At 43.8% G+C, this 71,685-nt stretch overlaps 3 protein-coding genes and 1 pseudogene across 4 annotated transcripts in view; 2 read left to right on the plus strand and 2 right to left on the minus strand.

Moving 5' to 3' along the window:
• Positions 1 to 7,574: 7,574 nt before the first annotated feature.
• On the minus strand, positions 7,575 to 8,177 carry LOC309833493 (5'-deoxynucleotidase HDDC2-like; annotated as a pseudogene). The gene has a single exon. The product of its transcript is annotated as a 5'-deoxynucleotidase HDDC2-like (transcript).
• A 4,985-nt stretch (positions 8,178 to 13,162) lies between these two features.
• IL1A (interleukin 1 alpha) lies at positions 13,163 to 24,783 on the plus strand. The gene is made up of 7 exons (XM_082672144.1): positions 13,163 to 13,196; positions 13,839 to 13,893; positions 15,241 to 15,289; positions 16,623 to 16,845; positions 19,210 to 19,383; positions 21,424 to 21,545; positions 23,830 to 24,783. Exons 2-7 carry the CDS (start codon positions 13,847 to 13,849, stop codon positions 24,010 to 24,012), a joined length of 798 nt encoding a protein of 265 aa, XP_082528270.1. The 5' UTR covers positions 13,163 to 13,196; positions 13,839 to 13,846; the 3' UTR covers positions 24,013 to 24,783.
• Positions 24,784 to 30,565: 5,782 nt separating this feature from the next.
• Positions 30,566 to 60,023, plus strand: CKAP2L (cytoskeleton associated protein 2 like; the record flags this gene model as incomplete). The annotated part of the gene is made up of 9 exons (XM_082672307.1): positions 30,566 to 30,596; positions 32,482 to 32,548; positions 34,034 to 34,085; positions 40,622 to 41,865; positions 45,696 to 45,903; positions 50,939 to 51,094; positions 56,390 to 56,453; positions 58,183 to 58,372; positions 59,798 to 60,023. 9 exons carry the CDS (start codon positions 30,566 to 30,568, stop codon positions 60,021 to 60,023), a joined length of 2,238 nt encoding a protein of 745 aa, XP_082528433.1.
• Positions 60,024 to 69,602: 9,579 nt separating this feature from the next.
• The window catches only part of NT5DC4 (5'-nucleotidase domain containing 4), a gene marked incomplete at both ends in the record, with an annotated part of 5,531 nt that continues 3,448 nt past the window's right edge, over positions 69,603 to 71,685 (minus strand). Inside the window, 7 exon segments of the mRNA XM_082672769.1 lie at positions 69,603 to 69,692; positions 69,790 to 69,850; positions 70,215 to 70,266; positions 70,912 to 70,918; positions 70,922 to 71,082; positions 71,204 to 71,270; positions 71,517 to 71,607. Of these exon segments, the coding sequence (XP_082528895.1) occupies positions 69,603 to 69,692; positions 69,790 to 69,850; positions 70,215 to 70,266; positions 70,912 to 70,918; positions 70,922 to 71,082; positions 71,204 to 71,270; positions 71,517 to 71,607 (529 nt within the window).

Here is a 71,685-nt window from a genome sequence, read left to right on the forward strand (position 1 = left end):
TAAATAAAAGCACAAAGAAGAAAATTTAAAACATCTGTGATTCAAAATGCAAAATATTCCTGTTGTCGACATACTGGTATATATCCAGCCAGTCTTTTTGTTTTTATAAAACAGAATCATAAATACTGCTCAGTAACTGAAATACAGGGCAAAAGGAAAAAAACATATTTGCTTCATCCGTGTCAATGAGTTTACTATTTTATGAAGAGGTTTTAAAAGCTAACAGTAAAAAATCGAAACGGTAAAAATCATTAACAGAAAATTAATGACATTTTTAAAGTGAAAATAGCATTGGTGAAAGTGTGGGAAAATGGGCATTTTCATACAATGCTAGTGGCAGTGTATATGGACACAACCTTTCTGGAGGGCAATCTGGTGATAGAGTCCATAAACTTCTGGACACTGAATTCCACTTTCAGAAATTTAGCCAGAGGAAAATTTATCCTATGGAAATGTATTCCCCAGATTATATAAGTATTTGCCTTTATTTTCTTCTCATAATTTTATGATTTCTTTTTTTTAATGTTTAAGCCTTTCATTTATTTGGAATTGAATTTGGCATGAGAAAAAAAATGCAACCTTTTCATTTTTTATTTTCCAATGGATTATCAGTTCCCAATGCACCATTTATTAATTAATCCATGCTTTCCCCCTCTGCTTGTAAATACCGGAAGTTTGGCTTTGACATGTAATCCACTGCCGTTCGGGCTACACTTCAGGAAATGTTAGACTGAAAGTCAGAACATCCTATCTCCTCCCTCAAACCTATGAGACAAATAATATGTCACTTCCTCTCTTTTTACTTTGGTTCTATGAATTCCTTCTTTCCAAATTCTGCAAGGAAAGGCCACTGGTTCCATTGTATAGAAATTCCCGGGGCTACAGACAAAGCAGAACTTAACTAAAATGGGGAAATCTGGGAAACGCTATTGGTTCAACCTACCCTAAGCTGTTACTCAAACTGTCTAAAGCCTAAATCATCATCTTCCTTCCCAAACCATTTCCTCCTCAAGACTTCTCCATTTCTATTGTCCAGACTCAAGATCTTGATGTCACCCTAGAGTCCTCTTTCTTCTCTCTCACACACCCAGGACCCAGCACATCAGTTCCTCCTTCCCCACTCGGGCCTCTCAGATCTGCCCCTTCATCTGGTCCCATCACGGCTTCTCTCAGCCCACGCCTTGCTCACCTTTCACCTTTCGTCTCCCTGCCTCACTCATTTCCTGTTCTAATCACTGTCAACATGTTCTCCATCACAGCATCGCTCTGCTCCAAACGCTCCAGGGCTTCCTCCTTGCTCATAAACGACAGTCCAGATATCATATTGTTGCAGCAAAACCAGAAATGAGATTTTTCTGATAAACAAGGAAAAGATGAACAGGCTGGGGAAACAACATAAACAGGCCTGAAAGAGTTAAGCAATCTTGGTTATTCTTTAGCTGTTACTACTAGCAAACACTTGTAGCTAGACTTGTCCTTCACAAAGCTGAGTACCTTCTGACTCCATACAAATGACCCTTTGCACCTGGCATTTCTTCTCCCCGTGCACTCCCTTGTAGCATTCTTCATTTCAGAAAGAAGGTCACGGGCCAATAACACCAGACCAGATAACTTCAAGGATGCCAGCTTTGGCCATAAATTTGCAGAAGAAAAGAAATGCAAGACCTTCACCAAATTGATCCTTATCATATACCCCAGACTACAAGCCCCACCTATAAAATCTTCTCCGATTCCCAAAGGAGGGTGGCACAGTTATTGAGGCATTAGCATACTGTGTCTTCCCTTTGCCTGGCAAAGAAAATAAAAAGCCTCTCTATTTCTTATCTTCCAATTCTCTGTCTCGGTGTTTTTATTTGGCATCAGTGCACAGGGAGCCAGATTTGGCAACAATATCAATACTCAGCGATGCCCGCTGCAATTTGGGAATCCCACCCACCTCCTCAATCTTTTCTCCTTCCTCTGACACGAGCTCTCTGTCTATCTCGTAAATATTTCGTTATTTCTCTCCTCTTTTACCTCCAGTCTCAACTGGATTTAGGGATCTTTATTCAGGTATTGAATAAAGTATGACAGTGCCCACTGTTAATTTCTAAAATTTTAAATTACACTGCACCTTAATGCCCATGTATTTACTTTTCTCAGTGGGTCAGTAGCCCTCACAAAAGCACAGTTCTCAGTCCCAACGTAAGGCCTTGCCTTTTCCAAGCTCTTCTTCTAAGAGACATAAATGTCTGCAAGTTGCACCATATTCGGTCCCGGAAATTTTGCATCGACGATTTTATCAGACCACTTCCCTCCAAGCCAAGAAAGAGCTGGGATCAGAATAGGGCACTGGGTGACTGAAATGAAAGGGCTGAAATAGGTCAGAACAAGCTGGAAGGAGCGGTAACACCAAAGGTGAGCTGGCAATGGTTTTGGCTGCACTGGGACCTGTATCCTCACGTGGATGGACCAGAGCCGGCAGCTCCCTTGCCTCCCAGGACCCCACACTCTCCATGCTTCCCCTACTTCCCTGGCTTCCCAGTTGCCTTTACCTGCCCCTTCCTGGGCACCTGCCCTCTAACCAGTCGGTTTGCCTACCGGGCCCTCTCACCCGCTCTCAAGCCTTCCACTGCTAAGGATTCCACAACACCAGCTCCAGCCCACTGTCTCTTCTGAGCTCTAAACGTATGCCTGCAACTCCCGCCTCATAAGCTCCTCCCACCCCACAGCCTCTTGTCCAAGTCTGCCACCATTTCTCTCAGAATGTGGTACCTTGGTATTCCTCGCTGCTCCTTCCAGAATATGGATAACTCAAATACATCAGCCATCCAAGTGGGCAGTTTTCTTAGGGCCGTCTATCTTCTTCACACTCCACGTCTAACCAATAACCAAGTCGTGTAGATGCTGCCTTCTAATAACTCCAGTACATCATTTTCTCTCCACCTCCACTGCCACCACCCAAGTCCGAGCCAGCCTCATCTCTCACTGGGAGGATTCAACAGGCTTCTCCCCTCATTTGCTTTCTCCCCTTTAAAAACACAAACCTGATCTTTTAAAAACACAAACCTGACTTTACCTGCTTAAAAATATCTCAAAATGCCTTCAGAATAAATCCAATGTCCTTAGTATGTTTACAAGGTTGTCAGTGACCTGGCCCTGTCTACCCCTTCACCCTGAACTCGTGCCACTTTGCCCCTCACTCTTTTGGCTTCTGCCAAACTGGCTCTTTTCCAGTTTCTCTAATACACAACAGTCCTTCTAGATTCGGGGCCTCCACGCATGCTGTTCTCATTGCCCGAGACATGAATCTCTTTCCATACGTCTACCTGCACCTTCATCTGGCTAAACCCTCCCCTTCCTATCCATTAGGTTGCTTTCTCAGAGAGACTTTCCGTGACTTTTCAGAATAGATTAGGTTCTCCCCTCCCACTGCATATATTGATATCTCCATACAACCCTTTTCTTAATAACCACCCCCAACTGTGATCATCTGTGCAAGATATGGCTTCCCTGCTAGCAGAGATGCTCCGTGAGATTCAGAACAGTGTTTCTTTTCATCATACCTCATTCCTCAGCTCCAAACACGTTCCTGGACCAAAGATCTCCATCTTCTATGAATGAATGAAAGAACTGATAGCTGTAATAAGTATTCCAGTCTACTATACTCACTATAGACAAGCTTGCATTCCACTTTAAATTCCTTTGACTGTAACCTGATTTTTGACTAGCCATATTTGACATTCCCTGCAGCAAATCTATGCTTTCCATTCTGCATCACGGAGAGACCGGGACTAGTAAGAAAAAGGTCTAAAATTCCATGGATGGAGGAAGGCGGATAGATCCCAAAGAAGGGGCAGCCTGAGCAAATGTGGAGAGATGGGAGAGCATTGGACATTTGGAAAGAAGGGAAAGGAAACTGACACTAAACTGAACACTCTTACAAACACAACCTCATTTAATCTTTCTAAAATCCTGTGAAGGAAGAATTACTAGCCCAGTTTTACAAATGAGGCAACCAAAGTTCTAAAAGTTAAGGAAATTGCCCAGGGCCACACGGTAGGAGAGACAGACATGAAATGTTACTCCTTATGCTTTTACTCAGCCTATTTCCCCAGCCTGGACTATCCATTCTCCACTATCTAAATCTAATTCTTCAAGACACGGCTAAAATGCAGCCTTCGGGAAGCTTCCTTAATTCTTGGTGTTAGCTTCAGTCACTCCCTTCCCTTCCGTCTGTTTCTGTCTCTACTACAGCACTTCTTTTATTCTGCTTGTGCTACTGTCTTCTACACGGGTCTTGCCCACAAGTTCCAAGCCTGTTAAGGGCCAGTGGCTTTCTTGCCACCTCTTTCCCATGGCTTCCAGTACAATGCCTTACACATGATGGAACCATGAAGAAGGTTGTCAAGAGGGCTCCAGGAAGGCTTCACGGAAGTAGGCTCTATAGGATCACCTTTTCCCCTCTGCCTCCAAGCCCTGCTCCTGAGTCCAGGCTTTCTTAGGCTTCTCCAGGGAAGCCACAGTGCTTTGAGCAACCCTGCAGGGAATATAATGGCCTACTTGGGGACAGCACTGGATGGAAGACCTCCTGGATGGAAGAGTCCAGAAAAGGGGAAATTAAGATCATATTTTTTCCTTGGATATTCCTTTTTTTACCAAAATACTCCAACACTTGTCCAGCCTTTCAGGCTCAGAAACCTAAACTTCCTTTTCTTGAGGGTAATCGAGGGCTCAGATGGTCCTCCATGTATATCAAGCTTTCTAGAAAACAAGCCTGAGTCATCATCACTTAACAGATGGAGTAAAATTGTCATTTCCTTCTAATTTATCAGCAACTGTTATATATTTCTGTACTAGAAAAGGAACTTTTTTCTATATGCACTCAGAGTGATAAATCAAATTTGCCACTAAAGTAATGAAAAAGCAGGTATATCTTTGTGATTCAACTGTATGTGTGACTGAGAAAGATTCTACAAAGTAGAGTGAGGGGACTTCCCTGGTGGCGCAGTGGTTGAGAATCTGCCTGCTAATGCAGGGGACACGTGTTCAAGCCCTGGTCTGCGAGGATCCCACATGCTGCGGAGCAACTAGGCCCGTGAGCCACAACTACTGAGCCTGCGCATCTGGAGCCTGTGCTCCGCAACAAGAGAGGCCGCGACAGTGAGAGGCCCGCACATCTCGATGAAGAGTGGCCCCCGCTTGCCCCAGGTAGAGAAAGCACAGAAACGAAGATGCAACACAGCAAAAATAAATAAATTAGTTAATAAACTCCTACCCCCAATATCAAAAAAAAAATAAAAGAGAATCTGCCTACCATTGCAGAGGACATGGGTTCAATCCCTGGTCCAGGAAGATCCCACCTGCCTCAGAGCAACTAAGCCCGTGGGCCACAACTACTGAGCCTGAGCTCTAGAGCCCGTGAGCCACAACTACTGAAGCCCACATGCTCTAGGGCCTGTGTGCTGCAACTACAGAGCCCGAGCGCTGCCACTACTGAAGCCCACGCACCTAGAGCCTGTGCTCCGCAACAAGAGAAGCCACTGCAATGAGAAGCCCGCACACCGCAATGAAGAGTAACCCCTACTCGCTGCAACTAGAGAAAACCCGCACGCAGCAACAAACACCCAACGCAGCCAAAAATAAATAAATAAAAATAAATAAATTTATTTTTTAAAAAAAGTTTTAAAAAGATAGTGAGGAATGAGTTCAGTGTGGGCTCTATGTAACCAAACATAACATTTCAAGAGCACAGAGCTGCCATGAGGCAGAACATGGTCATGTTCAGGGTAGTCATGAAATATGGAATGGACAGTCAGGGCTAGAAGCCTAGTAGTCATTCAGTACAACTTCCTCCCTTTATAGATAAGGAAGGTCCAGAGAATGTGTGGGAATTGCCAAAGGTCACGCAACTGGTTAGGGTCAGGGTCAGAGTCAGATCCAACTCTATTGCCTCTCCCACCACACTGTCTGCCACACCTGCCACTCCACACCCTGCCTGGGCCACATTTGCTCTAATCAGGGGCCCATCTTCTCCAGCAGCCAGGAGTTCATAACAAAGGGAGGGAGGAGAGAATCATGCACTGGGCATGGGACCTTTGCAATTGACCACCTGCATGCATAAGTCAGTCTCGCATCATATTAGATGCCCGTATTTTGTTTATAAAAAATGCTTTGAAAAATTGTAAAGTACCATATAAACATTAGAGCTTGAATGTAATTATTATGTGCTTTGATTCTGGGCTGTTACTTCAACTTTATGATTGGCTATTTTGTTTTCACAGTTAATTGATCTTTATATCTGGAATTGAAACTTGGCCAACATGACCTTAGTGGAAAATTCATCTCCCAGAGGGTAAAGAATGTGACAAGAAGAATGCTAATCTAGACACACTTCTGTCCAAGAAGACATCGATTACGTGAAAGAGGAATTTTGAGGAAAAAAATGCATGTCACTTTGGAGTTTGTGATAAAGGAAGGACAGTCATCCCCGGCAGTAGTCAGAATAGGTTAGGCTGTACCAGAGTAACACATAAACCCTGAAATCTCAGTAACTTAAACACGAATGCAGGTTGTTCTAGTCTCATACGTTTACAGCCACACCCCACAGCCACACCCTCGGGAACACACCACCTCTGAAGTTGCTGCATCAGGGGAAGTTGGCAACGACAGAGGCACACGCTGACCCTCGATTGCATCAGCCTAGAGGTGTAACATGTCACGTCTGACTTCCTGCTCACAGTGCATTGGCCAGACAAACCATGTGTCCCTGATCTAACTGCAAGGGAGATCAGGGCATGACGATAGACATTTACCAAGTAATCCCACCAATGAGTAGATGGATGTTCGATGAGCATGGTCTACCAAATATATGTTCCTTAGATTTCAAGAGAGCAAATATTGAAATGCTGGAGCATCTCATCTGTATCGAAACAAATGTATACATGCCTTGAGGAAAAAAAGACTGAAAGGAAATACACCAAAATAATAATAGTGAATACTTTTTTTGAATAATTATTCAATTGTTTGGGGATTTTATTTTCTTCTTCTCTCTTTTTTTTTTGTATTTTTTGTATTTCCCTAGCAATATTTAATCAACATGTTTTAGAACCCAAAAGAGTAATACAAGTGTTTTTTTTTTAATTGAGAAACAAGTTCAGGCCAGAGATAACTATGATTCCCATAAGGAAAAGAAAAGAAAATCTTTTAAGAATGCACTTCTAATTAGACATGAATTAGACAGTCTAATTAGACAGTCACAATTAGCCAGCAAGAAGAAAATGAGAGAGAAGCATAGACGTGACTGTGCCACACAGGAAGCTTTCTGATGAACTATGATTTTTTTTTTAAGGTTTTAAAAATTTATTTATTCAGTTCATAAAAAGTTCCCCACCCTCCAAGTCTTCATCCATGGCATTTTCAGGACCACACCCTGTTCTGTAGCTTCTTTTACTGTCCAAATTGTATCACGTTTCTTGCTGGAGTCCAGGCAATTGAAAATAAACAGACTCACATCTGGGGAATCAACAGACCAACAGTGGCAAAACACAATACCATGAAACAGAAAAATAAAATGTTTGTTACAGGAGTGCATCTCACGAGTGTGGCTCGCTGGCGGCGGCAGCTATGTGAGCGTTTCTTTCTGCCTCGAGTTCAGAAACCATCTGGGCTATCTCAGGGTGACTGAATTTTCCTGCTGTGGAATTGTAGAAGTCCTGCAGTCTCCCAGGTTTGTTCTCAAGGTCTTCATATGCAGATGCCTGAAGAATCATTTCACATTGGTCCAGCTGCTTCACAGATTTAACTTCTGCACTAGATTGGGTCTCATATTCTTTCCAAAGTTCATAGAGCTCTTTTCTGAGATCCTCTGGGAGTAGCTGGGTTAGCTGCTTCATAGCTTCCTCTTCTCGCCTATGTTTTTCCTCTTTGGGGATGTTATCTGCTGGTGCTATGTCCCCAGCGATGCATTCTGTCAAATCATGAACCAGGGCTAGGCGTACACATCGGTCTTTGTTAAGATGTTCATCTTTGGTCACCAGAGCCATAATTGCCATCCTATACATGTGACCTGATATGCTCTCTGGCTTCTGGACTTTTCTGTATGCCCAGCCAGTACATGGGACTCTCTTGAGCTGTCCCACCAGCCGCAGGAACTGCAGCAGGTTCTAGGCCCCGTGGCCCGAGATGGGCGCAGCCATGCGGCTACCCAACCCAACAGTGAACTATGATTTTTAAAGTGTGTCTGTGAAAGAGAGAAAAAAGGACACAGAGCCAATGGAGAAGGCAAAGAGGGGGCACAGCTCTATTTACCACCATCTCAAGAGAAGAAAGAAAGAGAATTTAGAAACAATAAAAGCACATACATCAGGGAACAAACAAGCTTAGGGGAAGAAAGGGGATCACAGTTAAATGGGGATTTGCTGGCTGACCAGGAAACTGTCCCTTCCTCACCCTGTCAACTTGAATTTCTCCATCTGCTCCAAGCCACAGCCATCTCGATGCTCTCCGAGTTCCCAGAGCACTTGCCCAAAGTTTACCCAAAATTAAATGCGTAAAGACCTTAGTGGGGTCGACACAAGGCGCTGCCCGGCTGGCTCTTGCCTCCCTTCCCCCCCCATCTCACCACCTTCTCAACTCCCCTCAACTCTGGGCTCCAGCCTCAATGCCCTGGTTTCATGTCATCATTTGACCCCCATGACTTTTTCTCTGCCTGAAACGTTCCCTCTTCCCTTCCCATTGAACTACCCACTCCCGATCTCAGACTAGCTCCTCTGTTCAATGCCCTTACAACACTTTTATCTCAGTTTGTACATATCTACTCATATAGGGGATTATTGATGAGCACTTTTGCTGTCAGCTTCCAGGAGAGCAGAGACCATAGCTGGTTTCGCTCACTGAATGGGGTTTCATTTTTTTAACTCCTTTTTTACTTACTAATGAGGAGCCATGGAGAGATTATATCTTCACCTTCCCTTTCTTTACTACAGAGCCAGTGTCACTAGGTAGTGGGGTATTTTGAACTAGAAATCGAGAAACAGCGAGTTTTCATTTTTCATTCCCACTCTCATCATGAACTCTCCATGTGACCTCGGGACACTGACGCTCCCCCTCTCTGAGCCTACTTCCTCTTTTAGGAAGTGTTTAATCTACATAGTGTCTGAGGTGCATCCTTCTCCAACATATCGTTCTAGGCCCTTCAAAAGACTAACAAGACAAAGCAGAAGAAATTAGAGATTAACAAGAGCAAAAGAAAGAAAGAGGTCACCCACTAAGAAAAAGAGAATCCCTCGTGGTTGACTGAGCCTCGACTCTGGAATCTGAATTCCATTTCGGCAACTTGGTTACCTTGCGATCTTAGACAGATTGCTCCACCTCCCTGGACCTAGGTTTCCTCTTCTATAAATGTGATAAGAATACCGACCTCACAGTTTTGATTATCTCCCTTCAATCAAGCACTCTGTCACCCTGTCACATCCAACTACATGCAATGATTTTAAAGTTGGTTCCCAAGATGTTTACAGATGATTCCTGTCTTCATGATACAATGACAAGAGCATCACCAAAGTCCCCATTCAGACTCCACCACGATCATGTACTCGATTACGCTGATCGCCTTCACCCCTTTCCTGTATTTCCAAAGAAAAAAGTGAGATTTCATAGAAGAAGAGAGGAAAGCTATTTCAAACCATTTCTTTTTTTTATTTTTACTTTTCTTTTACAAAGAACCTTAGAATCACTGAATGATAGGCTGTTTGAGGCAGGAAAGACCTTTAAGGACAATCAGTTTCAGCTCTGTCACTTGGCGTTGGTGGTGATAAGAGACTGGCACATCTATATGCAGTGGAAAGAGAAGCTTGGACTTGGAATCAGAAACCCGAGTTCAAGTGCTGGCTCTGCCAGTTTGGTGACCATAGGTTGGTCACTTAACCTCTTCAAGGGTCCTCAGCTGTGAAAGGGCATGGTAATCACTGTCTCTCGTAGGTAAAGTGAGGAGCCAGTGAGACAGTGCGGGTGAGAGTTCTTTGTGAACTATGTAAAGCAGTTTTCAAGTGAAAAGCACCACCGTGACTGTTAGACCCACAGCCTCCAAGCTCATAAAGCGTATCCAATCACCTACCAAAATACTACACCCTCTCATCCTGCATACCTATAGCATTTTTTATTTACTTATCTTTTTTTTGGCGGTATGCGGGCCTCTCACTGTTGTGGCCTCTCTCGTTGCAGAGCACAGGCTCCGGACGTGCAGGCTCAGCGGCCATGGCTCACGGGCCCAGCCACTCCGCAGCATGTGGAATCTTCCCGGACTGGGGCACGAACCCTTGTCCCCTGCATCGGCAGGCAGACTCTGAACCACTGCGCCACCAGGGAAGCCCAATAATTTTTTTTTTTAAGATTTAATTTTATTTATTTTTGGCTGCATTGGGTCTTTGTTGCTGCGTGCGGGCTTCCCCTAGTTGTGGCGAGCGGGGTCTACTCTTTGTTGCGGTGCGTGGGCTTCTGATTTGTGGTGGCTTCTCTTGTAGCAGAGCATGGACTCTAGGCACGCGGGCTCAGTAGTTGTGGCTCGCGGGCTCTAGAGCCCAGACTCAGTAGTTGTGGCGCACGGGCTTAGTCGCCCAGCGGCATGTGGGATCTTCCCGGACCAGGGCTCGAACCTGTGTCCCCTGCATTGGCAGGCGGATTCTTAATCCCTGTGCCACCAGGGAAGCCCCAATACCTGTCTAATTTTGTGAATCATGAAAGAAAAATACTGACGCCCAGCAAAACCCCTGGCACAGAATAAGGGCACAATAACTTTTTTCTGAATGATTTAGATTAAAAGGACTAAAGAAGGATTTTTGAGGCCTCCCCGGAGTCAAGAAGTGGATACAGGAAACCACCCAAATTCCCAGTCACAGGACAACCCACAAACACACTTGGGGCTCCAGTATGTTCCTCTCTCTGTTTCCTAGAAAGAGATGGTGTGGTGCTGAAAATTACTTGCAAGTCAAGCTTTGTTCACACTCACAGAAAAGCACATTCCCCAAAACAAAGCAAGGACTCCTCACTCTCTAAACCTCACCCACATTTTTGTTCTTCCTTTAAAAACCAGTTTCCAAAAAGGTCATGTCCAGGAAAAAGTTAAGTGAGACACAACCTGAGTTGATTGGCTAGAAAATCAGTTCAGACCCTCCTTGAGAAATTCAGCAACCACATTTGAGCAATTTTCTATGACAGAGATGTGACATGGGCCAGGATGGGTGTTGCCACTGATGGTGGAACCAAGGGTATTTTCCTGGATTACCAAAGAGGTGGTATGTATTCCTCCCAGAAACTGAACCCACCCTAGGTTTCAGTGGAGGCCTTCAGCTGAAAATGTCCTCCCTGTTGAAGTTTCAAGTCATTATTTTTATAAGAACTATATTATCTTCAGTGAACTAAGGCATTACAATGATGACTCTACAGGGTCCCAAGTGACAGAAGCCATCGTTAGCGCTGTTATTATTTTTGTTTAATTGCATCTCCACAGCAGCCCACGTTCGCTATGTGCTTTGCAATTGTTTCTTAGTAATAGTCTTCACGAGATCCGTAGGAGGCAGAGGGGGTAACGAGTGTTAGTATTTCTGTGTCGCCTGAAAGAGAAGCACAGACTGCCAACACCCTTCACGAAAGGATCCATCCTGAGACACCCAAGCTCGTCCCAGTCTGGTCCTCCATCTACATTGCCTGCATCCAGGATGCCAGTTATTCCTGTGGTTCTTATTTATAACTATTATAACACCAGGTCTGTGAGCAGGAGGAACTGAACTGGACAACAGAATCAGTACCAGAGATTCTGCACCTAGGACAGACCTTAATGGTCACCTAACCAACCTCATGATTTATGTCAAACAAGGCCCACACAGCATGCTTTACTCAACTCACACCAAACCACTTTACTCCTAGCCCCTCTGAGCTTTTTTGCTTTTTAATATCATGTTGCATTGTGGTGTCTTGCCTTCCTCTCTTTACTTTTTATATTCCTCCTCTACCCTCTTTTCCCATCCATTTCCTTTATTTTAAATTATATGGCTTAAACTCCAACCAGGAAACCTGAAACATTTATCTGCTAAGAGTCTGGTGTTCTGCCACCTGAACTGGGCCAGCCTCAGTATACTGAAAAAGTCTTTGATGATAACAGCCAGGTAACACTGAATCAGGGTCGTGTATAAGAGTCCCTGAGTCCCTTCCTTTCTCAATCTCCATTCTTCTTTTATTTTTGACCGTGCCACGCAGCATGCATGATCTTAGCTCCCCGACCGGGGATGGAATCCAGGCCCCTGCAGTGGAAGCGTGGAGTCTTAACCAATGCACCACCAGGGAAGTCCCCCGATCTCCATTCTTGAATCCAGCCACTGGCTTCTAGCCTTGTCCATACCTCCCTGAGTCTGCAGCTATCCTCACACACCTTGGGTTTATCCTAGAGAAGACCATGCTTCTCTCTGGGCTCTGGTAGAAGCCAAACATGGCCAGGAAAAGAGTTTTCTCCTAAAGCTCTGTCACTTCTGTCTGAAATGGATTGACAGTATTCAGAGGAGTAAAAGGATTGACTTCTGTGGTTGACTATGATTTTTCTCTCCTCTACCCTGCCCTAACGGAGAAGTGGTCACCCCATACTCGAGTGATGGATGCCTACTCAAGCAGACCTCCCTCTTCAGAAAAGATGGACCGTCTTCTCTCAAGAGCCACCCCTTAGCTGCCGGGGGACTTCCAAGTATTCCATCAATTCATACTCAGCCCTGGGGCGCAATAAGCAAATAAAGCCAAAACACGAACTACAACTCCTAAGCACCCCTCCAACTCTAACCATCTACAATTCTGCTTTTAGGAGTTCTCCCTCCATCCCCCACCAAATATTTTTAGAAACTTAAGCTTCCTGTTCTTCTTCCCTTTTTCTAAGACTACATGTTTATCACTGTTTAGAGCAAAGCAATAAATAAATGAACCAAGTCAGATACTCCTGGAATCTCTGCAAACGCTATGATCAAGTATATTGTTTGTCATTATTTTGGCCAGTATAAGGTTGAATGAACTTAAAAAAATACAAAGCAGAATTTTTCCCTGTGAATTTCCAGTGGTGCAATCATGGCCACGCCCACGCCAGAGCAGACAAAAGGCGAAGAAAGCTGGCTGGGGCTACAGTCTCCACACGGAAAGAGAGCAAGTCATTTCATTGTCGCTCGCTCGAGTCAGCAAAGGTAAAGTCCCTATCACATCTTTGGATATTAACACATTTTTTTTGTTTTTCTCCTTGGCTGTGATCTCTCAAACTGCCTCCTCTGAAGCTAAAGCCTCTTCCTTCCTTTCCCATCCCTCTCTGGTTTGGTGTGTGAGTTAGGATCACACTCAGATTTCAGAAAATGCTTCTCTCTACTGGTGGGAAATTGAGGGACAGAGGAACTGGTTACATATGAGGGCATTGGAGGGTGTAGCCAAGGCTTTCCTTGAAGGGAATCTCTACAACCAAAAACTGTTAGGAGAAAACTGGGAATTTCTAACTCTGTCTCTCTCTTGCATCTGTGTAAGGTAAATATCTCATCCTTGTTGGGGGTTTTCTGTTTCTTGTTTTTTACTTATTCAAACTTTCATTGAATGCCTACCATGGGTGGTGCGTTGGGTTGGACACATAAGGGTTACCAAGATTCTAAAAGAAGTTTACTGTGTAGCAGAGGAGGCAGATACATATGCAAATAATTCAAGGGAGTGAAAAGAAGAGTGCTGAGTGTGAGCTAAGTCATTCATTAAATGTCTCAAGAAACACAAAGGGGAGGTGGTTCTCGTTGCTGGCATCTGGTTCAGAGGCTGGCCGGGCTGACAGCTACTGGTGTTCTCTGTTGCAGAAGTGAAGATGGCCAAAGTCCCCGACCTCTTTGAAGACCTGAAGAACTGTTACAGGTAGGAAAGAGCTTCTGTCTCTTGTGATTTAATGAGGGGATCAAGGTACATTAGAATCCAGCTGGGCCAGACCCGCAGAGGCTGTAAAGATGTGTCCTACCTCTGAAGTCAGGGCAGGTTCAGTGAAGACCCAGGGAAACAGCACCCAGAATTTAAACTGAGGTGAAATTGACAGGGAGGCAGCCATTCTAGAAAGATCACTTTTTTAAAAAAAAAAATGTTTATTCAGGTCTTTTGCCCATTTTTTAATCAGGTTGGTTTTTCGTTTTTGTTTTTTTTAGATGTTGGGGGTAGGAGTTTATTAATTTATTTATTTAGTTTTGCTGTGTTGGGTCTTCGTTTCTGTGCAAGGGCTTTCTCTAGTTGTGGCAAGCAGGGGCCACTCTTCATCGCCTTGCGTGGGCCTCTCACTATCGCGGCCTTTCTTGTTGCGGAGCACAGGCTCCAGACGTGCAGGCTCAGTAGTTGTGGCTCACGGGCCTAGTTGCTCCGCGGCATGTGGGATCTTCCCAGACCAGGGCTCGAACCCGTGTGACCTGCATTAGCAGGCAGATTCTCAACCACTGCGCCACCAGGGAAGCCCGAAAGATCACTTTTAAGGGCTGCTGAGTCCTAGTGGTTTTCAACATCTACTTAGACACAGCTTCAGTCTGGTTCACATGCCATGATACAGTAAGGAGTTTTACTGGATTGTCAGAAAGAGAAACCTTTCTCAGGAAAACTTCTTGATCTCAATCTGGAATAGGAAATGGCTTCACAGCAATTTGAGCATGTGAAACATACACAGTCAATCTCATTCAGACACAGGAGAAAGATAATGAATAAAAAGTTAAAATTGTGTAACACTTTAAGCCAACATGGTATTCCCATTACCTATTAAGATACACTAACCACAAACTAGACTATGGAAATGTTGCCTGGATATTTGGCAAAGTATAAATGATTAAATCTGTTTTAGTAAATACATGAAAGCAAAGTGTAACGTATAACCCATTTGGTTCAAATTTAAATGAGGTGCTTCAAAAGTGTTTCTTCTCTCTTGAGGAGCTTAAAATTTTCCCCCGAAATTCAATTACAACTCTTCAGTTGGTTAGCCAAGCCTCGTTTTTATAGGTAGAGCACAGGTAGAGTTCAAGGCCTGGCCCGATGATTACTAATTCCAAATTATCAAGTACAAATTACTGCATGGGTGTGTATGCACAGAGGCCCTTAATTTTCAAAGATGACAGGAATGGCCATGTGTGTGTGTGTGTGTTACCCAAAGCTAATATAGTTATTAAAATATGTTGCCCAGTGACTGTAGTGATATAACAAACAAAATTAAATTCTCATCCTCTTGTTTAACAGTGAAAATGAAGAATACAGTTCCGAAATTGACCATCTGTCTCTGAATCAGGTAAGCATATGACTGTAATTCTTCTAAGATTGCTGTGTTTACGCAGTATTTTCTCCACTAGTATAACAATGGCTTGAATCTTAGATGCTTCTGTTTTACCTTCACTAGAAGTCCAGAGACATGCATTTTTTCATTATAAGTGAGACCAACTGCCTCTTTGCACTAACAGTTGATGGCCTCATTCATGGTCACCAGATTTTCCCAGAACAGAGCAGAACTCACCTGAAACTCCGCGAATGGAGTCTCCTGGGTGAGCCTTCAATCAGAATGTTGGTTTTGCCATCCTGGGACAGCCCCTTTGGGCCACTTCACCAGGGTTCTGTCTCCTTAAGTGACGTGTTGTTGACACCTTCTCTAACACCAGCTCCAGAGATTAGAGATAGCCCTCTAAGTGTAATAGCCCATGAAGCTGAGGTGGAAGAAGCAGACCAGTTGAAAGTAAAAAATCTGCAGCCGTTCACATGCTGTGTTATTTGGTTAGGAGACCACAAATAGGTACTGCTTTGTGTGTCTTTGGTACTAGTTCTAAAAGCTATACCTAGGGGAGTATTTCTAAAATATTTAAGCATTGTCAAGTAGGTGTTTGACCTCCTGAGGGGGAACTGACTAGAAGGCTACCACTCACTAAGATCACTTGTAGACCTGTTTCATTACAACATGTCATTTTTTTTACTGAAATATAGTTGATTTACAATATTGTGTTAGTTTCAGGAGGAGAGCATAGCGATACAGTTTTTTTTCTGATATAGGTTATTACAAGATATTGAATATAATTTCCTGTGCTATACAGTAAATCCTTGTTGCTTATCTATTTTATGTATAGTAGTGTGTATCTCTTAATCCCATATCCCTAATTTGCCCCTCCCCCCTTACATCTCCCCTTTGGTAACCATAAGTTTGTTTTCTACGTCTGTGAGTCTTTTTCTGTTTTGTATATAGGTTCATTTGTATTATTTTTTAGATTCCACATGTAAGTGATATCATATAGTATTTGTCTTTCTCTGACTTACTTCACTAAGTATAACAAGATCTCATTTTTGAGTCTGTGGTTGGATGACAAAGACCTTCCCAGAGATCACATCTTTTCAGGGAAATCCTCAAAGGAGGGATGGGAGGAAGTGGGTAAAGAGGAAGGAGGCAGAGGAAAAGGAAAGGAGGAAGGAGAAAGGAAAGGAGGAAAGGAGGAAGGAGGGAAAGACTGATGAAACATGGGTTACCCGAGACCAAAATGGACATCCTTCTCTCTAAGTCTGTTGAATAAAACTCCTATTATAAAGGAGTCTCATTCTATGGCCATGGGCAGCTTTTCAGTTTTCATTTTCCTTCCTCACAGAAGTCCTTCTATGATGCAAGCTATGAACCACTTCATCAGGACTGCATAGATAAATATATGTCTCTGAATACCCCTGAAACCTCTAAGACATCCAAGCTTACCTTCAAGGAAAATGTGATGATGGTGGCAGCCAACGGGAAGATTCTGAAGAACAGATGGTTGAGTTTAAATCAGTTCCTCACCGACGATGACCTGGAAGACATTGCCAATGATACAGAAGAAGGTAAGGGGTCAAGTGCAATAATATCTTTGTTTTCTACTTTTAAGCAAATGGGGACAGCAGAGTACAGGGAAAAATAAAACCTTGAGTAACAAGAGGGCAACCAACCATTCGTCTGTAACTATAAGAAAGGAAAATTAATTTTTAGCCTTCTCCAGTGGGAAGAGGTCAGCAGTGGCTTGAGTTTAGCATACCTGCTCACAGGCTCACTTCGTGGCCATATTCTTAAGGTCATGTGACTTTGCACCTTTCGACAGAAAGCAGTTATATACTGTTAGTGGGTGACTTCCACTGTGGAAGTTATGCTCCTCCACATACTAATTATGTCTCCTTGGGCAAGTTACTTAACCTTTCTGTACTTCAGTTTCCTCTACTGTAAAATGGGGGTAATCCCCTAACTGTTGTGAAGATTAAATGAGTCGATACTTGCAAGCTTCTGGACTAAAATAATGCCTGCCACGTAGAAAATACCTAAAAAATGTTAGCTATTATTAGCATTATTACTACTACTATTTTGTTAATACTACTGACACTACTAACTTACTAATGGCTGCATTATCTCTAACCTTCACAACAATCCTACATTCTTGTTTTATATATGAGGAAAGTAAGCTCAGTGAGATAGTGACCTGCCCAAAATCTCACAGTGTGTTAAGTAGTAAAGTGTCAAACCAAATCTGTTCTATCTGACTATAGAAGTCATGATTTTTCTCCCATGCCTTCACTATACAAGCCTCCACATGAGATATAAACCTAATATTTTTAAAGTAACAGCTAAATATTAACACATGTTCACCTAGAAAATTGGAAAATACAAGAATGAAAATTAAAACCACGCATATGCATACTACCCCTCAGGGTTTACCACTGCCAGCACTATGTTACCTTCCTTAAAGTCTTCTATGTGCCTGCACACACAGGAATATACATGTTAAACATTATTAGGTCAATTACATACAATTTAATATCCAACTTTTTTCATTTGTCAATAAATAAAAGACATTTTAGAGCTCCAGTTTTTTACCATTATAAGTAATGTGACAATGAAGAGCCGTATCAATAAATCTTCATTTCTATCATTTATTTACTTAGAATAAAATATTCCTGGAAGTAGAATTATTCAGAGCCATGAGGATTTGTGAAGCTATTGACATATACCCCTGTTCAGCAAGGTGGTAGATAGAAAAAACAAAATAAAAAAATTTTTTTCAAAAAATAAAAAGAAAGGTGGCAGACTATGGAGAACAGTATGGAGGTTCCTTAAAAAACTAAAACTAGAACTACCATATGACCCAGCAATCCCACTACTGGGCATATACCCTGAGAAAACCATAAGTCAAAAAGAGGCATGTACCACAATGTTCACTGCAGCTCTATTTATAATAGCCAGGACACAGAAGCAACCTAAGTGTCCATCGACAGATGAATGGATAAAGAAGATGTGGCACATATATACAATGGAATATTACTCAGCCATAAAAAGAAACAAAATTGAGTTATTTGTAGTGAGGTGGATGGACCTAGAGTCTGTCATACAGAGTGAAGTCAGAAAGAGAAAAACAAATACCGTATGCTAACACATATATGTGGAATCTAAAAAAAAAAAAAATGGTTCTGAAGAACCTGGGGCAAGACAGGAATAAAGACGCAGACGTAGAGAATGGACTTGAGGACACAGGGAGGGGGAAAGGTAAGATGGGACGAAGTGAAAGAGAGGCATGGACCTATATACACTACCAAATGTGAAATAGATAGCTAGTGGGAAGCAGCCACATAACACAGGGAGATCAGCTCGGTGCCTTGTGACCACCTAGAGGGGTGGGATAGGGAGGGTGGGAGAGAGATGCAAGAGGGAGGAGATATGGGGATATATGTATATGTATAGCTGATTCACTTTGTTATAAAGCAGAAACTGACACACCATTGTACAGCAATTATACTCCAATAAAGATTTAAAAAAAAAAAAAAGGTGGCAGACACTTAGACCTGCACCTCAGTGACATATAAAATTCCTAGTGGATTCTTTTTTTTCTCAGAGTGCATTCATTTGAAAATATAGGTGGAGAATATACAAGGAGTCTTCCTGGTTACTTACAAACCTCCAAACAACCAAAAAGTTGTACAGGTAATCTTTAAAAAAAAAAAAAAAACTATTGCCTGAAGAATCTAAGTTTAAAAAGAAACAAATAAGTAACCACAGGGATAATTCTAGAACCAATTCTGCTGACAGGGTGATTTCATTTCTCTCTCAGTTTCCTCACCTAGACTGGGATATTCTTCATGTCCCTTCAATACCTTGTATTAGAGCATGTATATCATCTATGTTTGTACTTGGACATTAATCTGAGCTCGTGATAACGGTTTTAGAAATCATCAAGCCCAGATCAGCACATTACAGCTTCCAGAGCAACATGAAATACAACTTTATCAAGCTCATCCAACAGCAATACATCCTGAATGACGCCCTCCATCAAAGTATAGTTCTACATCCGTCAGGTCAATACCTCATGGCTGCTGCATTAAATAATCTGGATGAGGCAGGTAAATGGACAATTCTGTCATCTTCCCCCACCCTTTTTATTTCTGTATTTCTTTTAAGCTTTCTGCTTTTAAAGAATAAACCTCTCTAGATTCCTGGCTTTGCACGATTTATCTACAATAAGATGAAGCACATCACCCCTCGTAAAAATTCTGGGCAAGGACAGGAACTTCAGCCAAATCTGGAAGCTTTAACAAGAGAGAAGTGTCTTAGCTATGAAAGCTCTAAGTGCAGTTTAAAGCTTTCTGAGATACTGTCTCCTTTGTTTCTCTGAGATAGTCTTATCCTTGATTTTAAAGGTAAGTAAACGGAGCCTCAGAAATATTCAGTGACTTATGCAAATTTACTCAGAAGCCAATGAGGAGCCTGCTGATCAAACTTCCAAATAACACCAAACTAGGAAGAATCATTATCTTTTTATATATATATATAAATTTATTTATTTGTTTATTTTTTCGCTGTGTTGGGACTTCATTGCTGCACACGGGCTTTCTCTAGCTGCGACGAGCAGGGGGCTTCTTTCCTTGTGGTGCTCGGGCTTCTCATTGTTGCGGCTTCTCTTGTTGTGGAGCACGGGCTCTAGGCGTGAGGGCTTCAGTAGTTGCAGCACGTGAGCTCAGTAGTTGTGGTGCACAGGCTTAGTTGTTTCGTGGCATGTGGGATCTTCCTGGACCAGGGCTCGAACCCGTGTCCCCTGCACTGGCAGGCGGATTCTTAACCACTGCACTACCAGGGAAGCCCAAGAATCATTATCTCTGATAACATAATTGTGAGGCAAAGTAGCCAATAAGCTGCAAATATGTTCTGAAGAATGAAATTTAGGATGCAAGAAATTTTGTCACAACGATCCAATTTCCATGGTGTACATATTTTAGCTTAAGGACATGTCATCAGTAAACAAAATTATCTTCAGAGGTCCAAAGAGGCTACTTTGTGATAAACAAGCAGGGCGCTTTCTGATTGGATATATTTCAGCTAACACGCTTTCCACTCTAAGACATTTACAAATTATTTTGTGTTCTATTTTCCTACTTAATATTATTTCACACAATTTTCCCACATATTGACAGAGTATATGTATTTGCCATTTTTAATGGCACTAGAATATTCAATCATGTTGCTATGCTGGTGCCTTGGGTTTGCTCTAAATAATTCAGTTGCAAATGTCTTTGTTTAAATTATTTCTTTCTCTATGAGCTTATTTCTTGGAACGTATCCCAGATGCTGGATTTCTAGGCATAAATAATTTTACAGCTCTTATTAAGCATTGTTCTCTAAGGAAAACTGAACTACTTTTCACTATCCTTAGCAACATATGAGTGTATCAGCTTCTAAACCCCTCCATTTTACTCACGACTTCACAAATTCCAGGGTCTTATCCCACTAATATAATTATAAGAGATTCAATAAATATGCAGCCCCCAAGCATTCATTCAACATAGAAAATTCTAAAGCCATTAACCAGGTATTTACCTGCCTAGTGAATAAGGCAGACATTGTGAAGTTTACAAAGATGTATAAATTCCATTCCTGACCTTCGGGTACTTACACCATAGTTGGGGACATAACTGCACACACACACAGAGCATCTTTTATATATATATATATAAATTTATTTCTTATTTATTTATTTTTGGCTGCATTGGGTCTTCGTTGCTATGTGCGGGCTTTCTCTATTTGCAGTGAGTGGGGGCTACTCTTCGTTGCAGTGCACGGGCTTCTTATTGCGGTGGCTTCTCTTGCTGCAGAGCACGGGCTCTAGGCATGTGGGCTTCAGTAGTTGCAGCACGTGAGCTCAGTAGTTGTGGCTCGTGGGCTCTAGAGCACAGGCTCAGTAGTTGTGACGCACAGACTGAATTGCTCTGTGGCATGTGGGATCCTCCTGGACCAGGGCTCGAACCCGTGTCCCTTGCATTGGTAGACGGATTCCCAATCACTGTGCCACCAGGGAAGCCCACACACAGCATCTTCATAGACACTTGATTTTACACAAATACAATGGATTTACTTTTTTTTTTTTTTTTGGCTTTTCTCTTTGCCAGTGGAATTTGACATAGCTGCTTATACATCAGGAGATGATACTCAACTTCCTGTGACTCTAAGAATCTCAAAAACTCAACTGTTTGTTTGTGCTCAAAACGAAGGCGAACCCGTATTGCTAAAGGTCAGTTGTTCTCAGTCTCCAATTTACCTTCATTTACAACCCATGCATTTGTAGATGATCCCAAGAGGCAGACACCCCTAGCAGGATGGCACAGTCCTCTTTTCTTCTTCTTTTTTTTTTTTTTTTTCTGGCGGTATGCGGGCCTCTCACTGTTGTGGCCCCTCCCGTTGCGGAGCACAGGCTCCGGACGCGCAGGCTCAGCGGCCATGGCTCACGGGTCCAGCCGCTCCGCGGCATGTGGGATCTTCCCGGACCGGGGCACGAACCCGTGTCCCCTGCATCGGCAGGCGGACTCTCAACCACTGCGCCACCAGGGAAGCCCCCGTCCTACTTCTTACCCACTATATTCAGAGGCAGTTCTAGGCAGGATCTGTGGAGGTGGAGGTGGCAAAATGACATAAAAGGCAAACTGCCTTCTTCTTCTTTCTCTTTTCCCTGCCTGGTCCTATTCACCTCCCATCCCTGGGCATCTGTTTATTCCATCCCTCTTTGAGCTCTACTGACATCTACTATCTGACCTACATGACAGTAGGCTTTAGTACCAGGGGGCCTGCCTCCAAGAGTGTCAAATAAACCACTGAGATCACAGAGGATTAATCACCTGCCAGTGGGTACAAAGCAAAAACTGGGAGCCAAGGCTCAAACCCTGGCTTTCTGACTGCAGTGCCTCTCTCTCTCCATTGGTGCCAGCTTTCTCTCTCAGCCCAGCCTCATCTCTACTACCACATTCCCCTCCAAACATACAGACGCACACACATGCCCACTAGAGCCAGATGTTTTCTCCACTGATTAGTGGGTGACTCTTATTCAGTAAATGTGTAAAACCCAACCCCTGCTCCCACCCTAACTAGGATTTACGTGGATGCATGTGTCTCTCTTCCTGGATCAAGTCAGATGAAAGTGATGTCTATAGAGTAGGGCAGTAGCTTCATTTGTGAATTCATTCAACAAACGTTGTTTATTGAGAGCCTTCTATTTTTCAAGCAGTGTCAATAGCTCAGTAGACAGTGGTGAGCCAAAGCCTTATAGAACTCACTCTTCTGAAGGGCACAGACAATAGACGAGCCAAACAACCAGCAAAAAGTGCAAGATGCTGTAAAGCCAATGAACAGGGTGCTGAGATAGAGAAAATGAGAGCATGCTTTTTACACAGAGCTCCCTAGAGATGAGAGCTGCTGCCAGGAGGGAGCATGCCATGGGGGGTGGGGGGCATTCCAAACAGAGGGATCTGAGTGCACCCAGCCCTAGAGCTTTACAAGGCCAGCTTCAAAGATCAGAAGGGACACCCAAGGAGCTGGGACACCCTGAAAAAAAGGAAAGATAAATAGAGGAAAGGACTTCAAACAGGGAAGTATCCTGACTTTACTTATATTTTCTAACTCAGAGAATAGATCAGAAAGGAGGCAATAGAGAAAATCTGATTAAGATGTGGTAGTAACAGTCGGGGTGGGTGGGGGCGGGAGTTGTGAGACAGGTGGAAAGAAGGAGACAGAATCTGGTTATATTTTGGAGATAGAACCAACAAGAGGAAGAGGGGGAAACTGGGAGAGAAATAGGTTTGAGAAATAAAATCCTTGTTGACATTGAAAAACCCAAGGAAACCTCAAAAGGATATTTAGTTCTTTTCTATTAAAAGAATAGAGAAGAAGCATCTTAAGTTTTTTTCATACTCGCAAGAGGAACAAGAGGAGTGTCGTCTAAAGGGATCACAATTTTCAAAAAATTGTATTGAAAGGATTCAGCTTCTAATATGTCTGGAAAGTTTTGTGTATGTGTGTGTGTGAGATTTGGGTTTCTTTAGTCTTCAGTTGTTGACTTAAATACAGAGATAAACATGTCTAAATTCTAAGTTATTTTCCCAAAGTATGTTTTGTACATTTAGAGGTCAAAAGGTTTCCAGGTCTTAGCGTCCTTAGTGCTCATATCTGATGCAAAATGTTCTATTCCCATGTTCAGGCAGGACAAGAAGAATGTTCTGCCCTACCTGTCAGGATACAGTGAGACACTAGTGTCTTTGGTGATCTTCATGATGACATTGGATTTCTCTCCAGTTAACTGAGGAAACCAATTATTATGAATAGATGGGGCCATACATCTAACAGGCATGTAATAAATGCTTTCTGAATGAAAAAATGAATGAAGAACCTATATCATCATGTTACCTACTCATAGTCCTAAAGTACTGTGTATCTCATGAAGACCAAACGCCAAGGAATTGAGCATCAGTTCTTTTTTTACCATCTTCCTCTTCTCTTTTAATAGATCTTTGTTTTCCTTATCCTAGGAGATGCCTGAGACACCCCAAACCATCAAAGATGAGACCGATCTCCTCTTCCTCTGGAGCAACCATGGCAGTATGCAACACTTCAAATCAGTTGCCCATCCCAAGCTGTATTTTGCCACAAAGGGAGAAAAACTGGTGCACCTGGCAAGGGGCCCGCCCTCTATCATTGACTTTCAGCTTTGACTGTGGAGTCTACTTACTTGTGAAGTGTTGACAATCTGTATGTACCATGTACATGAAGGGGTCAAATCCTGCACTCTTAGTCACTCTCTGAGCATGTGCTGAGCCTTTGTAACTCTAAATGAATATTTACTCTCTTTCTAAGAGAGGGCACAAGGTCTAGTAGAACCAACACTAACATATAATGTTGCTTGTTATTTAAAGAACACCCCATGCTTTGCAAATTACCAATCATTTTAATTATTATTATGCATACAATCTTGGGAGGGCCAGGGCTACTGACTGTGGCTACCAAAAAAGCTCTACCCATATTACAGATGGGTTAACTAAGGCATAAGAATACTAAGAAATACCCACCATAGTATTTGGAATGAGAAGCCATGGACCCAGGATTTCATTCCAACTGCTTAGCTTCTGCTTTTAAGTTGCTGATGGACCCTTTATCAAACACTGTAAGTTTCTGGGACCTCAGTTTGATCATCTTCAAAATGGAGGGAATGATGGCTATATCCTTCCTGCCTCAACAGTATTTTATGCCAATCCGTGAGCTCGTTTTAGTAAAACACTTCTTGAAGCTGAGCCTCAAGAAGAAGGCAAAGGATGCAATATTATTTTAAATTATTATTTATTACACTTATATATTTATAAATATTATTTCTAAGATAATTGTAACATTATTATATTTATAGCAATTCTTTGCAGTCTCTGAGTATGCCCATGTATCTTCAACAATAGTAGACAGTGTTTTCCAGGCTGAATGAGTTTCAGGCACTAAGGCACTTTGATCCAAGTTGTGCTTTTTCCATTGCTGTGAAGCTCTGTATTCTAGTACCTGGGAGTTCTGTAATTACGATAATAAATTTGTATTAATTACCTTGTTCGTTTGAACTGATAACTGGCCAAACTCTTTCACTCCTCCGCCTTTGTCATTCTTGTGTCATTCAATTTCACCTGCTCTCAAGTCCTACTAGCTAAAATGGGATGAACCTAACTTTGGCAACCACAGGACAACTGTTATCTCAACTTTCTTTTCTGGAACATGAGCAACGTTTCTTCTAGGTTCTAGAAGTTGTGATCCAATCGTAGTGTTACATTACCATCAACAATGTGAACTGGGGCTTCCCTGGTGGCGCAGTGGTTGAGAGTCCGCCTGCCGATGCAGGGGACACGGGTTCGTGCCCCGGTCCGGGAAGATCCCACATGCCGCGGAGTGGCTGGGCCCGTGAGCCATGGCCGCTGAGCCTGCCCGTCCGGAGCCTGTGCTCCGCAATGGGAGAGGCCACAGCAGTGAGAGGCCCGCAAAAAAAAAAAAAAAAAAAAAAAAAAACAATGTGAACTGATACATTATTATCAATCATAATTGAATATAATTTAGAAAAAAGTAAATCTGGCCCATAATTACATGTTGTCTTAATCATTATTTTACAGCATGGTAATTAGGAACAGATAATAAAAGTAAATAACTATAAGTAGTGTTACAAAACCATACCAAGATTTTATGGGTTTTCTCTCCCCTTTGTTAGCTTGCCAGTATGCATAAAAGGCATAAGAATGATAATATTCCCAGGTTCATTTAAAGCTCATATTACACACAACACTTGTGTTCATATGTCCATACAAACTCACACATTCAGAGCCACATTAAGGACTAATGGATCCTTTTGGAAAGCATAGATACAAAGTATGTTGAGTTGGAAAAAGTTGAAATCAAGAGAACTTGGAATTAGATGTGGGAAGTAGTGGAGAAGGAGTAGTCCAAGATGATTCTCAGTTTCCTGCTACTGGAGAGAGGGTGAGCAGTGGTGTCTTAATCAGTATTTTTGGTGAAAATATGGAGTTCTAGGATGAAATATAATGAGTACCATTTTAGACACGTAACTTGAGCTACTGGCAGGACACCCAGATGCAGATGTACAATGGGCAGATGATGATGTGTCTGGAACTCAAGAAAAGTTAGAACTAGATACAGACTTGGAAGACATCAGCAGGTTTTTAGTAGGTAAAATCCTAAAAATGACATCAGAGAGAGAAGAGAAGAATATGATGAACACTGTTGGTTGTCCACCCAATCACCATCTCCCCATCTTCCTTACTGACAGAACTCTGACTTCATTCAGAAGGAAATATGTCTTGAATTGGCTTAGACCAACTGGACTCAAAGAATGAGTCCAATTGGTCTGAGCCAATCATGGTCATTCTGTCCTCCCATGACTAAGTCACGTTGAGTTAGTCCTGCCTAATGAGATGTCTGCTGGGGGCAATTTCTCGGAAAGATTTTCTACTCTGATAAAAGAGCCATGTAGAAGAAAGTCTTTTTTTTCTTCCTTCCTTCCTGCATGAGACATGTTCTATGAGGATGTAGAGCTTGGAACTGTGCTAACCAACTTGCACTTGGGAAGACACAGCCACACGCTGAGGATGGCAGAATGGAAGGAGAAATAGAGTCAGCATTTCTGATGATATTGTTGCACTAAGAATCTACTTACTGCCAGACTTTAAGACCACAAGAAGCATTATTGCGATTTTATTCTTTTTATATTTGGCCGCGTCGGGTCTTCGTTGCTATGCACGGGCTTTCTCTAGTTGTGGCGAGTGGGGGCTACTCTTCGTTATGGTGCGCGGGCTTCTCATTGCAGTGGCTTCTCTTGTTGCAGAGCACAGGCTCTAGGCATGAGGGCTTCAGTAGTTGTGGTGCACGGGCTTAGTTGTTCCAGGGCATGTGGGATCTTCCCAGACCAGGGCTCGAACCCATGTCCCCTGCACTGGCAGGTGGATTCTTGACCACTGCACCACCAGGGAAGTCCCATTATTGTGATTTTAAATCATTTACATTTGGTTTGCTATTACTTACAGCCAAACTCAGCCTAACTGAGCACCACAGAATACAGACACAGATACAGAGCACTGCAGAAAAACAGAGAGAAAAGGAAAAAAACCTGTTCTCTTGTTTGTTTAACACTGTTCTTTCTAGTTGCCATTACTTTCCTAGGTTTTCTATACCCCGAGTCTGGCTAGAGTAAGACTAGGTATCAATATTTAAGAAATAGAGAAATACAAAACACTGAGCAAGCAATACCAATTCAAGAAATCGTAAAAAGCGTAATAGCTGCTCAGTCTTCAACAGTGAAATATTGAATCATTCTAGAAATGGCCTCAAGTATTATTCTAACAGGATCAGCTATGCATATCCCCTACTCCCTACTCCCCAGCTGCATAAACAGTGAGAAGGTCACCATGATGAGCTTCAACAATCCTAGCACTGAACTTGTTGGAGTCTATTTCTTTAGTATGGTCTTATACATCAGTCTCCAAATTGATGAGTGTAGAGCCACATCACCTGTAAGTCCAAGGTATGGAAGGAAAAGGGAAAGGATATTTTCCTAACCCTCCCCCGAATTAAATCATCCCTCTGATGCTTACATATACCTACACTTGAACTTTTGGGGGATGATGGAAATAGTTGGGATAACAGTAAGTACTGTGTTGGATGTAAAATATGCTTGTGTATCTATACCTATTCCTTGATTGTGTGGTGGTTTCATGACCATATACATTTGTCAAAATTGTCCTCTTGAGTCTTGGCCAATGTTGGCTTGTCAATATCTCTCATAAAACTTGTTACCCAGAAATTAGTATACTATTCAGGATATGGCCAGCCCAGCACAGCTTAGAGTGGGACCTTGTCCTTCCAATTTTAGACACCATGATATTTTTAGAAAGTGACATTAGCTTTTTGAAAGCAAGTGACATTGTTGATTCATATAGGGTTTGTAGGCAACAAAGACCTATAGGTTCTCATCCTAAATTCAAAACTTTACATATATCCCTGTTCAATTTTAATCTTTATTTGGCCCCAGATCTTTCTAGATTGTTCCAGATTCTGATTTTTTTTTTAATACACTGACTCTTCCTCTTAGTTTTGTGACATCTGTAATTTGGTGAGCATGTTTTCATTTTGTATATAGTATATCATAGAGTATAAAAAATAGGTTACAAACATTTTTGCAAGGTGCCTGAACTACAGTGACCAAGGGGAGAGTGGTATGAGCTGAAGCTGTAAAAGTAGGCAAAGGCTAGGCCCTGCAGGAGTTGTAGGACTTTAGCCTCAGAGCAATGGGAAGCCATTCAAGCCACAAGATGGATACTTTGCTAGATGAGTTGAGAATTGTTAAACCTATTTAGCTTTTTTTCCATATTTTGTGTCCTACAAAATGGTTCTTCAAATATCCAAAGAATTTAGAAAAGGGTGCAGAGTCAGCCCATGTTGCTCCAGAGAACAAGGACCAATGAGCAAGAGGCTTATTTGAGCTCTTTTTTTTCTTTAATTTTCATAATAATCAGCAGTTGTCTAAAAACAGGACAGGTGAAGCAGCTCCCTGACCCAAGCAGTATTCCTGCAAAGATGCAATGCACACATGGGATCTGCAGAATACTCTAGCACTGGGTGGTGGACAAGATGACTTCTCAATCTGCAACCCATTCGATCACTAAGATTCTATAAAGACCAAGAGAACTCCTTTCACTTTTCTGAAACTGTACATGAGCCACTTTCTTACTCATTAACCAAAAATGTTCTGCCCAGCTGCTAGATTTAACCATTAGGCAAGGATTCATGGCACTAGACAAAGAGTCCAAGTTTTTCACTTAAACAATTATCAGTTGTCCTATTTTAAACATATTTGTATACTACTAGTGTGTCAAAACATATAAAGCCAGAAACCCCAGCATGGCTCCCTCCTGAATAGCCTGTTTGGAAACAAAGAGGAGAGCTGCCCCAATGGCTTCGTGCCCAGCTGAGCACCCAAATGGTGAAGCAAACCTGGCAAAAATGGGCCCACACACAGCTCCACCTCTCTATCCACCACCTCTCTGGCACCTAGGGAAGTGGAACCCTAACACTTAGAGTGCCAAAAGCATTTCCCAAACCTCTTCATGAAACTGTGGACTAGCCAAACTGGGGAAATTTTTGAAAGAAAAGTTTTAGGACAGAAGTAAAAGGAATGAGGTGTGTCTAGGGACTCAGGAGGTCTGGACCTGCCCCCATTGTCCCTTCCTTGGTTAGGCACACACCCAGCTGATAAGGTCTAATCAAAAATATACATCAAAAAGGGGCCATCCCGAAAACAGTATGGTGGTTCCTCAAAAATTAAAAATAGAGTTACTGCATAATCCAGTAATACCACTTCAAGTTATATACCCAAAGAATTGAAAGCAGAGGCTCAAACAGATAATTGTACACTCATGTTCAAAGCGACATTATTCACCATAGCCAAAAGGTAGAAGTAACCCAAATGTCCGTGACAGATGAATGCATGAACAAAATGTAGTATATACATACAATGGAATATTATTCAGCCTTAGAAAGGAAGGAAATTCTGTCATACGCTACAACATGGATGAACCTTGAGGACTTAATGCTAAGTGAAGTAAGTCAGTCACAAAAAGGCAAATACTGTATGATTCCTCTTAAATGAGGTTCCCAGTGTAGTCAAAATCACAGACAGAAAGTAGAATGGTGGTTGCCAGGGCCTGTGGGGAGAAGGCAACAGGGAGTTAGTGTTTAATGGGTATAGAGTTTCTGTTTAGGAGGATGCGAAAGCTCAGGAGACAGATGATGGTGTTGACCTGAAATAGACTGCCAGATAGTTTCCCAGCAGAGATGGGTTTATTCAGGGTCAGCAGAGAATTGCAATTTGGGATCTGCAACCATGACGAGCCACACTGAAGTCGAGGGAAGGAAAAGGCTTTTCCAGAGGGGGAAACGGAAGTTGGGAGAGCTGTAATAAACAAAGAATCCCTGGCTTTTCATTGGCGAGTCCTTGCCAGGAAGCAGGAGTCTTTCTTCTTATGACTGGGCTCCCTGTGGTCGCAGAATATGAGAACTCCCCCTTCTGATCTCCCTACTCTATTTGAGGTACATGTTTGATTTTTTACAGTGGTGATGATTGTACAGCATTGTAAATGAACATAATGACACTGAACTGTACACTTAAAAATGGCTTAAATGGTAAACTTTGTTTTGTATATCTTAGCACACTGAAAAACATAAAAGGAGACACGCTGCAGTACTAAAAACTAAGATCCTTTAGCTTCAGAGACCCATAACAAGTGGAGATGTACACTCATGTGGAGTCGCCAAATTCATCATTTTGGTTTTATCTTATTTTTATGTGAACCTTAGCATCTAAGGGGGCTGGGGAGGCGTTGTCTATGGGGCCCGGGGGCTCCCCCATCGCCCATCCCCGCTGCCTTCAGCGTAAGTGACAGCACAACGGCCCAGAAACCGCATCCTTAAAAGGGGGGCTTCTCCCACTTAACCAGCCGCCCTCAGTGCCAACTGCCCGTTCAACTGTACGTTCTTCCAATCAAAGGGCCCCCTGGGTGATTTGACTGGCAGAGCCAACCACAACGCGTCTATTTCCTTTTGTCCCGCCCTCCCCTGCTTCCGACTGGCGGGTTTCAAACCAACGGGAGCCAATGAGAGTGGGCGCACTCCCGACGCGCCGGCCTTGACTGCAGGCGCGGCCTTTTGAAGAAGAACTGTAGCTGGGGAGTCATGGTGCTGCCGGGGCGCTCCGCCGCCGCGGGTGAGTATGACTTCGAGCCGCTGTGTCTTACGGGCGGGGACGAAGGGAGGCCCCCGAGTGAGTCCTTTAGGCGGAAGTGGCCGGTCCGCTCGCCTGCCTGCTTCTGCCTCCCCGTCGGCGTTTCCGGTCCAGGGGGCGCTGACCCGAGCCCAGGCCCTAGGCCCCGGTGAGAAGTCGGGGCCGGGGGTCGGGGAGGGTGTGCGCGGGGCCATGTGCCTCCCAGGCATCTTCCCAGTGACTCCCGCAGCAGCTCTGCAAGAAGCTGTCATTGTCACCTCGTTTGGGTAAAGAACCTGAGACCCCTTGCCCGGGGTGGCACAGTCAGTAGGAAGCTAGGCGCTCCTGCGGCCCATATTTGGCTCCAGGCGGAGCCCGGGTGTGGCCCTCGGGGCAGCGCCGGCCGCCCGAGTAGTGACAGCTGTCAAGGAGGGTCTCACCCCGACGCGGAGCTCATCTCCTCGCAAGCCTGCGCGCCCTGGTGGAAGCTGATGGGTTAAACGTGCGCGGAGGCTGAAGGGCTCCCCGACCTCTTAGATGTGCCTGGAGCCCTTTGCTGACTTTCAGCATACTCCTGCTCAGGTGCCTGCCACCTGCTCCAAAATGCGTATAGTGTTTTGTTGGTTTCGGTAATAATGCATGTTGACTGTTTAGGCACTTTACACAACAGCCTTTCAAGATGGGCATTTCTGCCCCATTTTAAAGGCTCAGCAGCAGCAAGGTTTGGTAACTTGCTAGAAGTCACAGAGCTGGGATTCCAGCCCCGTCTCTCAGTCTCCAACGGTCCTCTTGACACAGCTGTCTCCTAGGGATGCATCAGAGCCAGATATCAAAATACAGGGCATAAATACACTACCACGTGGAAAATAGATAGCTCCTGCTCTGTGATGGCCTAGTTGGGTGGGATGGTGGGGGGGCTGCCCAAGAGGGAGGGGATGTGTGTATGCGAATGGCTGATGCACTTGGCTCTGCGGCAGAAGCTAACACAACATTGTAAGGCAATTATACTCCAAAAACGAAAAACAAAAAAACCCCAAAAAACACAGGGCAACTCAGTTTAAATGAGGTTGAGTTGTTTTGCACCCCTATAGCTTTTTTTTTTTTTTTTTAAACCATTACTGAATTTTAGCCTTTTCCAACCACCCAGTCCCCTCACTGAGTCTCTGCCTCTGGACTCCCATAGTTCTTTCTTTGACCCTATTTTATGGCATTTAGATTTTGCCTTATATTGTAATTATTATTGTGTTTATTTTATCTCCACTACTAGATTGAAACTTCTTGAAGATGGAAATACTGACTTTTCATTCCCTCACAGATGCCTTGCTTAGAAAGTCACCATATGGATAGATGTTTGCCATGAACCCCCTAACCTGGCCTATTTTGTCCTTAGTACCAAAGGAAACCGTGTAAAGGTTTGGGGTCAAAAGTCATCATCCCTGTTAGAAGGGATTAATAAAACAAGGCCCGGGCTTGCCAGCTTAGATGGGCCAGTAACAGAATCTCTTCAAGCAAAGCTTGATGTGTTGGAGCTGAGAACAGTGGCTGTGAGCAAGGGCTTTGGGTTTGGATAAACCTGGTTTCAAATCCTGGCTTAGCCACATGTTATCTGGGTAACTTTGGGCATATCATTTATCCTCTTTAAATTTCGGACTGTAAAATACTTCATAGGATTGTAGTGCAGAAGAAAGGAAGTGTGTGTGACGAGCTTTGAACGTGGCATATAAATGATATTGTTGATGTTAGTGTTAACCTGGAGGCCCATTTGTAGGGCTAGGGACTTCATAGCTTTATGGTCCAAAGCCAGAATCATTACAGAGAGGTGTCATCTTTTAGAATATAAATGAACTGGTTAGAATCTCACGCGTTTGTTTGCTCGCCTGTTTTGCAGAAGAGCGGCAGAGAAAGCTCCAGGAGTACCTAGCAGCCAAGGGAAAACTGAAGTGCCAAAACGCCAAGTGAGTTTGTCTCCCGCGGTTATGCACGTTTGCCCTGGTTGCTAATAGCGACTTAAAGCCTTTTCAAAACATAGCCCTTTTGTTTGCAGTCTACTCAGACTTGCCTTGGGATCCTATGATTATTCAAAAAGGGCATTTCCAGGCAAGCCATGACAAAGATGTTGGCAAAGATTTAAGCATTACTACTGTGACAGTCTCCAAAGGCGGGAGAGGAGGGTCTACAATATCACCTGCAATGCTGCAAGCTTTTCCTGCCCCTGCTGCGTTTCCTGGGAAAGCGATTCTTGTGAAGGCAATGTTTGGCCGAGGAGTTGAGTGACCCTGGTTCTGGTGCTTCTCTCTAAAGCAGGAGAGCCGGTTCAATCCGTCCTCCATTAGCTGCATACCCACATCCTCCAGCCTGACAGTGCTCTTTGGTCTCCCTCTTAGCACTTACTCTTGAGGTGAACAGAATATGACTGCTTCACTTTGATCTTTTGTCAGCATCTTGTCATCTAAATGGTGTTATCTCACTTGCCTTAGCATTGATATGTTTTTCTACCCAACATGTTGCTAAATTTTTATTTGAAAACCAATTTTTACAAAGTTAGCTTTCACCCTTTGTTTTAGTTTCTTTTTACTTTGGGTTTTTACTCGACTCTATTTCCTTGATTAAATAAACCTAATTCATGTAGTCAACATATATTTATTTAATACCTATAATGTATCAGTCACTCTTGCTTCTGAAGGTATGCGCTCCCTGCCTTCCCAGGACTTACATACATCCAAGATGGGAGAAACAAGCATCAAGTCATGATCAAAGTCCCTGTTAGTCTTGTCAGTTTATGATCTGTGAAGACTGAGTCTAAATTCTCTGTTTTTCTCTTTTTTTTGCATTTTATCTCTCACTAGCTAGATTTCATATGTGCCTCAGTATTTTTTATTTATATCACTTTCCCCACCTGAAAATTCACTATGTGAAGATACTTACAAAACAAGCAAGTTTTTTTCTTACTTATAGTTGATTTAATATAAATGAATTTATTTACAAAACAGAAACAGATTCATAGTCATAGAAAACAAGCTTTTTAAAGAAGCATTTAATTATCTTATTTGGCATTGAATCTCTAGTGCCTGGCACATTGCAGTGTTCCCGGAATGATGTTCCACTGAGTAAGACTATGCAGATATGAAGAAAACACATATTTTATTAATACTGTTAGAATGTTATGTTTATGCATAGGACATCTATGAAAGGATCACAGAAAAAAATGGGCAACAGTGGTTGTGGTCGCTGAGGAGTAGAATAATAGGACTGAGGAAGGGATGATAAGGAGACTTTCTATCAGTCATAATTTTTGAATTTTTTTTTACCATATATGGAAATTCTAATGCTTTAAAATTCTAACCGTAAAAATTTTTAATCACTGTACTGTTAATCACTGTACTTCCCAAGCCTTGCTGATTCTTCTGTACCAAGAATTAATCTTATTTCATCTTTTATAGGCCTTATCTAAAAGCCAAGAATAATTGCCCGAATCTACCACCTTCTAAATCTGTAAGTAGAAATTAGTCTTTTAAAAAATATCCGTTTTGGATGATTAGCAATAAAAATAACAACCATGTTAACAACCTAAAGAACATGTTTTTCAAAGGTATTTACATAAATATAAGAACAGTTTGGTTTAGTAAGCAATACTATCATTTTTGAAAAGTACAACATACTATAGTTCAGTTTATTAGCCAAAAAAAATCTTTAAGTGCACTTTTGTCCTCTTAACGTTTATTGAATACTTACTATGTGTCTGGAACTTTTCTGACTTGCATTAAGTCAGAAAAGTCCTTACAACCTTATGAGGTAGGACTATTAGTAGCCCATTTTACAGATGAGGGAACTGAGTCACAGAAGGGTTAAGTTCCCATGGTCACATAGTTATTAATCTCTTAATAGGTTGATAGGCTGAGAGCCCATGGTCTTAACTACTTTGGTATGCTGCCATGAAGTTAAATAGCTCAGTAGTCATTAAAAGAGAACATCTGTGTTGGATCTTCCAAGGTACTTAACAAACCTGTGCTTCCCAATCAGTTCGGTTCAGCTAGACTGTGGATGGAATGATAAAAAGATCCTAACATACTTAAGGTTTTAAAATGGGAGAAATTATCCTCCTGAAAATGGCACAAATTGTTCATCTGCAATAAAATAATCAATAAAAATCCCAACTTTAATTTTTAAAACCATAGTTTTATCTAAGTTCAAGTGTAATTGAAATAATGTTGCCCAAAGTGTGACACTGGTGCCAGTTTTCATAAGTTTTAATGATTCGTTCATTAAATGTACACAGACACACACACATATACATATATACCTATATGCATAGGCATGTATATATCATATATAGATTATATATGTTATGTGTACACGTGACATCATTAGACACTGTGGAGGATAGAAAATGCATAGAAAGCAAAAGTGGTGCATGATGATGTGAACAGTTGAGAATTACTGGGCTAGACTTTTTTTTTAATCTTTATTTTTTATTTATTTATTTTTGGCTGTGTTGGGCCTTCATTGCTGCGCAGGCTTTCTCTAGTTGCGGAGAATGGGGGTTACTCTGCGTTGTAGTGCGTGGACTTCTCATTGAGGTAGCTTCTCTTGTTGCAGAGCACGGGCTCTAGGCGCGCAGGCTTCAGTAGTTGTGTCATGTGGGCTCAGTAGTTGTAGCTCATGGGCTCTAGAGCACAGGCTCAGTAGTTGTGGCGCACGGACTTAGTTGCTCTGTGGCATGTGGGATCTTCCCGGACCAGGGAATGAACCCGTGTCCCCTGCATTGGCAGGTGAATTCTTCACCACTGCGCCACCAGGGAAGCCCCTGGATTAGACTTCTGCTTTAGGAAGATTTAACTGGTATAGCATGCAAGGCTTAACTCTGTTGGAAGGGGCCCTCATTAAGAGCTCCCAGAAGGTTCACTCGAAGCCGACAATACTGATTTCAGTAAATCATCTCTTAAATGAGGTGATACCTACTCTTTACGGTAGATATCACAGTAGTGAAGATAAAAATGAAGTGGGGAAGGCAATTATGGAACTTGGGAGAAACTCAACGTACTAGGCAAATAAATCATCATTACAATTGTATAAGGCTTCACAATTTATAAAACATTTTTTATATATAACCATAAGAGTTAACATTTGAGTACTTATTATTATGCAGATACTGGATGAGACACCTTACATACAATATCTCAATTAATATTCAAAACAACGCTATAAGCAGGGTGGTCATATGATTTAATGTCCAGAGACCTTTGAGAGTAAAAGGAAGTGCTATTAATATGTTGGGCCAACAGGCATAAATCAAAACTATCTTGCAAAAGCCAGGACTTTATAGCACCTTCCCTAGATTATAGATATTATTATTCCCATTTTACAGATGAGAGGACTGAGGCTCAAGGAGATTGGCCACATTTATACAGCCAATAAGGACCTGAACAAAGCTTTTCTGGCATACTCTTAGTGTACTGTTACCATGCCTCACTTTTTGAAATTAACAGCCTCACCATAACTGTTTCAGTTTCATTCTGGCCCACAAAGGAACACACAAAAGAAGTTTTTCATTTTCTGTTCCTATCAGGAGTTTTAACGTATTTGAAAAGATTCCTTGGAGCCATCCTCTTGGATTTATTGAGAAACAGTAATGTATAATAGTTAAGAAACTGCCTTGGTCCAAATCCTGACTCCTTTGTTTTCTAGCTCAGGGACCTTGGGCAAGTTATTTAACTTCATCTGTGAGATGGGAATAATAGGAGGTTTCTCATAGAGTTGTTTGAAAGGATTGAGTTAATGCAGATTGAAGTACATTTAGAAGTGTCTGCATATTGGGATATATGTTCCTCTGGAGGTGCATAAAGCATCTCCAGCAGGTACACATTTTAACAGAACCAATTTCCACATCTTCAGCTTCCGTATGTGCTTTTGCCCAAAATTGATTTGTCGTCAAATGTGCTTCAGTTTCTCCTTTCCCACCTCCCTTGACACTCCCTTGTCATCCTTCTTCCACTTTTCAGTTCTTTCTCTGCTTGTTTTGCCCAGGGATGGAAATATGTACCTCCAAAGTACAAAATCAAGGGACAATTTGAAATAATGGTGGTGATGTTCAGAAAGCCTTTTGCAGTTCAAGCAGCTTCCAGTTCTTTGCATTCAACATTGTCATGTGGAAGAACATTAAAAATAATTTTTTGCTGAGAGATCACTGCATGACTTTCAGCATATGCCTCTGGATGAGTTCAAAGAATTGACTGTAATTGCTGTAACAAAACATCTTCTATTCCCATCTACTTGATAATGTGCACAAATTTTCTGTGTTTTTATTTAAAAAGCCAAAGGAATAAAACTGATGAAGACCTCTGTCTCATTCTAGCAATAAGTAATATAATGTCTTCCAGTGAATACATGAACTAATTGTGGGGGGAAACCTCCAGCCAACTCACTAAGAGATATTTCCATTTCTTTATGAAAAAGTATTTTACTCTTTATACTTAATAATTATTGATCAAAATTGGTAACATTTATCTTCTTTTGCTGAATTATTTATAGTTATGGTAAATACAGATTAAGGTAAACTTATAGACATATATTTGTTGAGAAGTATGATAGGGTAATGGATTATAAACTTCCAAGCACAAATATCTAGTATAAAAATTTTGTGGTGAACTGGAATGAGAACAGACCAGGAGAAAAAAGAAAGGAATTATCTTTTCAGTTGTTAAAGAAGAGTGTGTTTCTATAGTTTTTAAATAGATTATAGTGGGTATCAAATTTCATTTCATCTTGAAATGTCAATATTGACAGTGTGCCTGAAATTACATATTTGCAGCTATTTAAACTAATGATGAAAAAATGTTAGCTATTAACTTTTAAAAGTATAGGAAGGCACAGAGTTTGTCAAAATTATTTTGGGAGTATATGAACAAAAATGCTTGAAAACCACCAATCAGATGAGCTTTACAATCCCTCCCAGCCCTATTACAGCCCTCATGTCTTCGTATCATAATTTTCTGTTAGCACTCCTCAGGGGCATGTGTCATCTTGTCATCTTTGTATCCCCTTGCTGTCTAGCACAGTGCCTAGTACAGATGCAGTAAATCTCTCCTGATTTAAACCCTTGTCATATCCTTTGTGAATTTTCTCCCTTCTCTGGCTTCATGTGTACAGAATGAAGTGACCAAATTCAGTTTGTGTCACTTGTTCCTTCTTGTACATTCTGTCTTTGTTTTTTTTTTTAATCAGATCTGACGTGAGTTGTCTGAGGCCAGGAGTCAGAGACTGAAGTTCTATCCCCAACCCTGCCTCTTAACACCCTGCCTGACCTTGGGCAGCTCACGTTCCCTCTCAGATGAAGGGGCTCAATTTAATGATCTCCAAAATCCCTTCCAGCTCGAATGGTGTGTATTTGCCTATTGATTGCAGGCTATTCTGCTAGCCTAATGACTCTTCTAAGCCTAGTTTTTCTCTCAATGAAGTACTTGAAACTAACTGCATGACCAGTTCTACCACTTACAGTAAGTTAGCAAGGCCAGGCTGATCTAAAATAAAGATATAAAAACTGTACAAGAGAGAAAATATTTGCAAATCTTATATATGATAAAGATCTAGGACCCAGGATAAATAAAGCACTCTTACAACTCAACAATAAAAAGACAGCCCAATTTCTAAATGGACAAAGGATCTGAATAGAAATTTCTCCAAAGAAAGTATACAAATGGGAAATAAGGACATGAAAAGATGCTCAACATTAGGGAAATGCAAATAAAAATCACAGTGAGATACCAGTTCACACCCACTAGGATGGTTATAATCAAAAAGACAGATAATATGTGTTGGGGAGGATGTGGAGAAATTAGAACCCCTATGCATTACTGGTGGGAATGTAAAATGGTGCAGTACCTTTGGAAAATAGTTTGACAGTTCCTCAGAAGTTAATCATAGAGCTACCATATGACCCGGCAATTCCACTCCTAGATATGTACCCAAGAGAGTTGAAAACAGAGATATACACACACACACAAATACACAAAACTTATAGCAAATATTCATAGCAACATTATTCATAATAGCCAGAAGGTGGAAATGACCCAGATGTCCATCAATTGAATAGATAACCAAAATGTGATATAGCCATAAAATGGAATATTTATTCAGCCATAAAAAGACGTGACGTGCCTGTGTGGGGGCAAGGAATATATGGGAAGTCTCTGTACTTCCACTCAATTTTGCTTTGAACTAAAACTGCTCTAAAAATGAAGTGGGTTTTTTTGGGGTTTTTTGTTTTTTGGGTTTTTTTTGTTTGTTTTTTTTTTTAGGTACGCAGGCCTCTCACTGTTGTGGCCTCTCCCGTTGCAGAGCACAGGCTCCGGACGCGCAGGCTCAGCGGCCATGGCTCACGGGCCCAGCCGCTCCACAGCACGTGGGATCCTCCCAGACCGGGGCACGAACCCGTGTCCCCTGCATCGGCAGGCGGACTCTCAACCACTGCGCCACCAGGGAAGCCCTAAAGTTTATTATTTAAAAAATAGAGTAATGAAGTGCTGATACATGCCACAACACGGGTGAATCTCAAAAACATTATGCTAAGTGGAAGAAGCCAGATTCGAAAGGCCACATATTATATGATTCCATTTATATGAAATGTCCAGAATAGGCAAATTTATAGAGACAGAAAATAGATTACTGGTTGTCCAGATCCGTGGGGAGGAGGAAATGGGGAGTGACTTCTAACAAATGTGGGATTTCTTTCTGCAGTGATGAAAATGTTCTGGAATTAGTGGCGATGGTTGTACAGTCTTTTGAATATACTAAAACCCACTGAATTGTATGCTTTAAAATGGTGACTGGGGTACAAATTATATGTCGATATTTTTTTAATATACAAAAAAGAACGAGTAAGGAATTGGAAAGTTTATACCAACATCTCTGCCTCTTCAGTAAGCAGTAATGAGCAATAATGGGGAGAGCCGAGGTTGATGTAAATGTTGGGGCTCAAGGAGTAACCCAGCTGTGGCCACGTGAGCACACCGTCTGTCTCTCTGCCTCCCGCCCCCAGCGCTCCCCTAGAGTACCCATGAGCAACAGTGCACATGCCCCGGCCATCCTAGGGTGGCCATCTCTTCGCCCTTAAGGACAAGTGGTTCTAGTTACAGACGTCCTTTACACATTCACAAAGCTTACATAGTAATTATTCATCATATTATCAAACCAAAAATAGAGGACAGTAACTCTAGCACTGCCATATCTTTCCCTGGATAGTCTACAAATCTCTGCCAAATTCTCCTTTCTGAGTAACTGCGTTCAATGCAGACACTCCAGAATCCACAGTGGCCTGTCCCTGTTATTTACCATATTAATTCTAAACACCCCTCCCTAGTTTTAAAAGTTCTCTGCAACCTAGTCCTACCTTTCTTATCCAAAATTAAATCACATGACTGAAATATTTACTTGTTAATAATGTACAATCTAACCTTAAAACCCTTTCCTGACTTCACAAATATGACTGACTTTCTGCTGAGATGTTAGGTACTTATTCAGAACTGTTCCAGAGTATCTCAGGACTCCCAGCATATCCATACCACTGATCTCCAGGATGAGACAAAGTTTCTTGAGTGACACTCTGACCTTTACAAAGGCAGTGTTGTTTTAAGAAAATTAGTGTAGCAATACAAAGTACTAGGAGGAACTTGGGAGGTACCCTAACATAAGTCTATTATGTATGTATCTTTCCAGAGTCCCTAGAATGACACTTCACTTGGATATAATGGGCATTCAGCAAGTACTTGTTTGATGGAGCCAAATTTATTTTTGTAAACAGCAATTTTTATGTGTTCACTGCATCTCTGCTGAATTCTATCAAGCCAAAAGATTCTAATGTATTTCTAATAGGAACTCCAGTTATAAAAATCATCTATTAGTGAGTCTTTTATTTTCTCAGGATTCAAGTCTCTTAAATGAAATTATAAACAAAATAACTAATTTTTTTATTTTAAAAACAGTGGACTGTTGTTATGAGTTTACTTTTTTCATATCTTTCTCTGTCTTTTTAGACTATTAGACCTAAAAAGGATGTTACCAACCATGTTGCTTTGCCTGTCAAAGCTACAAGACCCATCAACATTAAACATCAGTCCAGACCTGCCAGTATCACAGGGTCCCAGAGGCCAAAGTTGGAGCCACCAAAACTTCTGGGCAGAAAAAGGCTCACTTCAGAATGTGTTTCTTCTAACCCAAACCGTAAGCCTTCCGGAAGTAGTCAACACCACCATGAATTTGGATCATCCACTACTGGAGAACTGTCAAGAAAAACCATGGGGTCACTTAGTATACAGGAATTGAAAACTAAAAAGCAGCAGGTAACACAACAAGGACCTGCTAAATGTACAGACTCTGTGGACACCCGTGTCGGAGATGAACCCTTGGGCAGCTGCCTAAAAGAGATGAACAGGGAGAGCTCGCCCCAGATCTCACCAGACTCTGGGGGGAAGCCAAATCCCGAATTAGGCACCGTCAGTAAGCCAAACACTAATCAAACTAAGAGCAGTGTGGCTCCTACTAAAGAAGTCTTGGGCAAAAGGTCAGTGCACGGTGCTGTGCTGAAAGACAGAGTCAATAAACAATTCCTCGAAGACACACAGATCAGGATTCCACCAGAGAAGGCTCAGCAACTCCCTAGAGGAACAGATCTTGCAAGACCAGGGGGGAAACCCCCAAAAACAGTTTCCTCTCACTTTGTCCAGACACTTAACAGGACTCGAGCATCAAAGAAAACAGTGGTTAAGGACATAAAGAATATAAAGGTTAATAGGGGTAAGTATGAAAGACCAAATGAAACTAAGTTACAGTCATGCACTGTTACTGAACAGAAAGTAAAACATAGCAAACCCAGCACATACCCCAAAGTGCTTCAAAGAGGATGTAACAACAGACATCCAAACACAAAGCAAGATCATAAACCCACGCAAGCTTGTTGTAGATGTCGGACATCATATGTACTGCAAAAATCAAAAGCCATAAGCCAAAGGCCTAATTTGACAGTTGGCAGCTTTAACTCAGTCATTCCAAGCACCCCTAGCATAAGAGCAAATGGAGCCAAAGGGAATAAATGCAACAACAGCTGTCAACAAAAAGCACGGACTTTGGACTCCAAGTTGAAAAGGGCTCTTCCCCAGAACTGTTTTCTAAACAAGACAGCTCCCAGAACTCAAGCTGGTGGCACAACCGTAAATGGAAGAGGACTCCCAAATGGGACCCAAACTAATCCAAATAAGAAGACCACAGCAGAGGATCGAAGGTACTTTGTTTTAATTCCAAAATTTTGCAAAGTAAGATGACTAGGCAAATTGACCATCAGGAGTGCTAAAGTCAGGAGATGGGTCATAAATAATGGCTCCTGAGTAATTTTTAGCTGTAACTCTGAAAAAAAGACAAAGCAAATATGAAGACTTGATAGAGCTGGGTGGTACGTACATGTGTTCAAATTGTTCTCTGTAATTTTCTGTACGCTTGAAATAATTTATTTTTTAAAAAAGAAATTGAAACAGAACAGTTGGATAAGAAGTAGAGGTTGCAGAGGTAGACCATTCATGCAAGAAGTGTCCTGCAGGGACTGAACAGCAACAGAAGAGGCAGGGTAGGAGGAGCCAGAGTAGTGAACTTACACTGCTAGGAAGTGCAGACATGGTAGCCCCTTGTCAGGCCAACTAATGTGCAATCCAAAAAGTTATCAGAGAAGAAGGAGCAGGAAACTTCTATGAGTCTGAGCAGGCCAAGTTTTGGAAAGTACGCTAAGGCAGAGAGAAGTAATCAGTTCACATACAGAGTTCAGATGTTAGAAGTCAGAATCTCAGGCTGCTGGGAGTTAACATTAACATGTGTGATGCTTGAAACTGAGCCAAAGGATTTCATACACTTTCTGAACAGGACCAGACATATTCTGATGATGTGGTGAACCTCCCAGGAGAAGCACCTCTGTACACTGGATTGGAGTAGAAAATAAGGAGATTCCTGGCAAGGGCAAAAGGAACATGTAAAATTAGATGATAGCTAAAAGGTATAGCAGAGTGAAGTGAGGGCAGGATTTATTCTCTGAATACAGCCCTGAACACCACTGACAAGCTCTCTGCCCTCCTGAAGAGACAGAAAATAACTTAATTCAGGGTGATGCGATTGAGAGAGGGAGGCTGGGATGACTTTAGATAGAAAGGTCAGGGGAGGTACTTTGAACAGTGACATCTGGACTGGGAAAAGGACAGTGACAGAGGGCTTCCCTGGTGGCGCAGTGGTTGAGAGTCCGCCTGCCGATGCAGGGGACACGGGTTCATGCCCCAGACCGGGAAGATCCCACATGCCACAGAGCGGCTGGGCCTGTGAGCCATGGCCGCTGAGCCTGCACGTCCGGAGCCTGTGCTCTGCAGTGGGAGAGGCCACAACAGTGAGAGGCCCGCGTACCACAAAAAAAAAGGACAGTGACAGGAAGAAGGATGAGTCTTCTGAGCAAAAAGAAAACTGAATGCAAAGGCCTTGAGCTGGTGAATGAGGAGGTCAGGGTCCCTACCCTGGAGCTTTGCAGTGTAGACCAGATAACAGACGATGGATCCTAAGACAGATTACAGTTGGGCCAAGTTTGATGACAAAAAATAGGAGGAGTCTGTGGAGAAGGATAGATCACTCTCTCATTCCTCGAGTGTTCCTTTAGCACCTACACTGGGAGATACAGTGATCAGCACACAGTCATAGTCTACTATTATGGAACATTTTTTCTGGTGTATATATGGAAAGTACTAGAATAATAAAGCCAGGTCCTAGGAATATGTTAGCTTTAGAAAAAGCAAGTTCCCTCTTCATTTATGATTAGAAGCAAGGCTAAGGAGATAAGAATGCCGGGAACATAGGGGAAACACATGCCAGATGACTCAGCTTCTATCATGAAGCCGGTGAAGGTAAAGGGGAAGCAGTTAGGGCTAATATAAGCACTGTGTGGACTGTGCTGAGAAATCAAGGGAGAAACAAGAGAGTTAATAGTTACTGATTTTCTCGGGGGCTTCCCTGGTGGCGCAATGGTTAAGAATCTGCCTGCCAGTGCAGGGGACACAGGTTCAAGTCCTGGTCTGGGAAGATCCCACATGCCACGGAGCCGCTAAGCCCGTGTGCCACAACTACCGAGCCCGCACTCTAGAGCCCACGAGCCACAACTACTGAGCCCACGTGCCATGACTACTGAAGCCCGCACGCCTAGAGCCCCTGCTCTGCAACAAGAGAAGCCACTGCAGTGAGAAGCATGCGCACCGCAACGAAGAGTAGCCCGCTCGATGCAACTAGAGAAAGCCTGTGTGCAGCAGCGAAGACTCAATGCAGCCAAAAATAAATAAATTTTTTTTTTGATAGTTACTGATTTTCTGGAAAAAGCAAAGCTATAAGGACAGCAAAGCGATCAGTGACTGCTAGGAGCTGGCATGGGTGGCAAGGTTGACCACCGAGGAACACAGGGGCATTTTTGAGGGTGTTATATCTTGATTGTAGTCACAGTCACATGATTTCATGCATTTGTCAAAACTCACAGAACTGTGTACCAAAAAAGGTGAATTTTACTGTAATTAAACACGTGTTCTAAACACTATGCTAGGCACTGGGACATCCAAGGTTTCTGTCTTCATAGACCTTGGATTCTAGTGGAAAAGATAGAAAATCAACATGTTGATTAAGACAGCATAATTACAGAAAATTACCTCTTCAAGGAGTTATCATTTGAGCAGAGGACTGAAGACAGACAATACAAGACCCTGAGGGAGGAATGAGCTTGGGTTAAGTAACGGAAAAAATGCCAGAGCTCCTGGAAGGCAGTGAGTGAGGGGGAGAGTGGTGTAACATGAGGTTGTAGGCAGGAACCAACCTGCACTGCACCTCCGGCCACAGAGAACATTTTGAATTTTATTCCAAGAGCCATGGAAAGTACCTGGCCATGACTGGTTTACTTTATAAAGATCACTAGCTGCTGTGCACAGGATGAATTTGAGAAGGGTTAGAGTGGAAGGAAGGAGATGAGTTAGGAGGCTGCTGCAGCATTTCAGGCAGAAGGTGACAGTGATCTGGACAAGAATGGTGGTAGTGGAGATAGAATCAATACTGATTATATGATGATGTATTGGACGTGGGGAAAAGAAAGGACTACTCAAGACAGCTCCTCGTTTTAGGCCCTAGCAACTGGGTAGATTGGGCCACTGTTTACCAATGTAGGGAAGGCTGTTTGGGAAAAGATTTGGAGATGAAAATCGAGAGCTTCGTTTTGAACAATATTAAATTTTAAATGCCTGCCAGACATCAAATAAAAGTTATCAGTTAGGCACTGGAGTTTACAAAGTTTGGGACCCTAGAGAGCGATCTGGGCTGAAATGTACGTTTGTGAGTCATAAACATGTAGTTGTAATTTAAAGAAACTGAAGAGCCTACATTCAGATGCTTGGGCCTACATGTCTTGGTGACTCCTTCAACACTAGTCTATGGACTGCCTAGGAGCAGGAGTGGAGAGTGAACAGTGTGGGGAGAGCGAGGATTAGGACGTGGCACCATCAGAGACTAGCTACTTAAGAAAAGAGCCCTGAAATTATTGATCTCATTGGGGAAGAGGGGGTCATGTGTGGTAGGAGAGGGCTAAGGAACTGGGCAAAGTGGGTCACTCTGAGTGGCCACGACCCTGCTGAGGGCAGAATACAGGTTTGGTGAGTCTGGTTGAGTGGCAGATACAAAGCTCATGATAAGAGAAATGGAGTGCTGAGTTAATGATCTCAGAGATGGAGGGATGTCTTAGGACAGCAATTTGTCAGGAGTAGCATACAGGTAAAAATTTTCAGAGAAAAATATTGGAAAATAAACAGGAAATTAAGGAGTTTGAAGATTGAGATGCTAACCACCTGTTGTAATCCAACTAATCCGTCTGGCATCTGCCTTCTGAAGGGTGGGGGCAACCAGTGCTTCCAATACCAATTGGTAAATTATTTTTAAAACATTCTCCTGACTTTCTAGTTGAAGGTGTTCAGTGATAATCTATGCATGTCATACTTTAGAAGCTTAACCGTGTACCAAAAAAGACCCCTAAAACCATCCCCCTTTTTAATTGTATAACAGGAAACAGTTGGAAGAATGGCAGAAATCTAAGGGGAGGATCTATAAACGGCCTCCTATGGAACTTAAAACAAAAAGAAAAATAATAGAGGAAATGAATATTTCATTCTGGAAGAGTATGGAAAAAGAAGAGGAAGAAAAGAAAGCACAACTTGAACTATCCAGTAAAATTAACAACACTCTGACAGAATGTCTGCAGCTCATTGAAGGGGTGAGTGAGAACAGTAAGCTCCCAAAGCTTTGCTGAATCTTAGAGTTTTTTAAACATTTTTGTTAAATATAGTGTAGGGGAGATAACCTCTGTCTAAGCAGAAATTTAGCTCCTCCTTTTAATAGAGAGGAAGGATAGTAATAATAAAAAACCTGTACTTAAATAATGACTCTTGTATGCCAGGTACTGTTCTAAGCACTTTACTTATATTATTTCATACAATTACATAATGACTATTACGATATTCACTTTACAAATGAAGCGGAGGCACAGAGAAGTTGGGAAATTAACCCAACTAGCCTGGCTCCAGAGGGATTCAAAAGGAACTCTGCCTTCTTCAGGTATTGAGGTCCAAAGAGTAAACATTTGACATTTAGATAATGAAGCTAAAGTCAAAAGGCAAGGCTGCATGTAGAATTAGATTATCCTAACGTCTCTAGGTAGCTATGAATGGCATCTAAATTGTATCTTGGATTTTGCAGATAAGGATAAAGTAAATGGTAAGCAAAGGGTATGATCCTTAGGATATTCCTTGAAGGAAAAATATATTAATAAAAAATAACTGGATAGACTTCTATACTAAGGTCCTTGCCTGAAGCAAACTCAGTTCTGTCGTTTGACTGGTAGTATTGTATATCAGCAAAAAAAAGGAAACCTTCAAATTAGGTCTACTCTGGGTAGTTTTTTCATTAGATTCAGTTAAACATTAACTACTCTTTTGTGGAATTAAACTTCAGTTCTTTGTTTGTCCTTTCTCTTGTTTTCATTGCATTAAAAAAATACCTGAATACATTTTTATTATTAAAAGCATTTCAGATAATACAGGTAAATTACTCCCAGCACTTGCGCAGGTGCACGCACACACACAAGGTACGCACCCCAGGCTTCTCCCTGGAGGTGACCACTACTGCCCATTATCCTTCCAGACAGTTTTTATGCATTTGCTTAACAGTATAGGTATGTAGAGAAATGAAGTATATGGTTTTGTGAGTTGCAGTTATTTCAGATTTTTATGTGTGTTCTTTGGTTGTCTTTCCTTGTGTTTTCCTAGTATCAGTATTATGCTGGCTTTGTCAAATGAGTTGGGTATTTTCCTTTTTTCCTGTACCCTGAAAATACTTTATTTGCAATTGAGATTCATTAGAATTATTTTGTTCTTTGAAGGTTTGGTAAGAACTTACCTCTAAAATCATCTGGACTTTGGGGGATAATTTTCTGTTTTTTCAATTTTTTCCATGGTCATTGGTCTATTTAGGTTTTGTATTTCTTGAACCAGTTGTAGTAATTCTGTGCCTTTTATTTAAATCAGACTTGCTAAAGATTTCTCTATTCATCTTTTTAAAAGGCCATCTTTTGGGTTTTATTTTTTTCTCTTGCATCAGTGTCTGCATCTATTTTTATGTTTATTTTTCTTTTCTAGCTTTTTTAGTTGAAAGCTTAGAGCATTTATGTCAGTCTTTCTTATTTTATTAAAAATATTTTTTAGTGCTGTCAATTTGCCTCTGAATTTAGCTTTGGTCATATCCTTCATGTTTGACTAGGTAATGTTTTGTATCAGAGTCAAGTCAAAAACAGAAACACAAGGTATCTCAATAGAAAGAATGGAATATGAAGGTTGGTTTCACAGTGTCTTAGGTGAGTGTCCTTGAAGCAGACCCTTCAAGGAAGAAAGGGGAACAAAGAGAGGTTGGGGATATCAGAACCTAGCAGCTAGGAGAGACAAACCCTGGTGGAAGTGGGACTCCAGCTCTAAGGAGGGCATACTACTAGCAATGCTGGTGCCACCGGAGCTGGAGGAGGGGCCCTGCAGGGCTGGGATTCAGACCTTGAGAAAACGATGCTAGCTAGCCGGTTGGTGCTTTTGCCTCTGAAGGAGCACAGTGAGGCAGAGTCTGTGAATGCCAGTGTAAAAAGGTAGAGGCTGGAACCAACTGCTGCTGCCACAGTGAAGGACCATTGCTGGGGTGATGAAAGCAAATGGGAAAGAGGCAGTCCCCTCTCTTCTCCAGCCCTGCAACCTCCCTCTAGTGCCCCATACTGGCCGAGCCCATCAGAGAACTGCTGTCAAAGCAGAAAGTGATTTATAGAATTCCAGCACATTTACAGAATTCTGCACAACAAAGCAGAGGATAAAAGGTGGGTTTAGAGCTAAGAGATCATAGCCTAATAACTGACATGTTCTCATTTTCGTTTCTAGTTTGAGATTTCCATTTTGAGTTCTTTAATCCAAAAGTTATCTTAGAAGAGTATCTTTTAACTCCCAGATATGTAGTTGGTTTTGTTGGTGTTGGGTTTTGGGGGGTTCTTTTTTTGTTTTTTCTGGGTGTCAATTTTTAATTATACTGCATTGTGGTTGGTGAATGTTGAAATTTTCTTTCTGGTCTTAATGTCTGATCAGTCTTGGTGAATGTTCCAAAAGTGTTTGAAAAGGATACGTATTCTCTGTTGAACAGAAAATTCTACATGGGTACCCATTGCTCTCTGAAAGAAATATACCAGAGTCTGTCCCTGGCACTGTGATTTGTGATTGATAATTTCATTTTGTATTTCTGTCAACATTTACTTTCTACTTTTCAAAGTTACGTTGTTAGGTACTAAAGATTCATGACTTGCTTTGATTTTTCTTTTGTCTGATATTAATCTTGCCACACCTGCTTTGTTGTTCTTACAATTTGTCTAGTAAATTTTTTTCTATTCCTTTATTTTTAAAGGTATGTCTCATGAATACATACAATTTAATTTCTCTAACCAAATCTGGAACTCCCTGCTTTTAAAAAAGTGCATTTAACCCATATACATCAGTTGTAATAATTACGCATATGTTTAACTTTATCTCTGCCGTTTTATTTTGTAATTCAATTTACATGAATTATTTTTTGGTTCATTTTCCCTCATCTCTTTATCCAGTTTTCTTTATTTCATAACGAAAGCATATAAATTGAAATCACAAAAGAAAGTGGTAAGTGTGAGTTCAAACATGGTATGCAAGTTATATATTCTTCTCGTGGTTACTTTTGTTTCAAGTCTTCCACTTGAATTCTAAAGTTTGTTCACTAGTAACTTTATGTTTTTGAATGGTAAACTTTCTGAGTTGTTATGCTTGTAAAAATGTCATTATTTCACCCTCCTGCTGGATTCATAGTTTGGCTGGGGGAAATTTCTAAATTCACATGATCTTCCCTGGAAAATTTGAAGTTACTCTTTCATTTTCTTTCTTACATCTGGAATTGTTGATTTATTAAAGTCTCATGTCAATCTAATTCTCATTCCTGTATAGGTAATCCTTTTTTTCCCTTCTGGAAGGATTTAAGATTTTCCTTTTATCCCTTTTTTTTTTGTAACTGGCCATACCATGCAGCTTGCAGGCCCTTAGTTCCCCGACCAGGGATCCAACCCACGCCCCCTGCAGTGGAAGCATGGAGTCCTAACCACTGGACCACCAGGGAATTCCGTCCTTGGTTTTCTAAGTATGGGTCTTTTTTCATCCATCTTGCTTAGCTCTCTGAGGACCTTGCAGTCTGAACACTTGTTTCTTTGTTCAGTCCTTGGGAATTTTCTTCTACAACTGCTTTGAGTGTATGTTCTGCTTTGTTCTTTCTCTACTTTTTCTTCTAGAAATTCTATTACATGGCTATTGGAATTCTTGAGTAATAGATGTATCCTCCGGAACTCTTAACTTTTCTTTTATACTCTTTATTTCTTTGTTCTGTTGCACTGGGTTCTGGAAGAATTCCACAGCCAAATTTTCAGTGCACTGGTTTATTCTTCAGCAGGGTCCATGCCACTGTTCTGCCTTTCTATTGATTCTTTTTCACAGCATTCGTTCTAGTTTTATGACGGCAATATTCTCTTATCACTCTGAAGATACTGACTACAGGTTTGTTTGTTTTTTTACCATCTTTATTGGAGTATAATTGCTTTACAGTGGTGTGTTAGTTTCTGCTTTATAGCAAAGTGAATCAGCTATACATATACGTATATCCCCGTATCTCCTCACTCTTGCGTCTCCCTCCCACCCTCCCTATCCCACCCTCACCCTTAGGTAGTCACAAAGCACTCAGCTGATCTCCCTGTGCTATGCAGCTGCTTCCCACTAGCTATCTATTTTACACTTGGTAGTATATATAAGTCCATGCCACTCTCTCACTTTGTCCCAGCTTACCCTCCCCCTCCCCGTGTCCCCAAGTCCATTCTCTACTTCTGCGTCTTTATTCCTGTCCTGACTACAGTACTCTTAAAATGTATTTCTCTTTGCTCCCTCAGCTGTTTGCTCCAATGTTCATTCTTCTGGTTCTTGAGTTTTATGCCTCTTTCATGTAGTGTTGGTTTCCTCAAACATTAGTGATTCTTGACTGTGAGCTTACCCTTGTGTCTTTCCCGTCTCAGGAGAAGTAGGAGGTGCTGCCTGGCTGAGTGTGCCAGTGCCTGGGTTTCTGGGCATGTGGCTCTTCATATTCCTCCTGGTCCAGGTCACTGCACCACTCTTGGTACAAGGCAGAAGGGAACCAAACCAGTGAAGCCATTTTAAAGTTCCTTTTTGTGGGATTTGACCCTCTTTATCTTTATATACACCTGTGTGGATCCCCAGCACACACACACATATACACCCATGACCCTTGCATACCTTTGCCATCCTTCATTCTTCTGTTAGGGTCAAGCGGAAATTCTGGTCACCATTCAGTGTTCACATTATTATGAATGTGTAAGAAATACATGAATGGCTGATTACTCCAGGGTTTGGTTTGGTTTGGTTTTGGTTTTGCATAAAAATGGAGAACATATTTCTTACTTTCAACTATGATAAATATTTTTCTATTTGGTCTCTTAATTTAAAATTTAATGATCAGTGTCAGAATTCATCAAAACATGCTATTTAAACGGGTGCATTTTATATAAACTACTTCAATAAAATTCAATTTTTTTTAATTCAAAAAAATATTGACCAGACTGATTTCTGCATACCTTCTATGATAAATATTAGGAGAGAATAACAGCAAGACAGTAATAATTACCTCCGTGTATTTCTCTTCTCCAGGGTGTACATTCTAATGAAATAGGCGCCATTTTGTCCAGTATTCCTGAGGCTGAAAAGTTTGCTCAGTTCTGGATCTGCAAAGCAAAGTTGTTGGCAAGTAAAGGCACCTTTGATGTCATTGGGCTATATGAAGAGGCCATTAGAAATGGGGCCAGAGTAAGTATCTACCTTGAGTGGGTGACTTCTTAAAACTTCTCTTTAATACGACTTCTCTGTTGTTTGCAAAATGGCGGCTATGTAATGTAATGTTGAAGCTTCTAATTCACTTCGTAAGTTATATGCAAAATATGAAGTACGATATGTCCTTTATGAACATTTTAATTAAAATATTTATTTCGTAGAATATAGTGTTACATGTAAACCAATAGAATCACTTTCTTGTCAAGCGAATATGTCTCACTTTACACTCACTGTAGAAATAAGCACTTGTGAAAAGTAATAGCATAGAAAATTATAATGTAACGTCAATAGCCAATACTAAGAAAGTCATACCTCACCTAAAGAACCTAAAAATATATTAAACCCAACACATCAATGTCCATAAATCAATAATTTAGGGCTATTTTATGAAATAACTTTTAATCCTAAAACCTAGTAAAACCACTGTCTATATATAATTTTTTTAAATAAATTTTTCTTTATTTTTGGCTGTGTTGGCTCTTCGTTGCTGCACGTGGGCTTTTCCCTAGTTGCGGCGAGCAGGGGCTACTCTTCGTTGCGGTGCATGGGCTTCTCATTGCAGTGGTTTCTCTTGTTGCGGAGCACGGGCTCTAGGCGCGCGGGCTTCAGTAGTTGTGGCTCGCAGGCTCTAGAGCACAGGCTCTAGAGCACAGGCTCAGCAGTTGTGGTGCACGGGCTTAGTTGCTCCGTGGCATGTGGGGTCTTCCCGGGCCAGGGATCGAACCCGTGTCCCCTGCATTGGCAGGCAGATTCTTAACCACTGCACCACCAGGGAAGCCCTACATATAATTTTTTTAACACAGACTGCATTAAATAGTTTCATAACTCTTTTCCCTATAATATCACTTTCCATGTCATCATATATTCTACCATACCTTTTCCATGATTGTTCAGAATCAGACTTGTCCATGGACATAGTTTAAATAAATAATTTGATAAGGTCTGTTCCATAAGGCCTGATTCCCTCCCCTCCCATTTCCCACTTCCCAGAGCAAACTGAGTATTTTGTTACCTTGATAGTTTCAGATAACATGCTTATATTACTATTTCTTGATTTTTCTCTCTTTAGACATGATTTGTAGACATCCAACTATACAGGATGAGGATCTAACCTTCTTTCTCACACACACCCACACAGATCCCCAACGCACACACATAGACACCCCTATCACCCCTGCAGACTTTTACTGTCCTCCATATTTCCATTAGAGTCATATGGAAATTCTGGTCACTATTCAGTGTTCACGTTGTTATTGACTATGTGAGAAATTTGCATTGAGCCATGTGGTATACACTGTGATTACTTTGCCTTTCAAGTATGGTTTCATAATTTTCCTGAAATTATTTTCTCGTTTTCCCTTCGCTTAGTTTTCTGAGTATTTATTATATAATTAATTCCCATACTCTTCTATAATTATCTAAATTTCTCCATACTTTCAAAACATTCGATATTCTGTTGATTTCTTTTTCTCAGACTTTTCTCCCAGACCCTTCTTAATCTGTTCCAGGCTCAACAGGTTGTTCTTTACCCCTGTCTTTATTGCCTGTCATTCTGGGATCTCCTTTCACCAAAACCCTCAGATTCCCGTTTCTTCCTGCATTGCCTGATTCTTCTCCAATACTTTTCTTCTCTCACCATTTTTTTTTTTTTGGTGGGTAGGGGGTTGTTCTCTTTTGTTCATTAAATGCTTTACTCAGATGCCAGTGAAACTGGGCTGTTTCAGTAGAAGAGGTGGATTTTACAAAGCTTGTTAAAAACTGTGGACACAGATGAGGCTTTACCGTAGGGTGCTTTGGCTGAGTCAGTTGACTGAAGAACCCTCCATATCAGTGTCTTCAGGTCTTCCTTCTAAGACTGGCTATATTCTCTGAAGAAGCCTCATCCAGTCTTCTTCCCAGGAACTAGAAGCCAGGCTACCAGGTGTTATGGGGGAGGAGAGAGCTGGGTGTCTCAACCTTCAGCGTGGAAACTTTCATTTATCCCTTTTTTCAGTAGGCACTCCCACCCTCAATCTTGCATGATATCCCCCAGAGACTTGGAGGATACATGCCCAGTGTCCTGTTTGGATGAAGGTGGGAGGGGCACAGTCACCGGGCTGCATGGAGTTTAGGGATGCAGGGTGGATTTGGAGGTCTGACCGTATTTATTTATTTACTTGCTTACTTCCCAAGCCACGCAGCTTGCGGGATCTTCGTTCCCCAGCCAGGGATTGAACCAGGGCCGTGGCCCTGAAAGCGCCGAGTCCTAACCACTGGACCGCCAGGGAATTCCCAGGTCTGACTGCTTTTTGACAGATGCTCAAGAGCCCTCCTGATTTTGACCCCTCCATCCATTCCTCAGCCTTTCAGGGGCTCTGGGGTCGAATCAGGTTCTTTCTTAGCCACACTGCCAGCTTAGAATTTGGCTCTTTCAAGTTGGTCAAACTGCTTACCTCTTCCTTCCACATTCGAGCTTCCAAAGTCTTGTTGCTGTTTCTTCTATTCCCTGTGGTTACTGCCTCCTTTTTAATCCCTTTAGTATAATTTCAGTAGCGTTTCAAGAGTGATTAGAAATAAATGTGTAAAAAAAAAAAAGAAATGTGTACTCAATGCATCGTCTTTAGCTAGAAGCCTGTGAAAATGTAAAATACACTTGATGAGTGTTTTATATAATTAAGACCTTTTGCAGTATATTCTGTACATTTATTCCCATTCTTAAGTTTACAGCCTTTTAGATTTTGTAAAAATGTATAGATAGCTTTGCTTTTATGCTCTGTTGTCAGTTTGTATCTGTTATTTACTTGATACAGAGTCCCAGGTCAGGAAGACCAGGCTCCAAATATCATGTTCCTATGAGAATGTACAACTCATTTATGATGTTCTGCTTCATGCTGGTTAACATGCTTTAAAAAGGATGGCTATCTCAGATAATTTTATCAGAAAATTACTATTCTATAATAGTTTTTTTTATTGTTTTTTACGTTATTTTACCAAATACAAGAAGAAAGGGAAGGCTGGGGGGAAATTGCCCAGAATGCCAACTAAAGGTTATATTTAGATGATGGGATTATGGGTGGTTTTCCTTTTCAAATTTGACCTATTGTTCAGTTTTCTGTAATAAGATATATGACTTTTGGGCTTCCCTGGTGGCGCAGTGGTTAAGAATCCGCCTGCCAATGCAGGGGACACGGTTCGAGCCGTGGTCCGGGAAGATCCCACATGCTGTGGAGCAACGAAGCCCGTGCGCCACAATTGCTGAGCCTGCGCTCTAGAGCCTGTGCACCACAACTACTGAAGCCCGTGCACCTAGAGCCCGTGCTCCGCAACAAGAGAAGCCACCGCAATGAGAAGCCCACACACTGCCATGAAGAGTAGCCCCCGCTTGCCACAAGTAGAGAAAGCCCACGCACAGCAACAAAGACCCAATGCAGCCAAAAATAAATAAATAAAATAAAAAAGATATACGACTTTTATAATAAAAACAAAAAGTCAGTTAAGACAACACTAAAAACATATGCCAAATTTTCTGTATGGCTCGCTTTACATCTTTGGATCAGAATCTTTATGTGGGAACACATCTTCAGTGGGATTATATAAGTCAGTAAGAAAATTGATTTAGAGAAATTTTATTATAGACAACTTTCCATAAATACATCTCTTCATTAAAGTCAAGCATGCCCAAAACAAGATGGCGGCGGCCACATGAGCAAACCCCCCACCCAGGTCTCCGCTGTCGTGGTCACTGCCACCACCCACGCCGCCAGCCCCTCCCGGCATTCCTCGCGCTCGCATATAGCGCGCCAGCTTCGCACCAACCAAAAAGTGTCACGTCGGAGCACGGGACCCACCACCCCGGAGAAGCCCAAGCCTACGTGTCGGAAGCCGGCACTCCCCCCAGTCGCACACCTCGCTCTCGCCCTGCGTGGCACACGTCAGCGGGGCGAGGAGCAGTCGCTCCGCAAGATGCACGCTGCTTACCTGGCAATTAAGTAAAAAGGCCAAAGAGGCAGCTACCGCCAAGAAGCCGAGAGACTGGGAAGACTCCTGATAAAGCCCTCCTGAAGCCAGTTTCTCGAATTCCCCACCAGCAGACCGTCTGAGGTGCCTTCTGCAGAAGAGGATGCTTCAGTCTACAGGAGTAAATCCCAATCCAACAGAACGATTATTTGCTGTCGCTCAGAATTGCTGAACCCTTGATCCCCAGAAAGGACTTCCACAATACATCAATGCACTTACCCAAAGCAAAGAGTGTCTGAGCCCACTCCCCATGGTTGGTTCTCGTTCAGCCTTCTGAGTGTGTGAGCTACCTTTCCAATGAATGGATTTGACAGACTTTTCGTTTCTGAACTCGCCAGCAAGAAAGAATGGGGGCTTCCCTGGTGGTGCAGTGGTTGAGAGTCCGCCTGCCGATGCAGGGGACGGGTTCGTGCCCCAGTCCGGGAGGATCCCGCGTGCCGCGGAGCGGCTGGGCCCGTGAGCCGTGGCCGCTGAGACTGCATGTCCAGAGCCTGTGCTCCGCAACGGGAGGGGCCACAGCAGTGAGAGGCCCGCGTACCGCAAAAAAAAAAAAAAAAAAAAAAAAGAAGGAATGGGTTAGTTTGCCCTCAGAGACTCTAAATATGTCATCCATAGAATGGACTTGTCCAGCCTGCTAAGGGTCAGCACCCCAAACACAGACTAGATTTAACTTTTGGACTACAGTATAGTATGCATCCACAAAATGGACTTGTCCGGCTTTTGCCATATCCAGACTTCTATGCCCAGGATGGACGTGAAGAGATTTCACATTGTCCACATACGTACTAGTCTTAGCCCTCTGAGAATGTGAGCCCCCATGCAAAAATAAGAGGTACCTATTTACCTCTCAAAGTGTCGGAGGTCTGATCATATTTCACATTCATGACACATCGTCATGGTTGTTCTATGCAAAGCCTCTCATTTTATTTATTCTTTTATTCCTGTAGCCAACTATCATTCTCTTCCTCCCACAGTTAACTTTATTGAGTTTAATGTGTATCTCTTGGTGTGATTTCATATAAAATCTGCAATTTTGTGTAAAAAAAAAAAAGTCAAGCATGCCAGCATTTAACCAACATTTTCTTTGTTCCTTTATTTTTCCCATAAAGCTAAAACTGAAACCTTTTAAATGTTATTTATAGTTAGACAAGAGATAAAAAGGGAAATGTTTCTGTTATAAAAAGTCTATTTGATGTTGAACAACAGCGTAAGTTCCTTAGATCACTTTTTTCCATGAATATTTTTACTACTGTTCATGTATTTTCTTCCTTCCAGCCAATACAAGAGTTGCGGAAAGTTGTCCTTAATATTTTGCAAGACCCAGACAGAACCACAGAAGGTACTACTATTTTGTATTTAAATTCATTCCCTCCAGCCACTCAAGTAGAAGTCATTGAGGAACACATAGCGGGTAAAAAAAGAATTGTAAGTCCCCTGAAATGCCTCTTGCTTCTTGGTTTCCATGGCCTGCCCTTTTGGCCTTCATCATCAGCTGATTCATTTCTATTCTATTATTACAAGTAAATATACTGCTCAACACCAAACAAAGGTTTCCACCAGAGCAGCCTAGACTAGGGTGTATTGCTTCCCTGGAGAGAAGGTGAGAGGAGAAGGCAAGTGACTTTTTTTTTTTTTTTTTTTTTGCGGTACGTGGACCTCTCACTGTTGTGACCTCTCCCGTTGCGGAGCGCAGGCTCAGCAGCCATGGCTCACGGGCCCAGCCGCTCCGCGGCATGTGGGATCTTCCCGGACCGGGGCATGAACCCGCGTCCCCCGTATCGACAGGCGGACGCTCAACCACTGTGCCACCAGGGAAGCCCAGCAAGTGACTCTTTACCAGAAGAGACTGAGGCAAATGGGAGAGGTGCTTTGGTTTAAGTTACATGTTTCATCATAACAAGCCCACCAACACGTATACATCCAAATTCATGTTATACCTTTAAATCATACCCATCTCAGGAATCATTTCACTTAATTCACCATTACTGTCATTGGCCAGAACCTTTAGAGAACTCTTCTATGAAAAATGTGCCAAATACAGTGAGTGACACGTTAATTATAATATTTGTTATATGAATGGGGGAAAAAAAGCTACCTTGAGAAAATAAAATGGATTATTTTTATAATCTTAGAAGGTGACAAATCTTTTTCAAGTGTAGGTTTAGGGAATTGCCTGGCGGTCCAGTGGGTAAGACTCTGCGCTCTCACTGCCAAGGGCCTGGGTTCAATCCCTGGTCAGAGAACTAAGATCCCATGCGTGCCACGCAGCCAAAAAAAAACAAAGGGGTAGATTGACCTTTGGGGAACAATCACGTCATGAGGAATTACAGCCAACTAACCCATTACTTTTGGGAATAAGGTTGTAGAGTACCTATACTCAGTGGTCCTCTTGCTGAGAATGATGCTACAATTCAGGTATTTGTTTATAATGTGTGGCAGTGTTCTTCAAAGGGATAAAAAGAGGAGACAGGAATCCATGCCTTTCCCACCTCTTGGCCCCTGTTGGCCTCTCTTGGGGTCTCAGCCTCCAGCCACAGTATCTGTCTGTCTCAGCCTGATTTCCTTCCCTTAATTTTGGTTGTTATGGTTGGGCTATCATGCAAATTGTGTCAACACAAGACATTTTTTCACCTACTGTCCAAGGTGATAGCCATATGGTCACACCTGGGTAGGGAGGGATCAGAAGGTCAAGTGAATTAACTCTAATGAGTCAGGAAAATTGAACCAAGGTGTGATGTAAGGGTAAGAAGAGGCCAATGATTAGTCACTAAGGGAGCTCCCTCGAGAGTGAATAAGAGATTGGGGATGTGTTCACAATGTTGAAAGGGTAGCCGGGATCCATTCTCACAGGCCCCAAGGCTGCCTGGAGGGCTGGTTAGGAGGATGGCCTGATGTAGCAGGAAAAACTAGTTGTAGGTCCCACTCCAAATCAATTACTCTTTATTGAGTATATGGAGTCCGTAAGGATCACTGAGAAATCATTGTAGATAACTGCTGTTTCATTTTATTGATTTTTTAGCTTCAGTATTAAATTGCTAAATCTTTTCTTTTTGACCTTGTATACACAGGAATTACCTCTGACTCTTTAGCTGCTGAAACTAATATAACATCAATAGAAATGCTGGCCAAGAAGATGGAGTCTGGGACGTCTTGTCTTTCTCCAAAAGAGAGGGAACAGGTTTCAGCAACACCCCAAATCACCAAGTCAGAACAGGATAATCATCCTGGTATCAAATTACAGATCGCCCCGATCCCTAGGTAAGCAAACTCTAAAGCAGGCTTGTGTTCACAGGTCTAATTCAAGTCCAATTCTCAATTTCACCTCCCCAGATCCAGGATACCATCAGATTAGTGATACCTTCTGCCTCACACGAGGACCAGGGGGTCTAATCCATCTTTGGTGTTAAGGGAAGGAGCTGAGGGTGATGGGGGGGGTTGGAACCAGTGCCAGGAAGATCTGTGTCCTTTCTCAGTACACACACCATCCCCCCTCACACCACCCCCAAGGAGACCTGACCTGCAATGAGGAAGGAGCTGCCAGAGTCAGGAGGGCTGCTGGAGTGGAGTCACCCCTCCCTCCTGGCATTGGTCCTCCCTCTTCACCCTCATTTGTGCTGCACTTGCAGATCCCACCCACCTTTCCAGCCAGTCCTGGGGGGCAGGAGCAAACTGCCAAGCAGGCAGCCTCTGGAGCTGTGGGAAGGAGGGAGCTGTGAATAGCCCTGTGAGAACAGGGAGGCGGCAGGCACGTGCTAGTTAGAGACCGCGCACAGTATCAGAAGTGTTTGGTTTTGAGACAAGTGTAAGGTTAAGAATCCATGGTAATTTAAGGAACTGTGTCAGGGTATCGATGTCATTTTCTAAAACATTAGTGTCACATCAGTCTCTGTTCGTGCTCTTGAAAGGAAAATTCCAAACAAAAGCACCAAGACCACAGTTCTGTATCTTCGTTCTCTGGAAAGCACAGCTGGGCCTCTTCCAGTCTAAACTCCTGTCTCAGACCTGTCATTTCCCCACTGTAGTCAGCTCGTGGGTGGATGAAAGCAGGCAGCTGACGTGAAGACCACCTCTTACTGTCTCCGGAATTGGTGATGGGCGTTTTCAGCAGACTGGCCACGAGTTTTGTGAGGCTAATGTAATCAGTGGTTTTGTGATGTGTGACCAGGATTCACTGCCTGGAAAGGTCTCTGCAACGTACCCTCCAGGCTGCCTGTGATTGGAATGCATTCAGGTTTACCAGGAAGATGCCTGATTTGTTCCAGTTTCAATTTGTGGTTTGGTCCACCATCTTAAAAGATGTTTTTTGAATAATTTACTGTCAAAGCTAGAAAGAATCTTAGAATTCATTAGTCCAGCCTCATTTGGTGTTAGGCCCAATTTCATCAAAACGTGTCAGCTCTTTGAAAGTTTATGGAATAAACAAACACCAACTGCCAAGTAGCTGACTTCAAATAAAAGCACACTTAACAATTCACTCAATTAAATCCCTGTGCTGACACCATGTGAGAGCAGATGGACACCACCCAGTTCATTCTGACAATGAGGGCAAGTCCACCTTAGGACGAGAGCTGCTATAGACATTTCTCTTGTGTTTTATTAGGGAATAAGAAAAAAATAAAGACTAACAAGTAGAATTTTGAAAGAAGTTAGAAGGTTTTGAATGCATCTCTTGCTGTCTCTCAGAATAAACGGAATGCCGGAAGTGCAAGACATGAAGCTTATCACTCCTGTACGGCGTTCAGCCAGGATCGAGCGAGCAGTGTCCCGCTACCCGGAAATGCTGCAGGAACATGACCTAGTGGTGGCTTCTCTCGACGAACTGTTAGAAGTGGAAGAGACAGAGTGTTTTATATTCCGCAAAAATGAGGCTTTGCCGGTAACATTAGGGTTTCAAGTCCTTGAGTCGTAATTTCTTGATTTTTTTTTTTAAAAAAGAGAGACATTTCAGAGCCTCCACAAGACAAGAAATGCACTTACCTGGGTGGCCTAGGAGAAGCTGTAATAGAGGGGCATCGTGGGTGCAGACTGTGGGCCCAGGGCCTGGGAAGTAATTCCCTGCGCTTCCTCTCAGATTTTACACCCCCATGGGAAGGTCTGGTTACTTAAGACTGTAGTTTGCCCCAGCTTTACAGCACACAGAAATCTCAAACTTTGAAAATTAACTTACCCCACAAGTATGGTAACAATTTGAATTTTATTGACCTGCCTTAATCCCAACATAGTTATTTTTTATATCAGGAGGTCAATTCCACAATATGATAGACTTTCCTTCCTGCATCCACCTTAGCAGAGAGGGCAAATCCTTCCAGCATGGAAGATCTGAGTGTAGAAACTAGCCTTCCCCGCTAGGTGGGACGTGACAGACCATCTGGTCAGATCCTCTCATTCTGCAGCTGAGTTTATGCTGGCTGTGCCTTTCGCTCAGAGATCACAGATGACTTTTATGTGTGATCTTTGGCTTCCGTCACAGATCCTTGGAGATGAGAGGTAATTCACATCCTTTCTGGGCCTGGCCTCCTTAATGATACACAATCCTGCACTGGAGTGGTCATCTAGCGTTTTATATTCAAACCTAATTTTGCATTTGTTATTGAGAAATGCTTCAAATAAAAACAAAAGGGAGCAGCAGACAGGGGCGGGGAAAGGACCCTTGCCTCTTCAGTTCTTTGCTCTGCTAGGGGACACCTGGCCTGAGAAGACATCTGAGCCCCAGAGACTATCACAGGTCGCCTTTCCTTCCTCCTGGGCAACTGCCTGTGGAAAGGTAAAATCAGAATCGTTGTGTAAATGTAACGTATAGGAAAACCTAGTCGATGTATTTGAGATTTTAGTTTTCTTAATACTTATGTATCATCTAAAAAACAATTGACTTTTATTCATTCCTGCGTATTCATTTATCGTATTTATTACAGAAAACAGTGCTGGTGGCTTGGCCTAGAGAATTAGGGGTTTGTCTGGGGAACGCCAATAGGCTATCCCAGGCGCCTCACAGGGAACACCCACTACCCTGGAGAACTCACCTTCATGTGGATTTTTCCATTGTGAGGGAAGCAGATCCATCTCTCCAAGTCTGATTTACAAAAACGAGGTTCATAAAGCTGAGGTATAAACCCATAATGCTCATAGACTAACTTTGGATGAGAAATAGATTGTCACCACAACCAAAACGCAGGAATCCACACAGCTAGGCGTCCCCTGCCCTTTAGACAGACTCACTTTACCTCTAAAGCCAAATCATGCCCGAGGGGTTGCTTAGAAGTCCTGGCAGCTGAAATGGGACTTGGGGAAATCAGATATTCAAAATCACGAGACAGAAAGAGCCTGAAGCACGCCCCTCCTTGCTAGGACCCTTGCCTCAGGCCTCAGGCCCTCCAGCTCACGCCCGTGGGCCAGTGCTCTGATCGGGCCTGCACTGCTGTCCTTTGGCTTCAGACGGTTCATCCTTGCCACCTAATGCCCATCCCCCCACCCAGACTGGGACTCAGCTGTCTATGGTGATGTTACGTCTCTCTCTCCTCAGAACATCGTCTCAGTAGTACAGCTCAGTTCTCAAAAGAACACCTTCGCTATTGCCAGTTCCCAGCAGGACTTCTCACAGTACCACCCTGGGTACTAACAATGTCGGCTGAACCACTGGCACTGAATAACGTGTAGATTTCAAACTGACAGATTGGCGGTTTTAAACAGCCTGATTGGACTAGGTAGCATCTTCAGGATATAAAAGGATGTGGAAGTGATGGGGATGGTATAGCAACTACAGGAAACTGCACCGTGATTCTGGAGCTCTTTGTAGATTCTTAGTAACCCTCTTGTTTAGTAAATAGCGGTTCCTAGATACCTGGAGCAGGTGGGAGGGAGAGAGGCAAGGTAAGAAGCAGGCCCTTAATCACTTGGGAGGAAGATTCATAGGGAATTGCAGGGGAGATATGGGCCTCGGCAGAAATTAAGTCTAACGTCCAACTTCTTAGAAGGGGGGAGTGTAAAGGGAGTGTTAAAGGAAGATAAATAAGGATGGTTATATACTGGCATCCTGGTGCAGAATGACCATGAACCAGAAGACGAGGAGAGGAGGAGGCATGACAGTTCACATTTATTACTGTTTACTAGGTACAGGTACTCATGCTATAAAAGACATCTGTTGTGCCTGCTTGGCCTGTAGTCCTTCTTCTAATAAGAGTGCCCTAATTTCCTTAGGACCACGTCTTTCCCACTCACAATCTGTCGCTTAACAGGAACGGACTCCACCCACATTAGCATGTGACCCAGGCTAGGCCAACCAGAGCCCAGTATCGTGGCCAGCGGCATTGATTGGACGATGGGGTTATTTCTCACTCAAAACCAGTGAGACTCGTTTCCCAGACTTTTGTTGGAGAGACTCTTTCCCTGGTAGAGTTGCTGCAAAGAGGATGGAAACCTGTAAACCTTCTTATAACCATGGAGAAAAAAACCTCCTAGAGAATGGCACCAACACAATAAGCCTGAGAGCTAGAGAGAGTAAGCTTACATCCAGTGACATCATTTGATCCCTGGCTAAAGCCTGGAGCTGGCCAAGCCCTGTACTTTTCAGTGATGTGAGACAATTGATTCCCTTATTCTTAAGCCAGTTTCATTTAGGTTTCTGTCAGGTGCTAGGGAAAAATCCTGACTAGTACACATATATACAGTAGTAGAGGAAACTCCTATTTCATGTTTGCTCTGGCCGCCTTCCAGGCATATTGTCTCACTACATTCTCACAGTAGCCCTATGGCATAGGTATGGAAACAAAGTGAGACAGTAAATGACAGGCAGGACTGAAGTTTCAAACTCAGAGCTGCCTGGCTCCAAGTGCAGAGCTTTTAACTCCTGTCTCTAAAGTATGGAAATGAGAACTAGGACGGTGACAAGGAAAGAGCAAATCTGAGAAAGACATTCTTGAACGGTTCCCAACTTACCAAATAAGAATCACTGTGATAGCCAGAGTGCTGTCATTTATCCTCCAGATGAGGTGATCGATCACATCTTTACCACAAGAGCACCGCCCCAGGCATGGTGCTTCTCATCATTTCTGCCTGCTCGGGACTGGGTGCCGGAATTCAGACCCCGATTCAGCCGGTGTGACTAGTCACAACTAGAAATGCGTCTCTCTCCCGTCAGCAACCCTGGTGAAACAGCCAATGCTCAGCTGTGCCAGGCCCACAGCACATCGGTCTCGGGGCTCTGCCATCCCCAGGGTGCAGCCTCACCCATGTGGACAAGCGTGGCTCCCAAGCAGTTTCACATGGCAGCCAGTGGGAACGGGGAAGAGAGGGGGCGGAAGGCACACCCTCTCCTTTTAAGGTCACGACCTGGAAGCTGGATGCATTATTTCTGCTTAGGGTGAGAGGGACCACAGCTTGCTCACGTGTCCCCACTCATCTTCAAAGAAGGCTGGGAAATGTCTTCTGGGTGGCCACATGCCCAACTAAAACTTCTTCCAGAAACGGGATATGACTATCAGTGTCTACCACAGTCTTAGGAGTAATGGAGTACATCTCTAAGGTGCAGATAAATGAGGACAGAGGTGACACAGGATTAAAAATATATATACTGCATCAAATGAACAACCCCGAGCTAGAAATATCTCCCACCCTACCCTGCCTCAGATGAGTTCCTAAGAATTGAGGAGGGTTCTAATCCAAAGTTGTATAGCCCTTCCCCACTTCCTCTCGTCCGTCTCATGATAGGTCTTTAGCCCCACCCTTTCCCCTGCAGTTCTACAAGCTGACCCAGAGTAATAATAAATCAGGTTACACGGTTCACTCAATAAAACATACAGGACACTGGAAGCCAGAGATACAATGATGACCCAAACGACCTGTCACTAAGGAGCCTTAAGTCCGGTGGGGACACATGTTAAAGAATCACAAGTGTCAAAGTGTGATGATCCTGGGCTTCCCTGGTGGCGCAGTGGTTGAGGGTCCGCCTGCCGATGCAGGGGACACGGGTTCGTGCCCCGGTCCGGGAGGATGCCACATGCCGCGGAGCGGCTGGGCCCGTGAGCCATGGTCGCTGAGCCTGCGCGTCCTGAGCCTGTGCTCCGCAAGGGGAGGGGCCACAGCAGTGAGAGGCCCGTGTACCGCAAAAAAAAAAAAAGTGTGATGATTCTGAGAAAGAGGTCCCTGGGGGAGGGACTAAGAGAAGGAACTGATCCAGTCAGGGAGGTGGGGAGGCCCCCCGAGATGTGAGGTGGGGGGCAGAGATGGGGGTGCTTCAGGCAGAAGGAAAAACACGGGAAGGGCCCTTTGGCCACCTCTTCCTTTTGCAGGTCTCTCTCCCCTCCCTGTCCCTTCCCCCCTTCCCCTCTCCCTCTCCCTCACTCTCTTCCTCACACCCCTTAGGGGTCTGCTGCCAGGCCGATTACCCCCAGGCCCTTCTGCATTCTCTCCACCCTGGGAGGGAATTCTAAGGGTTCAGTTTTGTAGCATTACAAAATACTTTCTGTAATACTACTGTATTTCAGCACCTTTCCAGAAAAGCATGGACCCTAGGGTCTGAGCAGTTTTCCCGGTAAAATACTATCATCTACCTCTTGAATAAAAATCTAGTGTTTAAAGACAAAAGGCCAGGGATACCCGGTTCTTGCCTGGAGAACCTACCCCTGCAGGACTCTGAGGCCCAAAAGTCAACCCAGGAAGAAGAGTGAAAGGCCTGGAAACTTCTGAAATAAACAGAGATTTAAAAAAATGACTGTGAACTCTCAGCATGCAGCCTGTTGTCCCTTATTTATCCTCAGATATTCCAAATGTTTCCCTTGTTTATCCACAGAAAATAAAACTAGTGAACTGTGCCACAGACCAATTTCTTCAAGAGTTTGTTTTGTCATTTCAAACATGTAAATATATTCCTTCTGAGCCTCCAATATTAATGCCAGACGATACACTAACACGAAAAGTGAACTCAAATTAATGACAGAACAAGAAGGGCCAGGGCTTAACACCACGGAGGAGCTCCGACTAAAATAAAGAATCAAGTTTTTAAATCATGAGTAGGACTTACAGTTTTTAATGCATGTATACATCAAGTTCAAAGATGTCTGGGCATCTCGCTGTCTTGCATAGTGACCTGGAAAGAACATTAATGAGGTCATCTATAGCCCATTAGGTATTATTGTTACTAGTGACGGAATCAAAAGTGCACAGAAATATTATTTTTATTTATTTTTTGATGTGGACCTTTTTTTTTTAAGTCTTTATTGAATTTGTTACACTATTGCTACTATTTTATGTTTTGGTTTTTTGGCCGCAAGGCATGTGGGATCATAGCTCCCCGACCAGGGATCGAACCCACACCCCCTGCATTGGAAGTGCGGAGTCTTAACCACTGGACCGCCAGGGAAGTCCCGGAAATACTATTTTTAAAAAGAAATGGATAGAAATAAAATTGGATGTGAAATGATACACTCAGGGGAACTGGGCAAAATAATTCCACTTGTTACACACAAATGGCCCAGAGGCCAGGGAGGGTTGCCTTCCAGGATGAGAGCAAGACACCTTCCTCCTACCTAAAAGAAGTGCTCTTGGGCTCCAAACCTGTTACATTTAGGAGACTTCAATATGGTTGCTTTTTCTCTCTTCCATATTTTTCCCGTTATCTGAAAAATATTTCAAGTGGAAGACGACCGTGATGCCGGCCTGTGTCCTGGGTTCAGTCTGCCTCCGTGCAGCCCTCCTGGTCCTTGCCTCTCTCTTTGCCCTCAGCCTTCTAAGAAACAAAGAAAGCTGGTCATGGAGCCTTCCCAGGTTCACACAGTGACTCTCAACCAGGGGTAGAAAATGTGTCAAAATGCCCTAGCCTGGGCTGGGATGGAGATGAAGGGGTAGAGAAACCAACACATCCCTAGAGAACATGCAGTTGCAGATGGGAGTGGGTCCAGCCCTCTGGTGGGCTGGGAGGGAAAAATAGTTGCAAAGCACTGATTAAAGTATTGATGTGCTTGAATTTTGAGCTTCTCCTGGGCGGGAGTAAAGTGGCTTACAATTCCATTTCTACCTTGTCGGGCATGCTGGAGGTGCTTGGTAAAAAAACCGGTGGGAAGAATGCTCACTGAGCCCGAAGCCACCAATCTAAAGGGAACCGACGAGACAGGCATTTTGAAAATCAAGGCCCAGGAACGCCAGGGTAGAAACAGGAACCCTCCTGCAGGGCCTGGGGCTGCAGAACCAGGCTAGGAGCTGAGCCTGCCCCTCAGGAAAACTGGAGTTTGCACTCAAAGGGCAGTCAGGCAGCACAAAGGAGCAGAAGGGTCAAAGCAGAAGCCCCTACACATTGTGTCCGTAAAAGCTGCCTGGAGAGGAAGCCTGGCCAGGGAGAGCCTGTGCTCTGCAACCTCTCCCAGGGCGGAGACGGAGCTGTCAGAGAAATGAGCCAGAACTGGTGTGAAGAGGTGCAGGGCCCCAGTGCAGTCAGCTGACCCCGCTGAGCAGAACCTGTGAGTTTGGGCTGACAGCCAGTGGTTCTGGGCCCCCTCGGACCCAATGCCTCATTTTTTTTTTTTTTTTTTTTTCCGGTACGCGGGCCTCTCACTGTTGTGGCCCCTCCACTTGCGGAGCACAGGCTCCAGACGCGCAGGCTCAGCGGCCATGGCTCACGGGCCCAGCCGCTCCGCGGCATGTGGGATCTTCCCGTACCGGAGCACGAACCCGTGTCCCCTGCATTTGCAGGCGGACTCTGAACCACTGCACCACCAAGGAAGCCCCAATGCCTCATTTTAAATCCAAATATTTTCTAACACAACATTGTAAATCAACTATTTCAATTAAAAAAATATGTAAAACAAGTATTTTCATTTCTTCTATCCTGAATTGAAATTCATAGATAATATAATGATTGTGTCTATAATCTTAAAAATCAATATAATACCATAACTATAACATAGGAGAAATGAAAAGCAATGTATAATATAATATGTATTTCTATGTAAATACTCAGGAATGATTGCACTTGGAAGGCAAAAGAGCTCCTGCAAATCTCCCAAATGCCTGCTCGGGTTGATACTGCTCCATTGGGACCCCTGCTCTAGCCCCGGGGTAGCCCCTAAGTCGCTGAGCTCCTGGGCCAGCCAGGTGGCTCCTCCCACTTCCCAGCAACTCACCCTCTGGCTGCAGGAGAGGAGGTGGGCGGCAGGACCCAGACTGGCCCATTCTGGCTCTGCTGCTGACTCATGGGGCATCTGTAGGGACCAATGCAGCAAGAGGTGGAGAAGCTCCGTCAGTGGTGAGGCCTTCCCGGAGTCCCCAGTTATGCATAGACACCGCCCCACCCCCCCCACCCCCGCCAGCTCCATCCTCTGCCCCCAGCTGCCAGCTTCCTGCCCAGTGATGCCACAGAAAAGGGAGCCCAGGAGGGTCAGCTGGAGAAGGAAAGCTCTGGCAGACGGACTTCACTTCCTCAAAAATCCCAGGCAGCACAGCGGGGTAAAGGTCAGGTTTCTTTAACTGTTTCACCTGGGTGCTCCGGATCCTTTTTCTTCACCTGTCTGGTCTCTACTTTAGCAACAATGTCTAACAGCACTCTAACTGTGCCTCGGACCCCCAGCTTTGGCAACAGGAAATCTCCAGCCCTGCTCATCTAAAAGCCCAGAGAAGGGATGAAGCTGCATGGGGAGAGCTCAGTTCCCCCAGCACGTGGCAGTGTGATGCAGGGGGCAGAGCGTGTCCCCTGAGTTCAGCAGCCCTGGGTTCAAATGCTGACTCTGCAGTCTGTCTACCAGTGTGACAGCAAGTTACTTAGGTTCTCTGCACTTAAAATTCACCAGTGGTAAAATGAGAAGAAAACCTACTCTGCTGGGTTAAGCATTCAGCAGGATCGATTTTAAAAAAACAAACACCCAGCCCAGAAACAAAAGTTTTTCCTCCTCTCAAATATCAGAAAGGGAGCTGAGAGTGACAAGAAAAGCAGGGCTCAGGGAGCCCCAGAGAACTAGTTTCAAGTCCAGAATCTTGAGTGCAGGTGGCACACCATGTACGACGGAAATAATGACCGCCTGTTGGGAGAGGGATGGGTGTCCTCCGGGGAGCTCTGCCCTGGTCAATCCCACGGCCCCCATGAACTCCGTGGCGTCTTCGCCGCCTCCACTTCCCTGCTTTTGCCCCAGAAGCATCTCCAGGGCTTCCAGAGGAAAGCCAGCTGGAGCGTTTACTGTATGGACTGCTGTTTGGTCCACTTCCTCTGCGATCACTGTGTACTGAGGGTAGGGAGACCATAGCCTTCCTCCTTCAAACCAGTATCATATGTACTAGGGAGATAATGTGGTCTCAGTTTAAAGCAGGAGGGCAGGAGGAAAACTTCCCAGCAGAGGCATCGTATCTATACAACCCCAACCCCTCTAGAGCTTTTTTTTTTTTTTTAACCGTGTGGACAGTTATCTGCAAGGGTTTGACCCGCTTGTGCCTAGAGGGGGAGCGTGGGTCTGGTGACCTCAAAAGCCCTTGGCAGGGCTGGGGACCAGTGGATCCTTCTGGGACGGAGGGTCAGGGATGCCGGGGGTGGGGGTGGGGGTTCTGCAGGGACCCACCAGCTCCGGGGCCACCCGGTACAGAGAGCTGAGCGGTGGTACAGGAAGTTGAGGCAGGTGGCCGTGTAGAGGTCGGCGTAGCGCATCATATGGTTGGAGAAGAGCGTCTGGCGGAAGCCGCAGCGGAACAGGCTGCCCATCGCGCTGTAGCACTGGTCCAGCTCCTGGGAGACTCGCGGGCAGAGATCCCATCCCCGCCCACCCCACCCCCTCACCCCCACCCCTGCAGCCCACGACGGGGAAGGGGCTGCCGTGTTGCCCGCAGCCGGGGTCTTTGGGAAGTGGGGCAGCTCGCCGCTTTGCCACGGACCCCACTTCCCGCTTCACAGTTAGTTTCCTGCCTGGCCCTGGAGAGTGACCACCCTGCACTAAATTCTCAGCATCACTTACCTTCTGATGCCTCCTCAGAGGGCTTTGCAGGAGGCCCACACGCCCAGTCCCCACTCCGGCCCCCCCAACAGGCCCCCCCCCGCATCACAGGCCCTTCTTTTAGAGTCTAGAAAACTGGTCCAGATGTTACTCCCAGAGTGACTGAGCAGCACATGTGCCTCAGTTTCCCCGTGAGTAAAATAAGGATGACGATCCCCGCCCAGCCCACCTCGCGGGGCTGTGGGAGGATCAAATACCCTACAAGAGGCTCAGCAAAGATCCTTCACTATTGGTCCCAGCTGGGCCTGGGAAGGCCAAGTGGCCTGACTCCCCTTGATGTGGCCTGTGGGACTCTCCCAGCTTTGGTGACTGGTCAAGTAATACCACAGGGAACGTGTCCTTTCCACCGGCCCTAGATCCCGTCTTCTCAGGCCCCTTGTCTGGCTGACCCCAGACGCTAGCCGGGTGGTCGGTCACATGAGGACCCAACCCAGGAGGCCGGCACTTCTCAAGGTTAACGGTGGAGACTGAGGAACTGGCTAAGCCCCACCCATCACCCCGCAGGCCCTTTTAAGAGCATACTGCTGTCATTCGTAATATGGCCAGCAGGGGCCGCTGGCTGACAAGGCCAGGTGGCGCTCCTGACGACTGGGGGAGTCGTAATTGGGCTCTGGGGTCTGGGACGGAGCGGATCCAGTCAGGCCTCCCGGAGGCACACGCCCTACCTTCAGCCCCCTGGGCCCATCCCCTCCTCCCTCGGCACCCCGCTCTTACCCGAATCTCCCTCTTGGTGGAGCTGATGAGTGGCAGCCCGGAACTGCTGCCATCCGTGTGCCTGGTGCAAAAATGGCCACATGACCCAGGAAGAGAGGAACGGCCCCCCAGGCTCCAGGCACAACCTCCCCAGATCGAGTTGGGGACACCAGTGGGGGGTACTGGGCTGGGTGTGTGCCCGTGAGATGGTAAGCGTCCTCAGTCCAGGCTGGTGGGTCAGCAGGAAGGGCCTAGAGGTCACAGTGTGAGTGTCCCAAGGGGGTCAGAGGGGTCCCAAAGTCCAGTTTACTAGGGAAGCCCACCCTGAAACAGATCGTGATTTCCCGACCACTCTGGCGAGGACCCCGCTGCCAGGCCTGGACATGGACCATTACCCTCCATCCTGCTCCCCTCCCCGGGCAGGGGTCACAGGTCAGGGCTCTCACTGGTACAGGTCCGCCAGTTGCATGTCCAGCCTCTTCAGCTCCTCCATTCGCTCTGAAAAGTGGACAGGGGACAGGGGGCTTGACAACCCTGCCCACCTTTGTCCCAGGCCTAGCTCAGCTAGTTGAGGTGAGGGTGGAAAGGCCACTGGGGTCTAGGCTCCCCCTACTGTGTGTATAACATCCTTCACCCTTTCCTTACATCGAGGGAGACTCTGCCCAAGGCAGAGCAGGGACGGTTGAGGAAGCTGACAGGGAGTCAGGTGACCCGCCCAAGGTCACAAGGCAATGACTCAAACCCAGCCCTTAGGACAAGCCCGGATTGTTTGGGTTCAGAGCAACTCCTGACCCCGAGGATACAAGTCATTCCCGGCTGGGAGAGTGGACCTTCCACTCACTAAGATTCCTCAGGGTGGGTAAGGAGGGTGGGTTCAGTGAGGAAGGAAACCTCGGACTACAGAAACACCACAGGACTCTGGAATCAGGAGACAGGATTTGAGTCTCAACTTTAGCCCTTCTGGCTGTGTGACTTTGGGCAAGCCGCTTAACCTCTCTGGGTCTCTTGTTTCCTCGTGTATAAAATAGATCTGCTCTCACAAACCACAGAGAGGACGGTATTATCACGGTCACTACCAAGCCCCCCGCAGGAGAGAGGGGAAGATGTGACCATGGTGCCCCCTGCTGGCCCCCCACGTCTCACCCTCCTCTCAGGCCCAGATGTCCAGCTCCCGGGACAGCTCAGGAACCACCAGGCAAGTCCGCCAGCCCTGCCGCTCCTTGGACTTGAGGATGTCCCCAAAGATGTGGTCCCCGACGTCCAGGATGTCCTTCCCCCGCACCCCGAGCAGCTTGCACACTGCGTCTGACGACCCTGCCCGACCATGGGAGGACAGGCCCACTCACAGCCCTTCCTGTCCTGGTGGGCAGCCTGGGGACATGGGCTCCTAGCTGAGAGGTGGCGCCTGTGGAGGGACGGGGCGGGGAGCCAGTACCTCCAGAGTAGACGGCACAGTGCTGATGGGTCCCCGTGCTGGTGCCCACGCGGAGCTTACCCATGTCCTAGAGCAGGCAGAAGGGGTGCCCTGGCCAGAGAGGGCAGGGGGCTGGGATTGGCAGGGGTGACCGTGGGGTGTGGGAAGAAGGAGACGGCAGAGGGCCCTGAAGGGGTCCCCTGCTTCCTTGCTTCCAGGGACAGACAGACAGCAGAGCAGCAGCTGCTAAGGGCAGATCAAGCCTGAGAGGCGGGTTCCCTCCCCACAGCGTGGGCCACGGGTCATGGGGGACGGGCCTCGGCCCCTGCATTACCGTCCTGAGCTGTCTCAGCACCGTTCCCTCCGCAAAGAAGCAGGGCTTCTGCGTGTCCACCACGATCAGGTCGAAGTAGGACCTCCAGGGCCTGCAGGGGGTGGGCAGGTGCAGACACAAGTGCTCAGCCTGGGAATCTGACCCGCCGCGGCTCACAGGTCCTCAGCCA

The sequence above is a fragment of the Grampus griseus genome (assembly GCF_964374135.1).
Source record: "Grampus griseus genome assembly, chromosome: 15".
Lineage (NCBI taxonomy): Eukaryota > Metazoa > Chordata > Mammalia > Artiodactyla > Delphinidae > Grampus > Grampus griseus.

Coding starts and splice junctions, on each gene's coding strand:
- IL1A (XM_082672144.1), top strand. CDS start 13,847: ATGGCCAAAGTCCCCGACCTCTTTGAAGACCTGAAGAACTGTTACAG. Junction 13,894..15,240: donor GACCTGAAGAACTGTTACAG/GTAGGAAAGAGC, acceptor CTTGTTTAACAG/TGAAAATGAAGAATACAGTT. Junction 16,846..19,209: donor TGCCAATGATACAGAAGAAG/GTAAGGGGTCAA, acceptor TAACGGTTTTAG/AAATCATCAAGCCCAGATCA.